The following is a 71,892-nucleotide window of genomic DNA, read 5'->3' as shown; positions in this document are numbered from 1 at the left end:
CACATTAATTTAGCAACCTAACTACGCATACTATCAATTCCACCAATTTGCTCACATGTAGAATTGCATCATCTGGGAGTAAAGAACTTTGGGGGCTGGGCATGGTGGTGCATTTCTGTTACCCCAGCTACACGAGAGGCAGGGAGGGGGAGAATTATGGTTTTGGGGCCAGCCTGGGCAAAACCATCACACCCTATCTGAAAAATAACTAAAGCAAAGAGGACTAGTGATATGGCTCAAGTAGTAGGGAGTGCTTTCCTAGCAAGCACTCTAGGTCCTGAGTTTAAGCCTTGAAGCTGCCAAAAAGTGAGTTTTGCTTCTTACTTTCTGATCTTCATGCTTTTAAAATTATCACTATTGTCACTGCTATTGAAATCCAAATTCAGTAGTGTATACAAAGTCCCTGATACAGCCTTGGGTAAGAAGTGTTCAATTGTACTAATCAATTGCCAGTGGGTGACAGATTTGTGTGACAAGTTCTCTTTACATTCATACCAAAGCCAGGCAATGGTACCTCCTCCTGGGTCCCACATGGATGCTCCACAGCTGCCAATTGTTTGAAAAAACCCATTAAGTTACAAAGCTGATCCTAGAAGGATCAGGTAACAAAAGATACCATGATATAGGAATGTTTACCCAGCATAATGGGGTTACCCAGTACATTATAATTTGAGAAGACTCCACAAAAGTTATCACCTCAATCCTGTAAAAGGGGTTCATCCTCATCCTATACCACTGGTACTAACTGGCTCTCTAGAAAACAGGGTTATTGAAGAAACCTACAAGCAGGCAGTGGCAGAGTGTGTGATGTTCCATGCTTTCAAAACCTGCAGAGAGGTGCACATTTACTTTCCCACACAGTGCAGAGAACTTATTTACCTACAGTGTTCTGTGTATTTGCAGAACAGAGACTGGAGGACATCTGTGCCCTTCTAACACTGGAAGCAACCTTGCTGGGAAGCAGCAAGCTTGGAGCATCAAGATGGCCCAAGCTTGTCTGTCCATTGAGCAAACTGGCACCCTACTCTCTGGAAGTTTCCAAACAGGTAAGGAATGAGATCACCATATTTTAAAGAGAGGCAAAGGCTTTTCACCAATCAAGCCTTCTCTCAACTAGAGTTTCATTCTTTAACTTGGGAATAATGTCTCTAGCTGTTGTCTTTTGAAAAAAAAAAAAAAGCTCCTTAGAACCACTGGTATTGCATCCACAAGCACAGCAGCCTTTCAGAAATGCTCACAAGAACCTTTTCAAGGATTGTGTCCCAAGATCAAGATTACACCCAAAGCAGAGACAAATGTTTATGCACAAAGATGGTCACACTGGGGCTCTCTCTACAAGACAGAAGATAACTGCAGACTAGAAGCACTGCAGTTAACCCTCAAAACAAAGGTCACACAGCTACAATATTTTCAGTTGGTGTTGAAGACCATAACAAAGTGGTCATAATGAAGTAAGTACAAAAATAGATAAAAATGAATTTAACATAAAATGTTCTCACATGTACTTTGGAAAGGTTTAGGAAGTTCAGCAGGAAATAAGGTACATCTAGGTACAATGCTGGTAATTTCCCTCTACACTGGGAAAGTGGTTGGGTTTTACATTCTTATTTGTACCCTTGCATGCTTTCCAAGTTCTAAGCATTGAACATTTATAATTTTATCAAAAAGGAAATGTTATTTTTAAAAGGCTCTATATATTAATGAAATACTTTGTGTAAAGGAGAGAAAAACTACCTTAGACCACTGCAGACCTGGCCTCAAGTCCAGGCTTCATCCCTGTCTGTGTGTCTTGCCTCTACTCTTGTCCCACTGTGTTGTCAAAACAGGGAAGAAAATCATTCTGCTTCCTGGGGCTCCAAGGAAGACAGAATCCAGGTACATGAAAGTAGGATGAATGATGGGAAACCAACTCTTTCCTGAACAAGAGTGAGTGATCTTAAGAGATGAGTAAGTCATTCTTCCACCATGATCTTGATAATGAAATTAAACCTGCAACACTAACGACATAGCTGGGGTTTTTTTACACACTTATGAGCATGTGGAGAGGAGTCAAGGCAGCTCAGACTGGGAGTGTGTGTTCTGGAGTTTTGAACACTTCATGGGAAGGGGGGAGAAGCAAGAGGTGTCCTGGAAAGAGAGTGGGGAGGTACAAACCTAAACTCCAGTTTTCCTTGAGCCAGACCCACTCGGAGCTCTGAGCCCTCCCACATTCTCAGTGTCAGAGGGCACCCTCTTGTGAAGAAGGCCCATGGAGATGGGGATGTACTTCCCTGGTGAAGGGCCAAGGGAGAAGCTGTGGTGGAAGAGTGTCACCCCGACTTCCACCCTGGAGCATCCCTGTGCCATGGCATCAGACGCCTGGGGCCCCTCTGTGCTTCCCAACATGAGAAGCTCATGTTTCCAGCAGGTCTTCTGACTTTGTGTGGATTTGTCCCTGGTGTGCATAGATGTTCCTTTGCTTAGGAGACCATAGAGCTCCAGATGTAATTACCAGATATCAGAGTGTTCAAATTGTGGATATTTTATTCCAGGTGTGAGTAAAGCAAGTAAATATACCTGTTGTTCTACAAACACTGTTCTGAGAGTCCAGGTGTGTTCCTTATTCAGGGCTGGAGAGAAGACACGGGCTGCTGAGTAACCAGCCATGAGCTCATGAGGAGGGTGGGGAGAAGCTAGGAGCCAGAGGGATTTCTGCATCCACGCCTTGGAGTTCCTCCTTGGAACTATCCAGCACAGGCTACCAGAACTGTCCATCTAAACATGTGCCTGCTTACACCACCAGCACACATAAGACACTCAATATCTCCCGTGATGGATGGGCTCTTTATCTGCAAGGATATGGGGGATAGGGGGAAACACAATTTCTTCCCCATCGTGGTCAGTGGTTATATGAAGAAGAAGGTGCCACCAGGCATAGTGGTACACACCTGTAATCCCAGAACTTGGGAGGTGGAGGCAGGAGGATCCTGAGAGTTTCAGATCAGCTTGGGTTGTGTAGTGAAACCTTGTCTCAAAGAAATAGGGGACAGGAGAATGTGGGAAAGAAGGAGGGAGGAAGGGAGGAAGGAAGGAAGGGAAGGAAGGAGGGAGGGAGGAAGGAAGGAAAGGAGGAAAGGAGGGAGGGAGGAAGAGAGGAAGGAAGGGAAAGAAGAAAGAAAGAAAGAAAGAAAGGAAGGAAGGAGGGAAGAAAAGGAAAAGAAAACAGGAGGGAGGGTGGGGAAAGCAGCCTCTCAAGCTATAATGTCTTTGCCCCAAATCCAGATTATCCCCAGGGATGCATTCCTGCCTGCAGGGGAAGATGCTACTGACAGGAAAGTGTTGAGGACATAACTTGGCTAAGGCTGGAAAGAGCCGAACCACCTACTTACAGATCCTTAGTGGGACATGGAAGACCCTGCACCAAGAGTCCCACTTATGTTGGCTCCTGATAAACAGGACTCAGACTGTGCAAGGAGCCAAGCTGAGCTCTCAAGGGTCCTCATATGTACCTATTCACAGGGTAAATTGTGGGAGTTAGCCACTTTAACTTGATTAAATCTGCAAAGACCTTTATTCTAAATAAAGTTGGAGATTCTGGTTGGCTATGAATTTTGGAAGGACCAGCACACAACTATACCTTATATACATCAATGTTTCAAGAAGAGGCAGAGAAGTGCCACCTGCAAAGACCCCATCCTTCCTCTCCTGACCCAGTGGTTCCACAACCTTCCTCTATCCAATCCCTACCCTTGAAACACAGACTTCATGTCGCTCCTTTGCACGCCATTCTCAAAAAAAAAGCTCTCTCAGGCCTTAACTCCTTCCCAGATTCCTTGAATGAGGACAGATGACAAGAGCTGAAACTAACAAGTGAGTCAAGAGGACTGAGCACAGAGCAGAAACGTCTGGCTTCATATGCAGCACTGTTTGCTATTCCTTTGTCTCGCCTTCTGCTGTTTAGTAATACAGGCTGACTAGCTCTAGCCTTGAGCATATGCTGGCTTGAATCTTCAAGCTGCATTTACTGAAAATGCAAAACCGCGATGGATTTCACGCTGAGTGGCGTTCCACTACAGCTCTATCTACTGTTGTGCAGAATTGGGAATTACCTAGCTTCCCTAATTAAAGAAAGTTGCCCTGCAAAGCCTTTATTTGTAAGTTTCCCAGAGTCCTTTGGCATTAGCCCAGAAGAAAATGTTAGAATCCAATTTATCAATGTCAAAATATTAGGGTAATAATGAACTTTGGAAACCTCTGTTGACCCACTAATACATTCCTTCAGAGTCATAAGTGTACTCATTTTTCCTGGACCCATTTCTGCCAGTGGGGAATGGTTCCAAGGTGTTAAAATGAACTCGTTCTAATGATTGAGCCTCAAGCACATCCCTTGACACAGAGTTTGTGCTTAGGGAGCTGAAATCATCCAAATGGATTGATGAGGCAAAGTGCCAGCATCCTGAATGCTCACTGCGCCCTCAGAAGCAAACCCAATCTCCAGCAATAATGCTGACATGCAAGCCCCAGGATTAAACACAGGAAGGCTCCGGGCAGCCCTTCCCACTACCACATCTGAGCAAGGAAGTCCATCCTGGGGGGCTGACTTCAGCCTGGCTTCTCACACAGCACACATTTAAACCTTCTGATTTTCCCAGTTGAGTCATGAGGAAGATTTTTTTTAATGAGATTCTTTGCTGTGATTGTTTTTATTCATTAACTGCAAGGGAAAATGTATGGCAATGGCTGTAAATTAGTGATGATGCAGTGTTGACAGTCAAAGTAAACGTTTAGGAAAAGCGGTTGTCAGAGTCTTTTTCTAAGAGGCTGCTGACTTTCGGAGATGAAAGAAACTTGTTGCCACATGTTGAAAGCAAAAGTTGAATAGAATTATTTCAGGCTAAAAAGGAAAATGTGCTTTTAAAGATGGAAGACTCTTCACTTCAGCTTTCAAACCAGTCACAGCTGAGTAAAAATGTTATCATTTGAATAGCTTGCACCAGACCATCTTAGAAAGGGAAGACACTTTGAGGAAAAATAAAACACTTGGAAGAAAAGTAAAACTTTCAGGATATAAATCATCAAGAGATGCAGTAGACATGAGCAGGAATCTAGGGATGGAGCCAAAAGAATGAGAAATAAAGGAGGGGAGACTGAAAACAGCACAGTGTGGGAGAATAATGACGAAATGGAGAGGAGCTATTGTGAAAAGCACCCTAAAATTAAGTTTTCTATGTTCCTGAAGGATTCCATAAAGTCTTCTTCATATTTAAATATTTGCATGAGTGATAAATTCTACATTGGGATCAAAGCAGACAGATGAGCGTCACATATGCAACTGGTAAAATAATCAGACTTAGTCTATACTGGCCTAAGTTAGTAAAAAATAAGGTGCTCCTGGCCAAAAAGCAACTCTGAAGATGTGTGCCATTAGAGAATTTATCAAAATTTTGGTAAAAGCACTGTAATTCCACTGGGTGAAGTAAGGCTCTGAGCTCAAGGCTGTCAGGGGCAAAGTCATCTTAGCGACATGATGATGATGGTGACAATGGTCGTTACTTTGACAATGATGGTGATGACAGTGGCTGTGGGGATGATGCTGCTGATGACAGTGATATGATGGTGCTGGTTGTGGTAGTTATCTTGGTAATTGTATGATGATTACAGAGATATTGGTGATGGTGGTGGTAATGAAGAATTTGATAGTGATTGCTAGACCCAGGACACTTTAACTGAGTTATTGACTTTAATCCTCACAGTATATGAGATTAGTCCATAGTTCTTGCCATTTTGTAGGTAAGAACAATTGCCTAGTAACCGAGGAAGAATGAGACAGAGAAGAGACTCGCATTCAGATTTTTACCTGAGTTTAGAGAATCTGCAGTCATCCACAAAAAAAAGGAGAGAACTTGCACAGTGAGAACACAGCCTGGGAAGTCACAAGGTGAATCCTTGAGCTCTGTGGTGAGACTAGTTATCTGCAGAATGAAATTAGAGCTGAAAACACTATGGCTGTTAACCAACAAATATGGAGAACCTTATAAGTGCACATTATGTACTGTGTGAGGCAGACTGATGCCTTAGAGGAAGCAAAGAAGAGGAAGAAGTATAGGAGAGGGAGGGGTGGCAGGTGAGAGAGGCCTTTGACTTGTTTGTACCTAAATAGAAGAAGCAGAATGCACATTTATCTGCATCTCTGCCCCTCCCCTCCTGCCTTCTCACAGAGTCCTCATCCTCCTACCTCTCATTCTTTGGTTTCTGGAAGGATCTGCTAATGGCATCTTTCAATAGTTAGTCCACCAACTAGTGGCCAAGAACAGCCAGACAAAATACAGGAAACACAGTGACTTTTGAGTTTCAGATAGACTTGGGGTGCTGTCTCGTATGTCTCGTGCAATGTTGGAAATTCAAATTTGCCTGGCATCCTCTATTTTTATTTTCAATATCTAGCAATGCCACCCTTTCAGAAGACCACTCTCTTTGTATTATTCCAACTGTCTCTACTGCTTATTAATGTGAGGGAGGCAAGAGAAGAACAAACTCAGTGTTTCCACAAACAGGTCCTGAAGTACAGGAACTGAGAAAGACAGGTAGCGCAGGCTGGACACAGACCTACTTCTCCTCAAGCTGCCTGTGGTGGTTCTGTGGTAAGGTTGCGATGTAGGCATAGAGGTGGGAGGGGAGATGAAATGAGCTCAGACACCCATCTTTCCTTCCTTCATTCATTCAGTACATAGCAATGCAGTACAGTCCTGTACCTTACAACATCATCTCAGTCCATGATGAATGGCATATGCCATAGGAAACCAATAAGATTAAATAGAGCTGAAAAATTCCTATTGCCTGTCACAGCCACAGTAATGCTATAAGGTGACATATTACTCACATGCTTTGGTGATGCTGGTATGACACCCACTGCACTACTTGTCTTGCAAATGCATTGCACACACAATTGTTCAGAGTACATAGTCACTGATAATGATTGCAAGTGACTGTGTTAATGGTTCCTGTACTTATCATCCTTTCCTCATTTTTTACAGTGCACTCCTACTTACAAAAGAAAGCTGACTACAAAATAGTATGTTGTGTTATGCCAACAGGAACCTCATCCTTCCCGCATCTACCCTGTCTCTTGATTGCATGTAGGACACACGGTGTGACCTACACCATCTAGGGTCCATGTGACTACACTCTATGATGTTTGCAGAATGGGGAAATCACCTAGCAAAGGAACTCTCAGAACATATCTCCACCATTAAATAGTGAGTGGCTGTATTTCTTTGTGCCACATGGCAGGCTAGGTACAGGGGAGATCCTGAAAGTACAGCAGGAAAACTCAGCGATTTCACAACTGCCCTGGATCTGGCAAGCCATAACACATTGTTATGGGCTGAGTTGTGTTACTCCAAAAAGCTGTGTTGAATCCTAACCCCAACTTCTTGGAAGGTGACTTTAATTGGAAATAGTATCACAGAGATTACCAGGTTAAAATAAGACCTAATGGACCTAATGACTTTAGGGTTGGCCCCAATCCTTTGGGCCTGGAATCCTTAGAAAGTGAAATAAAGGCACAGACACACTGAGGAAAGATGAGGTGAGGAAGAATCGAGAATTCAACAATCTGAATTGGATGATGATTTTACAAACCAAGGAACAACTGAGGCCATCAAGAAACTGGGAGAGAAACATGGGACATATCTGTCCCTAGACTCTTCAGAGGAAGTGTGGCCCTACAGACAACTTGTCCTTCACTTCTAGTCTCCAGAACTATGAGACAGTGAACTTCTGCCATTCTAAGGCACCTTGTGTATGGCACTTTGTTATGGCAGGTCTAGGGTATTAACCCAAGAGTGGACAACATGGTGACAACTGAGCTCTATGGAAAGTGCATGTGCAGTGCTATGGAGTCAGTGTCAGAGGATCTTTCTTAGCCAGGAAACTCAGAAATTGTGTTCTGGGGAGGCCACACTTGCCTTGGGAGCTGAAAGAAGCCAGTGGGACAACAGACAGAGGAGCCAAAGGAAACCAGACACTAGGAGCCTGAGGAGAGCTATTGCCCGGTCTCCACCAAGGCTGTGGATGCGGGTTAACCAGTGTGACTCCCAGTCAGGAAACCCAGGACTTGCCACTGGGGGTTAGAATCATTCTTCAGCAGAAATCTTCCCGGAAGCAGTCCTGTCAAGGATAAGATCTGTACATACATGACTGATGAGATGAAGGCACCTCCTCCAAATCTCATCAAGAAGCAAATGATGCAAATGGAACTAATAAAATATGAAATGCAATCTTGAAGCCAGTAATGTATACTGCTGCAATTGCAGAGGCCTTTGGTGACTGATGGGAATATTTTTTTAAAAAGAGAGGAGAGGGAAGTATGAATTCATACTCTTCCAGTACCTCTGGGAGGACGGTTGCCCCACTTTTAGATGTCCTCTCCTTCCGAGGTCTTTCTCTGGAAATATCCCCAGAGTGGGAAAGGACAATGATTCCTGCTACCACAGCACATTGAAAACATCCCTCCAGACTCTCCAACTCTCTTTGCTCCAATTTTCTGCTCACTAAGCAAGCTTCTAGTTGTAATTTGGTGTTCTAACAAAGTGAGTTTTATTCCAGGCCCAGAGCCAGGACTGTTCTCAGGACCGGTGTTCAGGCTGTGAAGGGACATGGCAAGTAGGGATGGCCAGTCCTCTGACTCCAAACAAGAACCTGTGAGCCAGCACAAAGGCACTGGGAGTAGATCTGGGTCAACTAGAAGGAGCAGAGGTCCAGAGTGTCCTCCCCAAAAAACAAGGCTTAGCTGGCCCAGCAGGCAACCCTGTAGGGCTCAGCCAAGCCACTGGAACACCCTGATCTTGTGTCCATCTTCCAAAGCATATGGAGAAAGCAGTTGGCAGGTTCAGGAGAGGGGGACACCTGACAGAAGGCCAGGTCAAGTCTGTGGTCATTAAGGGTGTGACCATTTGAGGTTCCACATAAAAGTGGACCCTGGAGCACTGTCCCGTAAGTCTCATCTCACATAGTAAGTGTCCTCTCGGTTCTGCATTTTGTCATGGTATCACAGGGTGTCCTCCTCTTTCAAGGATACAAGAGAGATCTTAAGTGTCCTTGACACACCAAAAAAGTAACCACGGGAGGTGATGGAAATATTAATTACCTTGATGATGGTACTCATTTCTCAACCTGTACCTGTATCAAACCATCAATTTGTACGTACACTTTAAATACATATAATCCCTACTTGCCAATTATATCTAAATAAAGATGAAAAAAAGAAATAGAAGGGTGTGTCTATTGTTAGCTGGGCCCAGAATGTTGGCCTCCAGCCAAGTCTTCAGTGCAGCTTCTTGGCCAATTCCTGGTTGCCTGGCTCTTGGGTCTGACCCCCCACCTCCACCCCAACCTGGGTACTCAGGGCTCTCGCTCCAACACCTGAGCAGTGATGCTCCTGAAAGTGCAGTCAGCACTGTGCAACCACTGAGAACCAGGTGAAGACAGGTGAATAGCATTTCAGATTCTTTTCCTTGACACGATTTTCTCTTCCCTTGATCCAAGGCCCACTAATGTTCCCATGAAGTACTCTTGATGTGAAATACAGCATCAATCAAAACTAATGGAGCACCGTCCTACAAGTCCTGGCTGGAAGACTTTCTGATTTATTGAAGTTCTTGTCCAATGTCAGATAAGGTAGTTGTGTCAATTATTAATGTGGCAAATTTTAAATTTGTGGTCACAAACTTGGAAACTCAAATTTGTATGGTCCTGACTCTATACTGAATTCAATTCCATTTACACTGCATTCCCGGTACTTAATTTATTCCACTCCACCCACCTCCTTCCACCTCATCGCCTCTCTTCCCATGTGAGTGACACCTGGGATCAGGGAAATTACGTAGCAACTGTGAAAGAGGGCTGCCTTGGTGGGGTGCTTTGTGTTTTACCCAGTATCCATGGTGGAAGACTGGATCCACCTATGCCCTGTGCACTGATAGAGGAAACATCCATGAGGACCACCCAGCTCCCTATCTTCATGTTCTTTTTGGGAGCAGAGGTGGGAGAGGGTTGGCTGGAGTTAGGACAAGTGCAGAGCAGGGGAGCCTCTCTGTTTCTATTGCCCAATTCCTTTGCATGCTCTTTCAAAAAATAATGATAATAAAAGAGATCTGTGCTACACATTAAAGAAGAGAAGGAGGGAATAGGAGGTGGGTGAATAAATTAATATAAAATAATGAAACCAACCAAAGCCTTTGGCTAGTCAGGACTAAAGCCATCTCAATGTCCTGTAAAGGATTATGCTTGATAAAATGGCATGAAAAATGGCTTACCACCAGCCATGTGATGTGATGGAGCCCTCCTTGTTATGAGCTTGCCAGACCTCTATTGACCTGGGAAACCACTTTTAAATTAAAAGGAAACTGTAACACAGACAGCTACTGGACAGATGTGCCTCACTCCAGTCTGGCTCTCTGGAATTCTCTGTCCTTCTTTCCCTCTGATTGTGACCCATGTGGTGGGACTCTGGGGAAATGCAAGACCAGCACTTGCACATCTATATATAAGCTTTGTACAGGCAACTTTGAGACTCCACCCTGTGACCAAGCCAGGGAGCCAGTGACCCTCAGAAACGCTAATGAATGCAGCATTTCTGCCACCTCCCCTGGGGTCCTCAGGTCCGTGTCCCTAAGCACAACACAGGATGGTGTTTACAGTCATTGCTATGCAATGACTGTTCTATATTCCTCCCATATTCATAGAAAGAATACAGCAATTTCAATATTGCTATAAATTCTCCACACTCATAGAAGGATTTAATCAAGCCACTTCCATCTGTTCTTTCTCCCAAGATGACAACAAAATCATTTTCTGCCTACAAGATATAATTTTAGAGGAAAGGAGAGTCCTACAAAAATTCAAAGCCCATTTTGATTATTCTGTGTTTATTGGAAAATTCTCGGGGTATTTAGCTAGTTTCAAGGGTTGAGAGCAGTTCTCAATTCCACAATCCAGAAGGAGGGGCACAGCGATTGCCAAGGACCTGAGGCCTTGCCATCTTCCATCAAGTTCGGGAGCACCTTCTATGCTGGAGTTCTCATGCTGACACAGGCAGTAATCAGGAGTCCGCACACCTGTGAGGAAAAGCCGGTGCTCTGGAGGAAAGGGGATTCACAGAAGAGTGGATGCATGTACCGGGAAGCACATCTCTCCACCCACAGAAAGGGAGCCCCTCTGAACAAGGGGGTCGTCTCATGCACAGCGTCTTCACCCTCAACATGCCAGCATAGCCAAGGCACCCAGAGCTCTGACGTGGGTGTGGACAGACAGGCATTGGTCACATGCTTCAGCTGAGCTTTTGCGGCTATCCTGCACACTGCTCAGCCATGTGTCTGGATCAAAGCTCTTCCTATTCCCTGTTCTCCTCCAGGACTCCTGCATTTCCTTTTCTCTTCAGTGGACATCCTATGTTCATTTTAGGTCCACTTAATCCCTTGCTGTGATTGGTCTGAGTGTTTGTGTACCTCCAAATTAATGTTAGAGTCTTAACACTCCAAGTGATAGTTTAGAGAGTAAGGAGTTTGGGAGGGTCATGAGGGTGAAGCCCTCATCAATAGCATTTATGCCCTTATAAAAAGGACCCTAGGGAGCCCCCTCATCCCTTCTGTCGTCTGCAGTTAGAGTGAGAAAGCGACCATCCATTAGGAAGCAGCCCTCACCAGTCAATGAATCTGCTGAGTCTTAATCTTAGACTTTCATCCCCTAGATCTGAAGGCAATAAATTTCTGTCGTTTATAAGCCATCTTGTCTATGGTATTTTATTATAGCAGCTCAAATGGGCAATACACCCCAATGGTATTTATTACCTAAGTGATGATATTTTTCTGGACACTTGATGCCAGATGTGAGACGGAACTGAGTCATTGTATCCGTGCAGAAGTTCTAGCAATACCTTGAACGCTTGACGCACACATCATAGAATTGCAAGATGCTGACACACACGCAGAGCACACATCTCATGGCCAAGAATGCAGGTCTGAGCACAAGCTGAGACTTCCTATTTCAATTCAAATGTGCCTTCTACTTCCAGCAGTAGAAGGGCTGATCTTTTTTTTATTCAGAATGTTATTTTCAAAGTCAGGAAGGGATGATACCAGCTTCTATGGTATCCCAATAGGCAAAAATAAAATGTTCTAAAGCTGGTTTGTCTTTCTTTAGTTACCCAGAAGTCACAGAGCATCTGTGACAGATAGTGGCATTAAGCAGGGCTGACTAGAGTAGCAAAAGGAGTTGCAAGTACCCATGGGAGAGAAGTGTGGGTGGTTCACACACACTACTGCTCCCCATATAGAGGACCAGAGTGAGCCCAAGTGGCGGGCACAAGATATATTGGCTGTCACACCTTCTGCAAGATGCCCTCTCAGCAACCCCCCACAGGTTTCCTGTGCCTTCCTGGATGATTACAGTTTGAATGAGAGCTTATTTATTCTAAAAACTTTGAGAATAATTTGCATTTCCTTTATTCGTTATAACACAAAGAGACAACTTAGGAGAGTAACCATTTCTAGATCATTGACATAGAGCAGGTACTCAATTCCAGGACAGAAAACTTTTCCAGAGAACAACACACCTGATTACAGATCTCCCTCCAGCAATGGCCAAGTTTTCTGCCTTGGGATGGATTGATTCCAGCAGGCTCTGGTGTGTATGTCTTTCTTGATGGTGCTTTTTAAAATTAATTGCTACAGCCTCAAAAGAGGTTTCAAGTGGGAGAAAGAGCATCACACCCTTTTAAAATACCCTCTGCATGAGAGAATTTCACATCAATGACCTGAAAACTCAATTTTCAATAGTGCTTCTTCAGTATCTGCGGGTTCCTCTGCGTTGTTTATTTTCTTTTCCTTTCTTTTATTTATCACAATAAAGTGTTTTACAAGTCCTCTATTGCTTAGGGGGAAAACATGGCCCATTTAACAAGTTGATTTCTTCCATGGCTGTGCAATTTCTTTATAGTTTATGAACAATTTTTGTCCACAGGGATTGTGACAAATATTGGTTACTATGTAATCAAATGAATAGCACCAGGGTTAGAAAAACAAATCCTTTGAATTATTTTCAAATCCTTTGAATTATTTTCACAGCTTCATCACAGACCTTGTGATTTTGAGCAATCTGTGAGTCTGTTACAGCTAAAGGTCAAACTAATCTGTAGCAAAGAAGAAGAACAGGAAACTCAGAAACTGTATTTTCTGTATCATTGTTGCTTCCTAAATCTAATTATGGGAATAAGTGACTTCTCCCCAAGTGCTATGCAGTCGTTACTTGCTGAGTGAATCACGTGATTTTATTGTGAGCAGTGTATTGGTTAGCTGGGGCCATAACAAATACCATAGGTTGTATGGATTGAACAACAGATGTTGTTTCTCACAGTCCTGGAGGCAGCATGCCCAAGACCAGATTGCAGTATGGTCAGGTGCTCGTGATGGCCTCTTCCTGAAGATGGTCACTTTCTCACGGTGTCCTCACATGCTCTCACATCTCCTTACTGTGTGCCTGGAGACAGGGAAGTCTTTCTCGTCCTCTTCTGATAAGGCCAGTACTAACCCTAGCACATTAGAGAACCCACCTCTATGACCTCATTTAACCTTAATCACCTAAAATATAGTCTGAAACAGACACCCTGGAATGTCTTTAAATATAGTCACCATAGGAACTGGCCTTCCACATGTGCACTTCGGGGGAATTGAATGCAGTCCTCACTATATGTCCACTCTCTGTAAGGCTGAGTAACTCAGGGCAGTGAGCACTATTTTACTTACATGTGTCCGTATCAGGAAGGGGGAGCACTAAAGCACAACGGGCTCCATGGAGAACAAGTTGGAACACAGCCTGGCAGTGTCGGAAGCAAGCAGAGATGTCGAGCAGATTCATGGGACTCAGTAGGGTGGAGTGGGCGTGGAGGTGGCCCCAGGTAGGAGGAAGTGCATGAGAGTGGTCAGGGGAGCCTGGAAGCCCTGAAGGGCTAAGTTAAGGACTGGCAAGGCCCATTGTGACATAGGGGACCACTGTAACCCTGGGACAGCCACTTGAGAGTAGAACCCAGGTTAGAAGCAGGGAAGTACAGGAGGAGGCAGGGGGAACATACAATTTTCTATATTTCTGTGTTTCAGTTCATAACTTCTACATTTCATTCCAGGGTATCTAATTCAGAAAGAAACATGTTTTTCATGCATTGACATTGCTGACCCACTCCAAAATCCTTCTGTTGTATCCTTACACAACAGCAAAAAGAAATACAACTAAGATATCTAGAGTTTTTCCTTGTAGTAAATATCAGAGGTTATTAAATGTTTAGGCACTTCGAATCCACAATTTGGTTCTTGGGCCAAATAAGTTAATTTTTGTGGTTCTTCACTAGCTAAATAGCATTCGCTACACTAATGGAAATGACTGGGTCCACAGGAACCTTTAGAGTTTTAAGCATCACTACTGCAATATACTCATGCTTTCATATCAAAAGCAAAAGAGTAATAAGAGTTTTTATTCTTGTAATTACAATTTCAAATAAGCCATTATAGAGCTTCTTAATTATTTTATCAATAGCTACCTTCGAAATGAAAATACAAAATAAATGTTTCCTCATACCTTCATAAGGTGAAATTTCTTATTAAGATATAATTTCAAATTCAGAGGCAAAGAAGCTGGCTGGGAATGAGAGCCCCCCAAACACTGGTAGCTCCATCTCTCACCTCACGGAACCAAGGAAGCAGGGCCTGTTGCTGGGGTGCAAGGCAGATGGATAGAGAAATTGATTTTTGTTAAATTGAAAAAGGCTCAGTTTTATAAGAACAGATGTGTGTGCTCATCAAAGCAGTTACAGGGCTGTTGCAAATTATTCAGAGACAAACACTAAAATCTAAAAAGCACCAAATACAAACTGTGGCTGGTCTTTTTCAGCAGGCTCCTGGGAAAATGGGGCACAGTTTCATTTCTTTCATGGACGGAAAAGACTATGAACATGACAGCACCTGTGGGGTCTCTGTCAGTCACAGTAATGAGGAGCAATGATGTCAATTGAGACCACACCCCAGACACATCCCAGGTCGTCCCGAGACAGCACAATGAGCAGTGGCTTTGCAAGACAGACACTGCAGATGAAGAGGCAGGAAAAGTCAGTGTGAACCATTTCCTTTTGTAACTGAAATTAAAAATATCTTTATGGAGGTATCCAGCGGGGTTAAAATGTGTCCCCTTAAAATCAGGTTACATAATATATTGAATGGCAGAATATCACAGAGAAATTAAAATGGCTTTTTAATCACGAAAGTAAACAGCTGAGCATATTTGAGGTGTCTGGACACTTGGTCAGCTCTCTCCATGTTAATCCTGATGGGCACACAATGTACTTTCCCTGATTCCTCGTTGCCTTTCATAGCCAGGGCTGGCAGGAAGCACCTGAGCCATTGCCCACCAGGCCTTTCCCTGAGTTCCTGTTAAATCACCTTGCTCCTCAGTACTGCAGAACCCCAGCTCGCCAGCTCTCTGATGCACTGGGAGTGATTTACTACCACTCATACATACATGCATACAAACATGTTTCCAAAAATGCCACAAAGACAGATTTTAAAGGACAATGTGTCACCACGGGAAGGAAATTTGTCAATGCTTGCCCCACACAGGTATGACAATGTTCCAGTTGGGGCACATTGCTTAGATTTGCACACTTGAGTCCACCCTCAGTTCATACTCACTGGGAGAACTACAGTTTAACTTGAAGGGTCACCCAATAGTGTAGAAATAGAAGGGTCCCTTCAAAGTGACACCATGAGTTCTGTAATATCAGAGTAGAACAGAGAGATCAGTTGAATCACCACAGCCAAGGGCTTCCTGGAACCTGGTTCAGTAGGTGTTGAGGTATGTCAGCAGCAATACAGCTCACCACTCAGAAGGAAGCAGGAGGAAAGCAGGGGAAAGCATTCCAGAGCAGAGCTGGCCTCCCAATGAAAGTCTAACAGATTGCTTGACCTTCCCCTATCCCAATGCAAAGAGGACCCACTGTAAAGTGGATGCTAAGCCTGGCACCAAAAATCATCTGACTTGGTCTCCAGTAGACCTTTGGCTGTCCAGGTGAACTTCACACATGAAGCTTGCCACACAGGTCTGAGCAGGAAGTGGGCTGAGGTTACCAACTTCACCCTCCCAGGCTCAGTGCCAGCTGTCCCAGAGTTTTCACTGTAAATTAAACAGATCTCAAAGAAAACCTCATGGTTTTACACAGCAGTCCTGCTGGCATGGCTACTGTGAGTACCACTAAAAGACAGAGACTGTCTTTAGTGCTGAGAAGCCCCTTGCTGATCTTTGGAGGTTTGTCGGCAGACTGAACACCTGTCCAGGCAGCTATGCCCCCACATGGCTATGGGAACAAGAGCAGGGTGACTTCTCCCTGAGAGGTCTCCCATGGTTCAACTCCTGTTCTTCAGCAGAAAGACAATGTTTTAGGAATGGGTATGACTCCCTCTGGATGGAGAACAAGCCAAGAAGTTCTTCCGCCTGAGCTCCTTCCCCTCACTGAGCCACGCCCCAGCCATAACTGCTCCAGAAGACCCACGATCCTGAGATCCCATTTTGGAAAGGTGTTCAAAGAAACAGGAGCCCTCTCAAAGGTGGACAAAGCTCAGGCTTACCTCTGTGGGTGTGGGGTTCACCAAATGGCCAAATCCACAGCCTTGCAGTATTCTGAAAAGAGACAGACCTGAAAGAATCACGTGCATGGGTTCTCCCTTCCTCAGAAGTTACAGGGCCAGGAGTTTCATGCTCATGGGTGATCCACACACCTCAGTGCTTGATATTGTATAGAAGCCAGAAATCATGAAACAAATTAAGATATGGTATGTCACTTAACACAGCACACTATGTGTCATCCCCAATGTGGAAAACGGGGCAATAAACAAGTGCATAAATGTTGCAAGCTGTATAGACTGACTTAACAATACTTGTCAAACTACTAAAAGCACACATCTAGCTATTCTACCTCTAGGAATTTTTCAGAGACATTTCCAATGTTCGCAGAGAAATAGACTATTTCAGCATCATTTGTAATAATGAAGAACACAAATTGGAAATAATTAAAATGCATAATAAGTAAATAAGCTTTGGTACATCCATTCAAAGGAATATTAGGCAGAGCTCGAAAAGGATATGAAATGTCCTCTGTTCTTGGATGTAAAGCTTTCCAATGGGTGTTACTAAGTGGAAAATTCAAGTTGCACAAACTACATGTGCAGTTCTCACACACATGCATGAGCATGAACTGTTGCAGTGTGCTTCACTGTTCATAGCGACTCTATCTGAGGGTTAGCAGTGTAGGCTCTCCCCCTTGGAGGTGGTGTACATGAAGCTTAGTAGAACATACCCAGCCCACATGAATTTGGGCAATGCCAATTTCTGTGACCCTACCTCAACAGGTGTGATGAGCTCGCATGAGCTAATACACGAAGCATGCATGAGGCTTTATATGAGGATTGCTATTCTCAACTACCACTATTAAAAATTAAATTTTAAAAATGGCAGTACCTTGTATTACTTTTAAAACAAGTAGTTAATATGAGAATCACCCACATTTTAGCAAGATCAAAGGATTCCACATGGGCTCCTGCACTGTGCAACTTATGCAGATACTGGCAGAGCCCCTGTTTAGTACAATGCATGATTAACCTGAAAACTGTTACTCTGCCTCGGAGGCAAGAATGCAACAAAAGATCCCTGGCCAGAAGAGCCTTCCCTTCCCCCTTGCTCTCATTGATCTTCCTCCTCTTTGCAACATCTAATTAGTTCACTCATGACCCAAACATCCTTGTCCCAGGTGGCACCTGGCTCGATGCTGGAGCAGCAGTGAGCTTGGCACTCTGTTAGGTCCTCTGTCATCTCGACTGGTGCCATAGAAGCCCCACAATGACGGTTTTATGAACATAGTCATCTCCATGTTCTTTTTTTTTTTAAAAAAAAATAGCATTCCAGCTAGGAATAGATTTTCTCTTAATTAGCAAAATGATGATTTGGAGTTGTTTGAACCAAATTCCAAAATACTAGACCCATGTTGACACTTCTGAAGCAGGCAAGAGAAAATTTCAGGGCTCCAAAAGGCAGCTTCCCTTTTCTTTGGTGAAAGCTCAACTCCAGTGTCAAGTACAAACTAAGTGCCCACCACAAGAAGGATGAAGACAAGAGGAGACTAAGATGGGGTGGGCCCATTCAACAGGTTCAAGATAGCATCCCATGAGGAAGCAGAAAGGTCCTAATGGCCATTCTCCCAACAATTCCATAAGCTAGACAGACTGTCTCTGCTTCAGGAGGTGGAGACCTGGTAACCACCTGCAGATCTCTCTCCACTGGGCCACCAGAGCACACAAAGTCCAACTCTCCAATCAACCACAGCACATGTGTGTCACCATAGCCACTGGACTTCATTTTCATTTTCCCACTAATTCTGGCCTCAGGCTCTGATTTGCATGTGTGTGGCTACTGCATAACTATGTCTGTTTTACATTTTTAACCATCCGTATTTTCCACAAACTGTTTGGAATCTTTGTCATACAATGCCCGTTCTTTCTTTACAGACTGTGTGCTCTTCCCATGTCTTCATGGTCAGTCCTCACTTTCCAACCTACATGGTGCCTCAGGACACTTTCCACTGGGTGCATCCATCTTTCCAGCCCTGGACATTTACTACTCAGCTATGGAACCAGGAGTGAGTGCACTCCCTCACTCCCTCCTGGAAGATGGGGAAGTGGACATCAGGAGGAGTAGCATCAGACCCTGAGGACACCTCCACCCTGGCAGGATGAGAAAGAACAGCATGAGTGGGTAAGCACTGAATGAATGAAGAGGACTCACCTGCTTGGTCAGGTGACCAGGACTGGATCCTTTGCCCCATGGAGGAAGGTTCTCCTGGGTCCTGAAGGACAGATGCCTGTAAGTCAGGAAGGGAACATGCCCCGGAAAGGGTTTCCTTTGACCAACTTCCCCTCTGGTCTCTGCCAGCCAAGCGGAAAACCATTAGGAAAAGTTTGTGCCATCTGAAACTTCACAGCAGCAGGGGCAATAGTCACAGTAATGATAGGGATAGAATAGCATTCTATCCCTAGAAATGCTAGGAAATAGAAAGCAGAATAGCATTGTTCAGTCCAGCATTGAGTAGCACTTCATAGCCAATGGAGGGCTTCCAAATGCTTTTGCTACTTTCTCCCTTGCCTCCAGTGACACTGCACGTACACAAGATAATCACCACTGTGGCTGCATCTTCAAGTTCCTGTGATTCTAAATTAAGATGTAAGGGATTGAGAAGAAACTTTTTTATCAGCACAAAGATTTATATAATTCACCTATGGACCATTCCACAAAGGAATGCCACCTGCCTTGACTGTGAGGCCCCCTGAGTGCCTGTGGTGATAGGCCCACCACTCCTTTTTGCCCACATCTGGTAGACACTTCTTGGTAAAGATCTTGGTAATAGTCAACACTGTGAAACAACAGACTTAGGACAGCCAGAGAACAAGTGACCTTTTACTGCTCATCACAATCTCATTTCTTTTCCTCCTTGCTGGAATTTTAATCAGTCTTGGCATCAGTTAATGATTCTTTCTTATCCATTTGATTAAAACACAGAGTCACTGAGGCAGTAGAAAATTGGATTTTTTCCCTTGGCCCTTAATGCACTGCAGTAATGAAATCCATGACTTCCCACCTCTACTAGTAAGGAGCCAGCACGTACAGTATGAGAGCCAGGAAAGCTCATTTGTTCCCAGGCTGATTGTCCCTCTTGAAGAAGGCCCTCCAGGAGCTCAGCATCTCTGAAACAGAGCACCTGCTCTGGCAGACTGGAAGATTGAATCTCTGACTGGCATTATTCTTACAGGTGACAGAGAAATCGTTTACAACACAGCTTCATTTCTTTAAAAGCAGCTGCAGCTTTTATTGCTTGGATGAAATCACATCCCACATTCTAATTTAATAAACTCCTTTAAGCTTATACAGAGTCTCTGCTTGGAGAAGGATGTGTTTGTGTGCCATGGGCCAGAGCACTGAATAATTTCCACCAGCAATCCCAGGGAGAAGAGTAGTGAAGATTAAAAACAAGACAAAGCCACTCCAGTTCTTATTATGATTAAATTTTACAGGTGTTATTTATCACAAAATCGGGTTGTAAAAATTAAACGGCAAGGTGAGTGTACAAGTCTTTGTCATTCAAACATACAAAGAGATTTCACAATGCCTTTGTTAGGTCTTTCCAGAAAACCCTTCTTGTCCAGTATCTCACTGCTTCAGGTCCCAAGATTTCCAACCCTGGTCAAATACAGCTAGTGAGGATGACTTAAAGCAGTTTTCTGTCTGGTGGGCCCTTTGATACCCTTTCTCTCTTATCTGGAAAAAGAAGTCACGTGACAAAGAATTAGAGAAGAACAGACTGTTGAAGTAGACTTCTTGACAGAATATTAAGAACACTTATTATTCACTTTATAAAAGGTAATATATAAGTTCATACACCTAATTATGTATCTGTTTAACAAAAATCTACTGTCTTCTACCATTGTAGCACAGGAGATACAACCTTAAACAAAAGTCTATGTCCTCACAAGGCTTCTCATTGTATTATAAACCACATTTTATAATCTTAAAAATAACCCAGTGGTCTCTCTGCGCTTGTCTTCGTAAATCACAGGGATAGGCCACGTCAGCACTGCGGTGGCGGACAGCTCCACACACTCAGGCTGCAGGTTGCTGAGGTACAAGAAGACATAGCCTGGAACAGCAGGGCAGCTGGGGTTCTGTGTGGCAATGAGCCAGCATTCCTGTCCTCCAGTGGAACAGTCCTGAGGTGTGGCCCAGACTTAGTGGGAGCCCTCTCTGTAGTGATGATTCTTCCCTTCCAGAATCATATTCCGCTCACTCATGCTGTTTCCTTGGGATCCTCCCAGGGTCTGTGAGATGCAAACCCAACTTACGAAAACACAAGTTCACAATAAGGGTAACACAAGTGCGTCATCACGGTAAGAGCAAATTTGGGGAGGCAGAACTGTAGGTAACTGAGCACTAGTGGAACAAGGTATGTGGTGGATTACATGTAAGATGCAGTGTATATATCCTGAGGCTGAGATATTGAACTTCAAGGGAGAATTATTTATTCAAATAGCAGCACTACACACTGAAGAATTACCAAAAAATTATGGAAAAACTGTATGAGCAAGGATGAAGCTGAATTAATGTTGGCTTATCATTAAAGTGAGGAAAAATTAAGTAACTCAAAAAAAGAAACATAAAACAATGCAGCATTCAGTCTAAACATTTCATCTGCAGAACAAGCTTGGCCATGATGCCCCACTTTGTAGGGTAGCCAGACATCCCAAGAGAACCTGAACCAGCCTTCAGTAAAAGCAGTAGTGGCCTCAGTGTTTGACTAGCATCTGCTGTTTGCGTCTGTTGGTGTTAGCAGGACATTAGTCAGATGCGTACGTCAGAGGGCCTTCTGGGTCCCTGCACTGTGAACATGGCCACCATCACACCCCACCAGCAATGCCAGCATTATGGACTGAGCATGGTCACTTGAATTTATCATCAATATTTGAATATTGACTTGAAAAATCGTATAAGTATTGCAGGCACAGCTTTGAGTAAAAATCTAATAGTTTAGTATTTTATATTTAAAAATTATTCTTGAGAGATGAAGTATAAATTTACATCTAGTATCACAAAATATAATCTGGCAGCATCACTTTTAGTGTTAGGGCCACCAAGCCACCTTCACCACGGTGACTACAATCAATAGTACCTCATGCTGGCCATGCTTATCACCTACTATTCACGGCAGAAAGGGAGCAAGTACTTTAAATTACTCATGTACACAGTAGGATTATCACAGAAGCAATCAATTGAACTTAAAATCTACCACCAAAAACTATAACAGTGCTCACATTTTAAACAAAATTCAGACTTATTCCTACATCCTAGAAACTTCCTCTGTGATGGTAGATTCAGCTGACTGGTGAGTTTCAACATTTGGTACACTGTCATTGGGTACATCTGCTTAAATGTCAAATAACAATTTAGTAGGGTACCAACAAGAAGACCTTAATCACATGGGAGAATAAAGTTCCACTGCACCACTTCCTCTTCATCTAGAGTGGCACAGAAATGCCTGTGATTAAGGAGCCCATGAGGGTGTCTTGTGATCTGCCTCTGAGGCATAGACAAGATGCCAAACATCACTATGTCTAGTCCCACCCAGGGACAGTGGAATTTACCCTCCCTTTGTGCTGAGAATGCCCTTTCCTCTGCAGAACATTTAACAGTGAATGTGTTTATGTATACTATAAGGCAGCCACTCATATTTGAGTGAAAACAGCAGCTAGTCAGTAGAGGCATGGGTGGTGCCAAACATCTTATCACAGGAGCAAGTTCAGGGTTTCCAAACAAATTAGTCCTCAAGAAAGGCCATTCCAGCTGGTGACTACCATTTGCTGTGTGGCACTGGCATTCCTGAGGTTGCCCTTTGGGAATGTGGCATTTCAGCCCATTCAATGCCCTTTACAAATGGGACAAATCTCTGCACACCTTGTACCCCAGTGTCCACCTCCCTCAGCAATTCATTGACACTGGGAATCCCCTGGCAAGATGGAGGAGGTTAGAAATAGCAATGTTGCACACATGAGTTCCTCCCAGGGAAGAGAAAAGTGAATGCTAATTTATGCTCCAAACGCCCTTTTTAGGAAGATGGTTAATGGAATGTTTAGTAAATATCTAAATGTCTGAGCTGTGACAGCAGATGGCAGGAAGCCATGCCTGCCTCCCAGGATGCAATTCTGCCAGAACACACTGGGCCGAGCCATATTGATCACCTTATCACAGCCAAGGAAGACAAAAACAGTGCACTGTGTGTGAATGGGCAATAAGGCTCATTCTTACCTCCTTTATGCTGGTGATGGGCTGACTGTCCAGCATGCCAAGAAGACGGGCTGCCATTAATAGACAGCCACTTGTTGACCACATCTGCTCTACCCTCCAAGCTGCAGGAAACACATGGTTGTGGACACTGAGATCACAGGTGCAAGAGCTGTGTCAGGGCGTTCTTAGGACCCACACCCCTCAACACAGCCATGCAATGAGGCCTCCAGCAGAGGGGCAGGGGACAGTGCTCCTTCTGGTGAGAGCCTCATTAAACAACAAGTGTTGGAACACAAGTCACTTGCAGCCTGTTTTGTCATAGGGTCTGCTCTGCTCCAGAATGTCTAGCTTTGAAAAGCCTTTTTGTAAAAAATAAATAAATAAAATAAAATAAAAAATAAATTCTGTCTCCAGGCCACTTTTGTTAAAATAACTTTTTTTGTTTCCTGATGCCCAGGCCCAGTGGCTCTCAGAAGACAGAGATCAGGAGGATCATAGCTCAAGGCCAGCCCAGACAAAATATTAGTCAGAACTGACCTCAGCAAGCAATCTGGACGTGGCAGCTCAAAGCTGTAATCCCTGTTACATGATCGTAGTCTGACGCTGACCTAAGAGGGAGAAAAAAAGCTACACTTCACTTGAAAAATGACTAAAGCAAAAAAGAGTAGGGTGTGGCTCAAGTGGTAGAGCACCTGTTTGGCAGGTCCTGAGTTCAAAACCCAATACTGCCAAAAAAAGAAGTGAAATCGTATGAAAGTCCTTTCTCTCCCATCCTTGAGTCCCCCGAGGTTTCACACACACACGTTTTCTGTCATCTGAACCAATGATTCTCCCAAGTTCTTGTGGGTTTTTAGTCACTTCTGAAAGCACCAATAAATCTATTGACCTCCTGAAAGGTGATTAGGGAAGGAAAATGGAACCCACCACTGTTGAAGAGGCCCCCGTGCAAAGTCCCCTGTACACATTTTACATATCTTATTAAATACTGCATTTCACCTGCGCAGCCACCAATGAGTAGATGCCACCCCCTAATAGACAACAAACTTGATGTCCTAAATTTGAACACCATGCAAGCTTAGCCCCAACAGCAAATTGACTTTGCCTTCCATGATTCTGTGTTGCAATACTCACTCAGACATCTGGTGCAGCTCTCTGTTGCCACATAACACATCGCTCCAAAGCCTCGTGCCTTAAAATCAGACATACTTAATTTGGTCACTGTTTTGCGGCTGTTTGAACAGGGCTCGGCAAGGAAGCTGGGAGCATCTCCACAGCAAAAGTTGAGTGGTCCAACTTGATCCACTTCCAAGTTAGTGTATTCACAGAACTGGCAAGCTGGTATTGACAATTGGGTCCTCTTCATGTGGTCCTCACCACAAAGTGGCTTGAGCTTCCACTAGAATGGTGGCTGGGCTCCCAGACTAAGCATCCCAAGAGACAAGCATTCAAAGCCATTAGTTAATATGTTGTTTGTTTGTCTTATTATTTATTTGTCCATTTATTTATTTGAAAGTTATATTGAGCATAATTAAACTCTCAACCATCTCAGATACAGCACTTAATTAGAACACATGCAAATCTTTGTGAGAGCAATCAGAGTTATGTTCCAGAAGATAAGATACCTGTGCAGGTAAACTTACTAGTAGTCACTGAGAGAAAATCAAATGTATAGAAAACAGTTTCTTCTTTTGAAAAATAGGACAGAAAGAGAATTGTGTGTGGTATCCCAGGGAGTGGCAAAGCATACACTGGTTCACATTTCCCATCCTGTGCTCTTCTGTGTTGTCCATGATGATGGGTCACTCGCAGCCTGAAGCTCCTTAGGTCCTGTGGCACATGGCTATCTTCCCTCCCAGTCGCCTGCTGGTGTACTGAATCTTTTTGATCTCCCCTCTGATGTTTTATTAACAGTTCCTCTGTGTTTTCTCAGCTGTCTTACACATAGCTCAGTCTTCTTATCACTTTTTAAAATGAGCTGAAATTAGGGAAGCTGTGGCATGACTTGGGACCTCAGTACAGAAAGTGGCTGCAAGTTCCACACCTCCCACACTGCAAAGGCATTGAAGGAAACCTTTAGTGACTGTTAATCAGAATTATGGCATTTTCATTCACCTGTCTCCTTGCAACGTTGACGTCTACAAACAAACAGGTGTGATTAGCACAGGACCAAAGAACAACATGTACATCTGGGCCAGAGAGAATCCCTGGAAAATTCAGGCAACTGAGCACTAGTATACACCAGCACTTTATGTAATTGTCTCCCTAGGGAAAGGAGCTGCCTTTCTCCCAGCCAGAGCCTCTTACTGACTACACGGCAAGCATTTCACTCATTTACTCCATCATTTGATCAAAATGTGTAAGTGCTTCTAAAGCATAGGTAGGTATATGTCCGTGAATGTACATGTATGTACACACAGAGATCATGCCTCCTTTGAGCGTTTACATGTTACAACTGTGGGTCCGCAGGCAGCCTTGAGTGGGAGAAGCACTAGTGGCAGGGAGTTAGAAAGCTGCCATATTGGGCTCAGCCGAGTGGAGCTGGGAGGATAAGGGAGAGTCTGAGACTCGCTCCTTAATGCTTCCTGATCCTGGGCCTGGATATCCCCACATGCACCAGGACAGCCCAGTGTGTGGTTCGGCTCTGCACCACACGCATGTGTTCGCACATTCCTTTGGAGGCACCATGGTTGATGATGTTTGGTATGTATTGTGATGGGGTCCGAGCATCACAGAGGTAACTGAGATGTTCCCTGGCTCCAATAGCATGGCACAGAGCTCACAGCAGGAACTCCACAGATGTCTATTAAATGATGGTCAGTTGGTCACCAAGTCATTCCCCCAAAATGGTGTTCTTTCCAAGTTGGGATTGAATTTTTCTTTTTGCCCCATCTCAATCATCATGCTCAGCACTGACCTCCTCAGGGGTTACTCCCCACGTGCAAGTGCACTCCCCACCTTGCCGGGCCCCTGGGAGTGGGGATAATGCTTTCTGTAGCATTGGTGGTGCACACTCACAGTCCCTAGCACAGCAAACCTCAGTCCGTGGGTGCTGCAAAAGCCTGCTGCACTGAAGAGTAAGGGAGTGCTTGGGACACAGAGAAGTCACAAGCAGGGGTGACCACAGAGCCTCAGAGCTGGTGGAGACAGGGGCACATCTAAGTTCTCTACAATTTAGCCCCCAGACTTCTCAGACCTATGGCTACAATGGAGCTCTCCAGTAGCCTGGTGAGGTCCTAGTCCTTGTGTGAAATGTTTCTTTAAAATGCACCAAGTAAATGCAAATATTACAAAGGAGCCTCAGGAAGAGTGAAATCCAGGTCTCTGTATGGACATACTGGGGACCCACCCATCCCAGCGCTGTATACCCCCAGGCTCCCTCAGCACCACCATCATGCTTGGTCTTCCTTTTGGTGGGAAGCAACCCTGAAGTAGAAATGCAGAGGGGGTGCCAACTAGGTGTGGGGGAAGAAAGTGAGTTGGACAGAGACTCATAGGCCAGAGGTGGCTGTCTCCTGTCCCAGAGAATTTCCCAAAATGCATCACTGCTGTTTATTACAGACAAGGCTGACTCATGATGTATGGTTTGCAGAGCCTGGGAGGATTCTCTCTCTCTCTCTCTCTCTCTCTCTCTCTCTCTCTCTCTGTGTGTGTGTGTGTGTGTGTGTGTGTGTGTGTGAGAGAGAGAGAGAGAGAATGAAGAGAAAGAAAGAGAATGGATAGATTGAGAGAGAGAGAGAGAGAGATTGAAGACAAAGCACAAAAGCTAGCAGCTCTGAGTGAAGACTGGCAGGTAATTTCTCCCATCACAGTGCTGTTTTCCTACTAAAATCCTTGCTCTTGGAAATTGTTTTCCTTGCATCTGTTGTTGACACATTGGGTAGAGAGAGTCACTGTGTGTCCTAAGCATAAAGATCAGTAGGGACGTCAGTGATTCAAATTCGGTGATGACACAACTCTGAATAGAAAAAAGGCTTGCTGGTTTTTTAAAACCAGTGGCAAAGCAGAGGAAAAACAAGTAATTTTTGTATTATGAGCCTTCAGTTTCTTCATACTGTGCCTATTTCCTTTTAAAGACAGTTATCAAAAGCCACTTTTAAGAGAGGACTTTGAAATTGAATGGAAAATGTCTCACACATTTACTTTTCCTGTTATCCTGAAATAAGATGCAAATAGCAGGCACTGAGCAAATGTGAGCTTCCTTCAGACCCCTCTTCTGCATGAGGGAGGGGAAACCGAGCCTTTGAGGAACGCCTGGCTCAATCAGCTCAGAGCAACAATAGGTAGATGCACAGTATAAGCAGGGGCCTGGGCCCCAGCAACTTTGAGTGGCTCACTCTGAACAGGGGAGTTCATTGTCAGGGGTAGAATGGAGGCTGAGGGAAGTGCAGTGCTGAAGCTGGAACTTGGGTAAGCAGGAGTCCTGAGCAGCAGGCAGCATGAGGCCACACTCCAGGCTGGGGAACTGGAGAAGCAGGGACAGAGGGAAGGCAGGTACAGCTCCCAGAGGCAGGGAGCCTGCCAGGATTGTCAGAGTCCAGTGCCAGTTGAGCCCAGACTGTGGGGATCACATGGGTCAAGTCTGTAGGAAAGCTTAGGTGGTGCCATAGTAGGTTCCAGCCCTCCACAGATATTCAGCTGGTGACCTTATGTCCGTTTTCACTAAAGCTCATCAGAGAAATGTTCTCTTCTTTATATTTTTATTTTATTTTTTATTGTTGTGCATTTACAAAAGTTCTTACAATATATCATAATTGAATTCACTCCCTCCATCATTCTCCTTTATCCCCCTCATTCTCTTGTTTATAAGCAAGAAAATGTGAATGCACACATCTTTCATGTGAAGGTAAAAGCCCTGAGCTGGAGCCACGAAGGTGTCCATTGGGTCTGTGTCCCTGGCAAACAGCATAAGCCCTCGGGGTCTCTGCAGAAGCCAAAGGAAGACTTTTGGCCACACAGTCTATTTCATAGGATTGTTCAAGTTGCTATGGTGCATCCTGACCCTTCCCACAGGGCTTCATGAAGCATTCATCAACAAAGTGGGTGACACATCCAACCCTGCAGGGAAGTTTCTGATATCTCCCAGGCAGGACTCACTAGTAGAATTTGGCTTGGTGGTTTACCTTGTGGCCCAAGTCACAGGATGGAGGTCTCAGACCTTCCATCCTGACTCTTGGGACCTGAATGTCCACCAAGCCTGAAGAGAGACAACTCCTTATGTGGGCAGGAACCTCACAGCCTTCTCCAACCCACTCCAAGCAAAACAAGGGCTCCTATTGCCTCCTATTGCATTCAAGTGCAGGAAAAAAGAAAGAGAAGTATGCTCTGTATGAAGCCAAGTGTAACAAGGACTATGTGAAAATGTCCTTCTGTGAGTGCTACCAACAATGACCAGAAGGGTCTCAAGAACAACCCCTCAACTAGCAGGAAGTAGAAGATAAGGGAGTGTGGGCATCTTTTTTCTAGAGGGAAATCTCTCACCTCACTTTATCACTGTCTTAAACCCTTCCCCAATCATAGCCTCCCCCCTCCCTAGTGCAGCCCCACCTTCTCCAAATAGGGTTCCGTTCCCTTCTGATGTGCAGCCCACCTCACCTCCCCAGGCTCTGCGTGCTGCTCCATCTGTTCCCCAGGACTTCTTCTCTTCCCTCTGTTCCCAGCTAGGTTCACATTCATCTACAGGCTCAAAGATGCAGGGCATTAACTCTCCAATCTGAACCAAGGTCTATACTCCTTCCTGTACCTCAGGGAGCCCAGTGTGTGTTGGGACTCAGGTGAAGGGAATATGTAACCTTCCATACAAGATAACATCTGAAGTGAGGCAGTCAATGCACCTGTGATCTCAGTCTACCTTCCAGAACAAGTCCTGGGACCCAGCAAAGGACAAGAGTTCAGGACCATGTGACTGAAAAAGAGGGACAGGTGATGGCAACTAGCCAAGGAGTTGGGAAACCTGCGGCTGAGAACATGGGTTGGATGTTGATAAGGAATCATACTGACGCTAACAGAATGGCTTCTGTCATCCACTACAGTCTTGCTGACTTGCAGCCCCCGGAGCCCACAGAAAGTAATAGCCTTAGTCTGACCATCCAAGGTCAACCACCTCAGCTCTACATATAGGAGGGGGTCATGACACATAGCACAATCTCTAAGAGTTAATGACACATAACCCAGTTTTGCAGGACTAGCCAGCCCCATGTCTGTAGACCCCAAAAAAAGCTTGAGGTCCCTGGACCTTCAGCACAACATTCTTTCTTGACTCTGCCCACCTTCCCATTGAGGGTGCACATTTGCTTTGCTTTATATAAATAAACCTGCCCCAATCCTCACATCAGCTCAGCAGCAGCACTCCCTGTGTTCATCTACCCACTGCTTCTCTGTGTCCTAATAAACTTCTTGATTCTCCTACTTCCTGGTCTTGGTAAATTCTTTTGTCAACCCACACTAGCAAAAAATCCCTTAGATTTTGGAGGTTCCTATGGATATATTATCTTTCTCTTTTTCACATAGGGACCTTTAGTTGTACTGCACTTGGACCTGGGGACAATTGTGAATAACTCCCTGGTGGGCCCAAAGGTCTCCTTTTCTACTGTATTAGGACACATTGCCATTAAGAGTGAAGGATCTGAGCTGAATACAGACTCCAGTAGAATGACCTTCTTCTCCTGATAATTGTGGGTCTCTGTCCAGAACAACTCCTTGGTGATATCCATAGGTCAAGGAAAACGAGCTTACTATGGTCCAGAAGAGTGAAGAGTCTGTCTGTCCTCTCTGTTTTGTGTCCCCACTTTCAACACATGACACAGTAGGCAGCTTGTCCTGGGGGAATCCCTGTACACTATGGGTGACTCTTTTCCTCCACCCTTGTTTTCACTATTTAATCCCTTATGACCTCCCACAGAGAGGGAAGATGGTCTGGTATCTCTGGTGTGTCTTCCCTTTCCCTTTCCTTTTCCTGGTCAGGACTGATCACCCTGACTTCAAGGCCCCTCATCTCAGAGGGTCGCTCTCAGTCTTCAGAAGTCCTTGGGGGCAGGTGAGACTTCCTTTCAGAATTTTCACCTCAGGTCTCTTGCAGAAGGTTCATGCCCTCGCTCTCTTTGTGGGACACCCCCGTGAGACTTACAGTCACGGGGACTCCCTCCCCCTCAACAACATGGGTCAAACTCCCTCTATTCCCTCTGACTCACCCCTTGGTTGCATTCTCCATGCTGGGAAAATTTGATCCTCAGATTCTTAAAAAGAAATGTCTGGTCTTTCTTTGAAATGTGGCCTCTGAACAGCACCCTAGGTATAACACCATCTTCTGCTACAATCCCTCCAAGTGATCCAAGGTCCCCTATGTCCAGGGCTGCATGACTGTCTTGCAGGATCCAGACTGTGGGAAGGGTGCTGGATGTGTCTGGACTGTTTCCCAGGCCTTTAAGCTTCTCAAGACATTTTAGATGATCCCCAATTTTCTTTGGTTCTACTCTGCTGCCCTATGTTGCCCCTTAATGCTTTTCCCCCCCTTCATTTTCCTGTATCTAAACAGTCCAAACAATTGCCTATCAATGTACCTTTTGTATCCTAAACTGTAACTACAGGGTCAACATGCAAAGATTTTGGGCTCTCTGTGTATTTGTTTCTCCCTTCTGCCTTCTTGCTTGTACTAAAATAGTTCAAGGTCCTGGAGAAGTTTTGTTATCTTCGTGGAATGTAGCATTCTGTAACTCTTAGATTCATGTAAGACTAAAGGGAGAAAAATGTGCAAAGACATATTTTCAAAAATTCAAATGGCAACAGAGTTTATATAATATCTACAACTATATGCAGCCAGGGAAGAAGGTAAAAAGGAAACCAGTAACTAGGAAATATAAAAAAGTTATGAAAAAGGAAAACATTTTTGGTTTGAAAAAGGGATTTTGTGTGTAAACAAGGTTTTGTCTTAAAAGCATAAGACTGTCCCAAACTCGAAATAGGCAGGTAAAGGCAAAACCTGAGAGCTAAAAGCATGTCCCAGAAAGATTGTGTTAAGGTATAAACTGAGATAGAATTGGTAAAATATGATAGAACATAAGGAGGAATAAAAAAGCTATAAATAAGAGAACATTTTCTAAATAAAAAGGTTTTTACATGGTAAAATAAGGTTTTGTCCTAAAATAAAAGACTATATTACTGCTAGGAACAAAACCAAGAGGGTAAAAGCACGCCCCAAAATTTGGAGGCAAGGTTTGTGATGAGATACAGTAGATAAGAACATGATGCTTTCTTGATAAATTTATAAAAGGCTTTCTAAAAACTTCCCCTTAAACCACAATAAAACTAAAAATCCTTACTTCACTTAATAAACTTTGCTATTACTTTCTCTATGTTTCACATCTTACTTAAAATCTCTTATCAGATGCAAGGACCAAGATAATTATGTCACCTCAGGTCTCCCTTCTCTACCCAGGTTAAGAGGGTGACACTAAACCTGCTCTAGAAACCCTCTTACTCCCTGGGTCCTTGTTCCTTCTTGTTTCTAACCAAATGCTTTGATTTTCCAGTATGTAGAACTCAGTCTCCACCCTGCCATCTTTGGTATACATACTACAAAAGCTAAATGCCATTATTTTCCTTTCCCCATGGTGTGCAAAATTGGGTCTCTGGCTTGTTTTCTATGCTATATTATGGTGTGGCACCAAAATCCAGGAGATCCTGTCCCTGCTATCCTATTGTTCTGATTTCCTGGATGGACTTCTGCCATTCCACCCCTAGACCCAAAGAAAAGACTTTGTCCAGTATTGTTTGGTCACTCTCCTGAGATACGTCTTGTGCTATTGGTTAACATCCAGTCAATTCACAGGTCTCCTTGTGAGATATTTGTCTTATCCTGCTGTCAATGGGATACTAAATCCTTGGACTATCAGAAATGCCCACTGCTCCTCTAAGGGATGTTCCCTTGTTATCTCCTGCCCATTCCTCCAGGAATTCCTTTGTCTTAACTCAAATGTCTTCTGTACCTCACCTACAAAAATCATGGTACGCTACTTAAAATAACAGCTAAAGAGTTTAATAGAGACATCCCACATGGATTTAAAAACATAAAAAGAGAGCTTCCAAAAGTCATGAGGTCACTAAATCAGGACCAGGGATAGGGATGGGCTACCTCCCTAAGAACTGCGGCCCCCACACCATGCCTGCTATCGCCACTGCAGTTGGGCACACAAGAACTTGACAATAGGTCCCACCACCAGTAGGTCTGGTTATAGGACATGGAGAATCAAGCAGGGGCCAAACCAAAACTCTACTGGCTGGCATTCATAGTGCTGGAAGGTACTGTGCAGGTGGTCAGGGGAGAACAGTCTGTCCTTAATGCTCCTGCTAGGTTATACCCTTAGTATGATGTACAGGATGTGCCACAAGAACAATAGTGACACTAGTATGGGTGCACCCTACCTCATTTCATTTGGATCTTAGACCCGCTCCATGGGAGAAGAACCGTGTTTGGTACTGTAAGCCAGGACAGAAACTTGTGGCTAAAATCATAGAACCCAGAAGGAAAGCACTACCATTGTTGTGTGAAAAAGGATCTCATCTTGATGTTTAGGATCTTCTTAATGTTTTCTTTAGTTCTCTTTAGCTACTGAGCCCAAGAAACAGTTCACATTCACCTGAAAGAGACAGAAAGGAACCTTGAGCGAGCACTCACAAGATTACTGCATTTCCAGCCCCAGTTGAGGGGAACCCTTTCTTGTAACAGGCAGCAACTCTAGCAACAACCAATAACAATCCAAATGCTGGGCATCAAAAGTTTTAACTGTAAATGATGCCAGGGCTTTTAGCCAATACCACAGATAAATACCAACAACAAGGACTTCTGAAACAGACTGCCATGTCATTCTAATCCACCATTTCAGTCTCAGCCATCACTCCTACTAGACAGATAACAAGGACAAAAGCTGAATCCATAGGTAAGTTCAATGATCCTCTTCAGAGGGAAGTAGTTTAAGAGCTCTATGGCCCTCGTCCCTTACAAGACGAGAATCATGGGGACTAAGCATGGAGTTAGGAAACCTGAGGGCTGAGAACCATGGCTTGGGGGTTGATAAGGAATTAAATCCTGAACTGCTGGCTTAACAAAATGGCTTATGACACACAGCAGGGTTTTGTTGACCTGCAGCCCATAGAGCCCAGCCATAGTCTGACCATCGAAGGTCAAAAACTTACCCTACCTGACACATAGCCCAGTTCCTGAGAGTTAATGACACAGAACCATTTTCTAGGACTAACCACTCCCATCTCTACAGACCCCAATAAAAGCTTGAGGTCTTGGGACCAGGGAAGTGCTCCTTCTTGAGTCTGCCCACCCTCCTGTTGAGGGTTCACTTTTGCTTCTTTTACTTAATTAAATAAGTCTGCCCCACTTTCGTATCAGCACAGCAGCAGCACTCCCTGTGCTCAGTTACCTGCTGCTTGCTTCTCTGTGTCCTTGTCTTGGTAAATTCTTTTACCAACTGGTGGCACCTACAATTCCTAACAACAGGTGAGCACATCTGTCAAGACCCATAATGATCCCACCAGGCACTTGGGAAGCCTTGTTCAGGTACTTGGGTGTGTGTTTATAAATCAAACTCCCACACTGCACTGGCCGCCCGCACGGTCCTGGGGAACGGACTTGAAGATGTTCCTTGGTCACCCCACATGGCCCAGTGACTGCTGTACCATGTTACAGACAAGAAAGGTCACAGAGTTTACGAGCAGTGGAGCTAGAATCTGAGCCCAACCATCTGATCCCAGTGCCTGTGCCCAAGCACGACCAGTACCTCTACACGTCCTCAAGGGGGCCACTGCCAACTTCATCAGAAACAACCTAACCTCAAGAAGCATGAGTGTTTGGATGGATGGTGATGCGTGGTGTGGGTGATGACTTCTTACCTCTGCCGATGATCCAGAAACTCCAGAAAAAGGTATATTGGACAGAATGATGCCCCTCCTCTGCAAGAATGTCACACCCTGATCTCTATAACCTGAGACAATGCGAGGCCATGTGTCAAAGAGAAACGAGGTCGCATATGGAAAATGTTGCTAGTCAGCTGGCATGAAATAGATAGATTATCCTGGATTATCTAGAGACCTCAAGAGAATCACAAGAGACCTTAGAAGTACAAGAAAGAGCCAGAAAAGGAAGTTGCCATCAGATAAGAGGATGGGAAACAGCAAAGAGATGCAACCCTGTTGGCTTTGAAGATGGAGGGAGTGACCTTGAGCCAAGGAGTGGGGTCAACCTCTTACAAGCTGAAAAAGGAGAGAAAGGACATCTTTTCTAGAGACTCCCAAAGGAAACAGACCTGCCAAACTTGACTTGAACCCAGTGACCTCCAGAAGTGTAAGATAGTACATGGTGTTGTTAAACTGATAAATGTGAGGTTATTTGTTACAGCAGCCATGAGAAAGTAATACAGCATCATCGGGGTATCACCATAGAGAAACAGGCTCTGTGGGAGGAAGCCAGGAGACCTGCCTTGATTCAGCCACTAAGAAGTGACAGATGCGAACAACATTCTCAGCCTCAGAGCCTCTTCGTGCATTTCTAAAATGTTCCAACTTGTGCCTCTGGCACTATGGTTAGTGCTGCTTGAAGTCTAGTTAACTACAGATTACAAAGATGTACCAGATGTTTTATTGATTTGTAAGGAGCCCGAGGCAAAAGTTTAAGAGTTTTTTGAACCTAAGACAAAAACTGCTAACTGTTATCAACTAGTTTCTGCCATTCCTAGCAAAAAGAAAAACTTCTTAAATATCCAAAGCGTGTACTTTTCTTGTTAATAATCACAAACATGGCTTTAAATCAGTATAAGGAGACTCCTTGGAAGTCCATAGAATTTTGCTTGGGGTCACTGAGCCAGCCAACTTGGACACATATCCAAAGTCAATCCCTTCAATTCACATGAGCTTTAGCTAGGGCAAACAGACAGCAGAAGAGAAGGGAACTGCCCTGCTTGCATCCTTCTGATGGGACACAGGCTATCTCTGTAAGGCAAGAGATATGGGCATCCTCCCTCTCGAGAGCTATGACAGTAAGTGACGTTCACAAGATTTTTTGGTATTGGAACCACAGTAAAAAAAAATAATAATAATAATAACAGGTAGTGTTGCACTTGCATATTCCCTCATGTGACTCCTACGTAGGAAACCTTTTCTTTTGTTTCTCAGTACTGTTTATGGAACCCGTGGCCTTGCATATGTTAGGAAAGTAAGTGCTCTACCACTGAGCTACATCCCTACCTCTTTGGTTTTTTGAGATGGGACCTTGATATGTAGTTCAAGTTGGCCTCAAACTCCTTCCACCTCCACCTTCAAGTGCTGGGATTACAGATGTACACCACTAACACAAAGCTTTGAAAAGCATTTTATCACTTCAAAAATTTCTTCATTTTTATTTCCAGTTGTGGAAATAAAAGTATATTGTAGAAGTTTAATCCATCACAATTTTACAAGGGCACTGCACAGCAGACCTTGGACTCATTTTTACAGAGGGCTAGTATTTATTGACCTATGTTGGGGAGGACACCAATTAGATATAATATCGCACACACAACTCCTGGCTTCATGAAATATTTACCAAACCTCCTTCAGAAGAATGCTGGGGATTAAGTGACGTAAGACACCACAGCTACCCTCTTGCCCTTTCTGGCTCTCACCCGCGCTCTTGTCGATTCTCCTTCCTTATGGGAAGTGTTAGACATCACCTCTCTCTGTGTTTGTTTCTCATTTCATTAGTCGGCCTAGCTTTCGATTGCACTGCACATCAAGTACTAAGCCAATGTTCTATTCCCACTACGTCTTCACCTAAAGTAGTGCACTTTCTAAAAAGTGAATTAATAATAGAAGAAAATGCTAGGTAACTTTAACGTTTGTTCAGCACATTCACTGCACAGAAATCCTCTGGGATCTGGGGTGCAGAGGGCTCAGCCTCTTGAGCTGACAGTATGAGGAAGAGAGATGACCATGAGAGATCAATTAAAAGAACAGATATCAAGAAGAACCAAGTGTGAGCAAAGAATGCTTTAGACTGACGTGCAATTTAAAGCTTCTGCGAGAAGGTGAAACTACTAAAGAGACAGTCCTGGAAGACCTGGAGGACAGTGCTCCTGGAGCAGAGGCCTTCAAAGACATCACTAGTCTCTGCTCTCCTTCCTGAGCTTCTGTCCTGCACCATGAGTACAGCACGGCCCAGGGAACAGCTTCTCCATAGCCTGGGTCCTGGGGTAAGAAAGCGTGTGCATCTCAGGCAGGCCTAAACGAGTGAAGCCAAGAACTGCAGCAGGGCCCAGAAGACTGCAGCCAACCTTCAGCACCCTTCAGCAAGAAGTAAATGTTTGTCATTGCAACTGCAGAGATTTCAGGACTACTTGTTCCTGGGCCAGAAGCTAACTACTACAGGAATGCCTTTCAAATCAAGGGCTTAAACAACTGTGTAGCTAGAGTTTTGTGTTACTGATTTGCAGCACCAGTGGGCATGGGAAAGTGGGAAGCAAATCTTTACAGTAATAGTAGCTGTTTAATGGAGGATAAGATTCAACATTTACGCTCTTTGTGTTTGGAGAATAAATTATTTGCATTCAGAATTTAACATCTCCAATACAATTTCAATTCCTTTACATTCAATTTGTTAATTATCAAACATTTTATTCCCTGGAATTGTTCAATTCACATCCACTCAAAAAGAAAGTGTATTGGAGTTAAAACTGTTTTCCTACCAGAGGTTGGCTCTAAAGAATTTAAAAACAGGTCACTTCTGGGTTCTTTTGCCCACAGACATGTCGCTCTTCGCCACCACGGGCCCTCGTTGCGCCATGATCTTCAGCGCCCTGGGGGCCGAGATGGCACAGCCAAAAGTGACACCGACATTGCAGCCATGTCTGTCATGCGGCTGGAACTGATCATGAAGTCCATCGTCCCAGTGGTCCTGGCGGGCATCATCGCCAACTCCCTCAATGTCCACATCACCCTCTACGGGAATTTCCCCCAGCCTGGTGCTGCCTGAGCGCGGGCTTTGCCCTCGGCATGGTGGGGACGCTGGCGTGCGGGGCACTGCCCAGCGGCCCTGGCTGTTCGCGGGCATGAGCCTGATCCTCATCTTCGCTGACGTGCTTGGCCTCTCTGGGCTCATCGTGGCCCTCATCCTCTCCACAAAGTAGCCCCTCTCCAAGCCCACCAGCCACAGAATATGATGTAAAGGCCACCCCTCCTCATTCCAGAAGGAACAGCCTGACACACACGCACGGGCAGCTGCCCCCTCCGTAGTGGTCTTGTAAATGCGCAGTGTCCTAGTGCCCATGGTCTGTTCCCCCGCCTGGCCCCTGCCACCCTGTGCTGTGGACAACTGGGCCCAATCATCTCCCATCCCTGACAGGATGCGGGCATCCAGCCACCCTGCCCATCACCCTAGAGTGCTGTGTATAAGGACGAATTAGTTGTCATTTTTCCCTTCATTGGATATTTATTTATAAAGATTTGACCTGTTCGTGCCTCTGTGGAGCAACCCTGTCTCCCAGCTACACAGGAACCTTAGTAGAGTGTTGCCTTGTGGGGTTCCTGTTGCCGAGACTCTGGATGGAGCCGCTCTCCCTCCAGCCACGTGGGCTGCCAGGCTGGCGGGCAGAATGCTGGCTGCCAGGCCCTGGCACCCTGCTGTGTCCAGTAAAGTTCTCCCATATGAAAAACAAAAAGAATTTAAAAACAGAAACGGGATTAGGGAAGGATGAAATCCCTTAACTGGGATCACTTCCTCCTGGTTATTCATCCCCTGGGGCAAGCCAGGGATTCACAGCTGGAGGAGGTTCCCTGACAGCCACACCTGCTCATCAGAAGAAGCAGATGCCCCCTGGGTGGCCTGCTGTAAGGTTGGAAGTTCCTCAAACCCGGCCTCTTGTTCTTTTCATTCCAGTTAGGATGAAGCCAACATAACCAAGACAGGAACAGATTTGCTTGGAAATTCTAACTGGTTTATGAATAATTTTGTTTTATTCCGTGTAATTACATAATCTTCATGATTAACATTTTAATGACTGCCCAATGAATTGGTATAGCCAATGCATTTTTAATTAGGTTTTTGTACAACCTACTGTCCTCTACTGAGAAAAATTCAACATTCATGAAAGTTGGTAAATCTACATCATTAAATGAAAAAAGCAAGAGATACAAAATAATATTCTTTGTATGTCATTAAAATTAAAGATAATAATAAATATTTATGTGTGAATATATTTCTGTTCATCCTAGATAGGTGAATGTTAAATGCTAAACAGAGGGTGAGACTGGATGTGTTTGGTTTTTGTTACTCATTTCTACATCATTTAAATTCTTTATGATGAACACATTGTTTTTCTGTAATTAAAAAACAACAAAGATATTTACCAAAAGGAAATAGAAAAGAAATCATTCATTTCAGAAAAGGTTAAAGATGTTTTCCAGGCAGTTAAGATGTTCTGAAACAGGGCTTGACCAGAATAAGATCTTTAGTGAGGCATTAGGTCTGAGGGACAATGAAAACTCCAGCTCCATGTTACATGTCTTCACAGTCTAAGACATGCTTAGTGCTGCTTATTTCACCTTCATATGGATATAGTATTAATATTTTATGGCCTTCTGTTGTTTCTCTCTGTTTATGAGTATCTATATCCAGAATAACCAAGTCACGGATCACAAACATAAAAGCACACAGCTAAATTCACATTTACACTTAACATCGGAAATCCCTGATACCTTGGAGAGGCACACTTGGACATTTTGATCTACCCATTTTCGCACTGTTACTGTGTGCTGAGCTCAGAGTGCTTTGCGCTCCAACTGTAAGTAGCCAAGCGTGCATCGCATCGAAAGGCACCTGAACTCCTTGGGTGTAAAGACAGCCACTGGGAGCCCACTTTGTAAGGTCTGCCTGGGGCTCCTGCCTTCAGTGCCTTCCAGGATGCAGGGAAATGCTCCCAGCTCCCTTCCCCTTGTTCGCCTCCACCTCCTGCTCCTGCCCTCTTTCTCCTTCAGGAAATCGGAAAAGTTCAGAGCTTGGAACATGATGGATCTCAGAATCCCAGGTGGACAACCTTCCCCCAAGAGATTATAGTTCCATCCACTTTCCCTTTGCCTTCGGTAATTTGAGCTTGACAGAAACTCAAAGGTCACCAAAAGCTCCAGGAGGAGCTCAGTGCTGAGTCAAACTCTCCAAATTTAGCCCAGATCCCTCTCCAAATGCTGATTCACCAGGCATCAACACGCAATGTGTCCATCAAGACTGGCTGGCTGGAGCAACTGAACAGAATCTCCAGCCTTGCAAGTCTTGCCTCATTTCAAGACTTGAAGTGTCCCGGGGTTTCTGTTGAATAACAGAAAGGCAGCACTAATATTGGACAGGGCCATGCTGTTTGCTGATAGCATCTCTAAGAACAGAGTCCCACCCAAAATAGTCCCCAGGCGATGTGTGCCAACCAGTTACCTGGAATTGATGCTCTGTGGTTTTCCTCCAACGTGACAGCCTCTTACAAACTGTGGGTGTCTTATAAATTGTTGTTTAAAAGGAATTGCCTTTAAGATTTATTCAACAATTCTAGTCAGGGCCTTAACATTTGAAGTTCACAAATGCTGCGGCATTCTTTTCACTCTTTCTCTATAAAATTAACAGCTCAAAAGTACCAGTAGTAACCTGTTACCCCCCCGGCCCCTGTGACTTGGCAAAGCTCAGTGCGTCACAGTCAGGCCCCCTCAGCATCATCCTCTCAGTGGGGACATTTGGGGGAGGAGTAGCCACGTGCCAGACCTCCCCAAGGAAGTGAGGATCATCTGAAGTCCTTTTAATGAAACAGTGGCCCTGGGGCTGAATGTAGACTCATTCCATCTGGAGGTCTGCAGGGGACAGGAGGGAGCAGCCGCATGAGAGCCTCTGCTATCTGATCCTGGGGTTGTGAGAGCTTCCCTGCACCCATGCATCAACTCCATGTTTATCCCACCCTGTAGGTTCCACTCCTGGGTGTAAAGGCTGTGCAGGTGAGCCAAGACAGCAGGACGTGCATCTTCCCAGAGTTTACCACTCATCCTCATCAAAGAGGCAGAACTCTTAGGAACTGATGAGAAAGACAAAGTGAAATGAATGTTAAAACGTGGCATTCAGAGGATTGGAGAATAAGCCCAGACTAATAGCAGGAGACTGGTTATGTGCCACAGCCAGCTCTGCTATGCTCAGTACAGAGAGGAAAAACACAAGGCCACAGTGAGTGGCCTCTGCACCACGAGCAGAGCACAGAGCTCTGGACTCAGGTTCTCTCTGACCCACTCGAAGTGAACTGGAACGCTCAGGCCTTTGTCTGGGTAATTATGGTTTGCTTTTTTAATGCCCATCAGGTAAATACACATAATTGAGCCCCCCAAAAGTGTAATTTTCTCTTTTAATTACCTACATAATTGCCTTAATTTTCACTTCATTTTGCATATATGACTATAACCTTCTTTCCTCCTTTTGCAAAGTCAGCATGAAGCAAAATTTTCTCCCAACATCCACAATGTGGATGTGCATGTGTGCATGTGTGCGTGTATTTTATGATGAGGATTTCATTGAGAAAGTTCTTACCTATACCTACTAACTCCAGAGTATTTCCTACTCTTTCTTGTATCAACTTAAGAGTTTGGGGTCTGATATTAAGATCCTTGATCCATTTTGAGTTTGTTCCTTCCTATTATTGCTTATACTCTCTCTACAACAAAATTAGAGATAAGGGCAAAATAGTTTCTGCTGGGTATTGAGGGGGGGAGCGGGAGGGGGTGGAGTGGGTGGTAAGGGAGGGAGTGGGGGCAGGGGGGAGAAATAAACCAAGCCTTGTATGCACATATGAATAATAAAAGAAAAATGAAAAAAAAAATGATGAGGAATTAGGAGGTGTGACTGTAATAAGCACATATGATGCCCTTCCCTCATAATTTCCCAGCTCCTCCTCCTCAGGAGAAGGAAACACAGATAAGGGAAGGCATGGTGCCAAGGCAGGACGTGGGGATGGACAGTGCTTGGTGGAGGAGGAGGAGAAATGGGACGGAAGAGCACAGTGCACAGATGGGAAGTGCCACTGTGCTGGGAGGGCCTGTGGGAGCTTGCCTAACATGACTGAGTAGTCAGACTGCCTGGGTTCAAACTAAGGCTCAATCACGTACAAATTAGATGACTTGAGCAAGTCACCTAACCACTCTTGGCTTGGGTTTCTCATTTGTAAAGTGGAGATAATAAAACCTTTCCTTGTGGGTTTAAATGGTCACTATCTTCAGATTGTTTCATCAGTATCCATAGCATCATAGCTCTATTTGATTGTGCTGGATAAGTGGATGGATGTATGGAGGGGTGAATGGGTGGATTGTGGATGGATGGGTGGGCAGGTGAGCAAATGAATTCCACTCATTATGGATGGAGGGGTGGAGGGGTGGATGAACAGATGGATGGGTGGGTGGAGAGTCTCTACATAATAAATTTTCTTTTTTTTTAATTTTTATTTTTTATTATTCATATGTGCATATAATGCTTGGGTCATTTCTCCCCCCTACCCCACCCCCTCCCTTACCACCCACTCCGCCCCCTCCCTCTCCCCCCCACCCTCTCGATACCTGGCAGAAACTATTTTGCCCTTATCTCTAGTTTTGTTGAAGAGAGAGTATAAGCAATAATAGGAAGGAACAAGGGTTTTTGCTAGTTGAGATAAGGATAGCTATACAGGGAGTTGACTCACATTGATTTCCTGTGCGTGGGTGTTACCTTCTAGGTTAATTCTTTTTGATCTAACCTTTTCTCTAGTTCCTGGTCCCCTTCTCCTATTGGCCTCAGTTGCTTTTAAGGTTTTAGTTTCTCTACATTGAGGGCAACAAATGCTAGCTAATTTTTTAGGTGTCTTACCTATCCTCATATCTTCCTTGTGTGCATAATAAATTTTCAATCAAATTGAACCAAAAACTTCCAATAACTTACATTTCCCATCTGCACAATAGAAATGTTTCTTTCTATAGCCTTTATCTTTGCCTTACAGGATTTGGGTCAGGTAAGTTAGGTGAAAACTCTGATATTATGTAACAACCTGGCCACATACAGCCTTTCCAACTCCCCTTGATCCACCACCTGTGCCCTGTTTTGTTCCCAGCTGAACTCATAGACAGTAGACTTGTGCATAGCCATTATCCAGAGTCACCTCATTGTCTCTCCACCCAACACCCACACCACTGTCAGTGCCACAACCATTGTCCCCAGGCTGAATACCTCAAAATTATTTTTTACCTCTTTCCCTTTCATTTCCACCAGCCCCATATTCAATAGTCAATAAGCTACTGAAGGAGTGTACATCTTTGAAATTGTATGAGAGATGTAAAAGACATTTTAAAAAAATGAATAAGAATGAATAAAAAGGAATATTTTCTCTTTATGTCCATTGAATCTCTTATGACCAAGTTAGTGGAAGTCCTCCTACAGGAGGACTCCTAATTCCCCAAGGTCCTCTGAGGTCAGGGCCATATATCTTGGGTATCTCCTGCCAAATGATTTCCCTAGGCTGGATTCTAAGGTAAAATTCCCAAGACTGCCACCAAATACTACATTTCAGTGAAATCTCCTGTCCTAAGATGCTCCACTCCTTCTTCTCACTTTCCACTGTCAACAGCTCCTGACTCCTGTCCTCCAAGTCCTCAGCACCCAGAAGGGTGCTGTCTTCCCACTCAGTGTTGTCTTTTCTCTCTGACTCAGAAGGACATCAAGACACCTGTACAGTAGCCAAAGAGCAGTTGGATGGTTGTTTACAAATGCATCTCTTGTCTTCCGTAAGCAGAGTGATTGCACAGAGGCAGGATCAGCTCATTGCTTGAAGCTAGTTACACATCTGCACCACTTGTATTTATTATTACTTCTAGTAAACTGAATGAATGACAGTGGTGCAACTCAAGGCTCGATCCTCAGCACCACACAAGAAAAGTAAGAATAACAATAATAAAAATAAATAAATAAAATGAAGGATGGAAGGGAGGGAGGGAGGGAGGAAGGGAAAGAAAGGAAGGAAAGAGGGAGGGAGGGAGGAAGGAAGGAGGGAAGAAAGAAGGAAGGAGGGAAGGAAGGAAGAAAAGAAGCAAGGAAGGAAGGAAGGGGGAAGGAAGGAAGGAGGGAGGGAGGGAAGGAAAGAAGGAGGGAGGGAGGGACGGAAGCAAGGAGGGAAGGAAGGAAGGAAGGAGGAAAGGAAGGAAGGAAGGAGGAAAGGAAGGAAGGAAGTCATGAGCTTCCCCTACACCATAAGAAGACAAACTCTCACCTTTCCATGCTAACTCTGTCCATACCCATAAAAAAACAGAAAACATGGGAAAGACACTAAAAGTCATTTCCTCTGATGTCTGGGAAAATACATTCTGCTTGCTTTGCTAAATCTACCACAAATACTCTTGCAAGCTAGAGACACCATCTCAGAATGCACATTGGTTGGTTATAACGCCCAGAACATCACTGCATCACTGTTAACAAAGTAATGTGGAATATATATATCACTATCAAGGTATATTTTAATAGTATGTACTATAACTGTTCTCATTCTAATAGAAATATTCTTAAAATTTAGTGTATTTTTATTTTTAAACCTCCTGGCATTTGTTTTAATACCATTTAAACATGTTTCCTAGCCAGAGAATGGGATATGTCTGGGCCTTTAGAATTTTTGGTGACAGCTCCTCACGTGAGTGCAAGTGTGTAGCACCAACTTATTTTTCCCTTGAATTATAACCAGCATGCAGTAAAACACTGAACAATAAAAATGAATTTTAAAAAGCTAAACATAAGGGTCACTCATTTATTTTTTGGAGACTCATCAGAACTAGAGCATTCCCAATGCAGCTGACATGCGTGCTGCCTGACCCTTGTCACCAGTGCCCCTGGTTTCTGATGGCTCAGGGTGACTCACCAACATTCAGCACCAGCATGGGCTGAGATCCTCCAGACCTGGAGACAGTGCCCTGAGAACCACTGAGAGGCAACAAGCCTTTAATGGGGACCCAAATGGTCTACGCCCAGGACATTTAGGTGGAGGTAAGGGGACACAGTTCCTTCAGAGCCAGAGGGCAGGCTGGGCACCTTCACAGAGCACAGAAGCCAGTTTGGCTATCAGCACTCAGGTGGTCAACATAATAAGATGGCAGAGACAGTTTTCTGAGGCATCTGAGACCCTGGTCTGCTTCAGGCCCTACAGAACAGGGGTAGGAGCAGCAACACAAGGGGACAGGGGACCAGGGATGACGGAGGAGGCTGAGGAGTCAGGGCAGACTCACAGAGGCATGTGGCTGAGCAGAGACTTGCTGCCAGATTGCACTCCAAGGTTTCTTGATGGGGGGGCGAAACGAAGCAATTGGGTGGGCTCTGGCAAGGCCTCTCTGGCAGGAGTCAGGATGCCAGATTGGGAGAGGAGTTGGACATGGGGGTGGAAGGACCAGTCAGGTGGCTGCTGTGGTCACAGCCTGAACAGTGAGGACAAAGTGATGAGGTAACTTAGCTCTTTCTCCAAACAGCACCAGCTTCATCTCCTGGGACTGCTGATACAAACTGCCTTAAAGCAGGCGACTGAAAGCAGCAGAAATTCCTTCTCTCACAACTCTGGAGGGCTCAAGTCCAAATTCAAGGTGTGTGTGGAGACAAGCTATGCCTGGAGGCTCCAGAGGAGGTGGTGTGCTGGCCTCTCTTCCTCGTCTGGTGAGGTAAGTCTAGCAAGTCCCACATCTATGAATGCAGACACCTCGCTCCAGGGTCTGGCTCTGCAGTCATGCGACCTTCTCCTGGTGGCTTCACATCCTTCTTCCTCTGCCTATGTCTATCTCTGGGGCTCTCCTCCTCTTCTTATAAGGACACTGGCAATTGGAGCAGGGCCTATCCTTCACCAGTATAAACTCATCTTAACCCAATTAACTCTGCAAAATCCTGTTTCTGAATAAGGCCACATTGACCAAGGCCAGGCAAAAGGCTTCAACACATCTTTCTGCTGGACACAACCCAGTCCATCACAGACATGGTATTCAGCTGTGTGCAGGTGGCAAAGTCAGAGGGGAATTCTAGCCGATGGATGAGAGGTAGTCCTGGGGTTAATCTCTGAAAGGGTCCCAGTGTGAGAGACACAGCTTCAAATGGCTTTGGGCTTCAGTTGCAACCGATCCCAGGGCACACAGACCTCAGGGTCTGCTGGGGTCTCAGTAATAGCTTCTGCTGCCACCTGTCCAGAAACAAGCCTGCTGCCCTATCTGACCGTGGGGCAGGACCCTCAGCTCCAGAGGCTGGATTCAAAATCTTCTCAGAGGGATGAGTTCTCAAAACATGTATCAAGACTTAAAAGCCTATATCTCCTCCAGAAAAGAGGCACAGACTGATGTAGTGAGAAGACACAGAAGCTGAAGCCCAGATATTCGAGACCCCAGCCCAGCTCTGTCCCTCTGAGCTCCTTTAATCTCTCCAAGCTCCAGGCTTCTTATCTATAAAATGAGAGCTTTGGTGTGAAATCTCTAAGGTGCTTTTCAGCTTTAAGCTGTTCTGAATCCCATTTTCCTGCTGGCTGACACTGTCATTTCACAGCAGCCTCTCTTCCCCTTCAGAACTGTCTTTGCTATGGTACAGATTTCTTTTTCAGCTAAGTAGATGTGACCTTTTCATCAAATGGGGAGGGAGTGGGTCTAATACAGGGTCCTTGGAGTTGGATTTCCTCCACAGAGTCTGAGAGCCAAGCTGAGCACCAAACACAGAGTTCCTTTTGGCTTCTATCATGCACAGATGTGGTTTTTCCAAAGGTAGCATCCTCCTCATAAATGCTGAGCTCAAGAAAGGGTGGCTAGGCAGTCAGCAGGAGAAGGTCAGTCAAGTAGCCCCTCATCCAGAGGACCCAAGAGCAAAGTCCATGTTCACCTACTCATTTTTACATTCAGAAACACTCATCCTTGTGTACAACCACCTGGCACCATCCCCCATGAGTAAGGTCACTGTGGGTGTGATCATAGGACCCCACATCAGAAAAGCAGATCTTGCCACAGGAACTGCACATGGTCTTTGACCTCCCACCCTGGACACCCACTTACTTCTCACACATGGTTGAAAGGAGGAGGCAGAGCAATAATGGATCCATACAACCTCAAAGGTATTACGTGCTGTAGAATAACAAACAGTGCAAAGTCAGACTTCCAAGACATACGTGTGCAAAGCAGACTCTGGCTACTCCCATCTCGTTATTTGCCTTGCATGTATATCCTGAGTTGTATTATTGATTGGTAATTAATGCATAAAAGGTAACAAGAGAAGGGAAGCATTAAATGTATATGTTAAAACATTAGAAAAAGCGTTAAGTAGAACTAGCCAGTCTGGCATCACTAAGCTCATACCTATACATTCTTGCCTTATACTTAAAAGTACTAGGAAAAGAAGGGGTTTTCCTTACATAGTAAGTGGTGATGACTATGGGAGATTGCATATGTGTAGCTTCAAAATCAGCAAAATAGTTTCTGCTGGGTATTGGGGGGGAGAGGGAGGGGGCGGAGTGGGTGGTAAGGGAGGGAGTGGGGGCAGGGGGGAGAAATGAACCAAGCCTTGTATGCTCATATGAATAATAAAAGAAAAATGAAAAAAAAAATCAGCACACATCAAGCCAATTCGATCAGCCAACAAAAGTGGAATATTGCTTCTTTACAAAAAAAAAAAAAAGACATTTGCAAACTACTTAATAACAAGTAGCATTTTATTAAACTGATAAGAACAGATACTACACTTGAACTTGGCCAAAAGGCCGAGAAGCGATACAAGTGACATTTTAATTGACCTTCATTTTTGGTCTCAAAATAGTTCTGACCAGATTATCCAGCAGTCCAAGAAGCAATGGTATACTTACTGTAAAAAGCACTCTTCTTGAGACTTGGGTTTGGGTTGTCTACAAAATAAAGTGTTTTTCATTATATGGCTGGAATTATAAAATAATACCAGCAATTGATAGAGGGAAAGCAAAGGTGGGAAGATACAAGGGTCCAAAGAGCTCTCAGGAAGACACAAAGGGGGTTCTTGCTGCCTTGGCTGCTGTTCAGCTCAGCTTCATTTTACAAGATTGACGTGAGAGCATCACTGGTAAATACTGAGGGCTTCCTTCACAGCAATGCACGGGCTCTGGGCTCTGCAAACACACTTGGTGCAGATGCTCATAAACAGCTGTCAATCACACTGGCCCCTCTCGAGGGAGACATTCAAGCCTGCACCATCTCATCCTGGGGAGTACTAACCACAAAGGGTGGTGCCACCTCACAACCCTCCTCTTCAGCACCTGGGCTCTCACCCACAGCAGGGTACAGAACAGCATCTCTCCAACTTGTCCTACTGAAAAGCAGGGTAGCAGCCCCAAGAGGGGTCTGCAGCCCTAACAGTGATGCATAGTACAGAGTAACAGGGTGCTGGCCTCCACCAGTACAAGCAGAGGATGAAGTCAGGACCCACTACCTTCCCCAAAGTCAAAGGTCATAGGACCCAGCCAGTAAGTAAGTGTGGTCCCATAGTTTCCTTCAAATCCCAGGACTAGTGCTGCAGGTGGCAAGTGGTCTCCTGAGCCAGCCAGGAGCAGCTGGTGCACCCCTGCATCTTGAGGTGCAGCATTTCACTGAGGAGTTGAGAGACCCCATGACTCACCACAGGAATAACATTTTTAGGGGACTGGAGATTTGGGGGACAGGGCAAGAATTCCCTAAGCAACAGACACAAACATGGGAGCTTACGGAGGATACAGAAACAAATACTAAAGAATAAACAGAAGCTTACAGCTCATTTCCAGAGGGTCCCCTGTACTCACAGATCTACTTTAAACTTCAGATCTGAATTAGGAACCATTTAAACTTCTGTTATTGGCTTGGGCAATACCAAAGAGCAATAGTGTTGCACAGAATCAGACAGACATAGGGATGGCCGGAGGAGGAAGATGGTCCTAGCCCTGTGAGGTTCTCAGAGCCCCATGTAAGCATGATGCTGTAATGTGGTGCTCTGTGCACCATGCTGTGGAGACAAGGAAATTCAGGAATTCCTCCAGAACCAGCACGAGGTTGAGGACTAGCACCTAAGGTGAGGCCAGCAGGATGGGATACCCTGGAGGCATGGGAGACAGAGGCAGGAGATGAAAGACAATGAGGACATTCACAATGATGGGATGTACTCGGGGAAGAAGGGAAGGATCAGAAGGGCAGGGAGAAGAAAAAGGGAGGATGTGGCTGGAATTGAGTAGAGCAGCAGCTGTGGGGGAAGAAGAGCAGGACCGTCCTCCTAGTGAGAAGTGAGGGAGGGAGACAAGTGGAGGGCAGGGAGGGGTGAGGAGGGAAGGAAGCCACAGGGCGGAGCCTGTCTCCTCCACCATGAACACAAGATCTGCCCAAAGAAACCCAGGGACAGGAGTATCCTCCAAAATAAGAAAATAGGGAAAAGGAAGGCAAAAATCCCAAGTGGAGGACTCCACACTCAAAGAAAAATTCACCTATATGTGATCCTTATGTCACACCATTCACAAATTCAATTCCAGATATATTAGAAATCTAAATATGGATGATAAAATAAGAAAGCTTGAAGAAAATACAAGAGAAGAAAAATAGCACTAAAACCACAAAAGGAAAAAAAAAACATAAAATGGAACAATAAAATTAAGAACCATTGCTCATCCCTCTTCCATCATTAAGAGAGGGACGAGTCAACCCACAGAGGAAAAAGATATTCTTAAGACATATATTTGATAAAGGACTTGTATCCAGAGTGGAAAAGAACTTGTACAAATCACCAAGAAGACCCCTTAAATCCAGATAATTCAGTTTAGAGAAATGGGCAGGTGACTTGTACAGGTACCGTAACAAAGAGGACAGTCATAAGGCAATGAGCAGATGAAAACACGATCAGTGTCACCCTGTTCACAATGGGGACAAAGGTGACATGGGCTGTGGAGGGAGTGTGCACATGGGTCTCATGCTGCATTGAGAAGGATTGCACTCACCCACTCAATAGCATCAGCAGCATCTACTGACACCAGGAATATGTCACCATGGCCCAGCAATCCCACTCTGGATGTGTGTCTCCCCTAAGATGTGAACCCTTAGGTGGTCACAGCAGTGTGACTCATGGTTGCCAAAACAGAAGCAACCCAAAGCCATCAACAGGAGGGTGGATACAATGACACCCAACAGGGATTCATCTCAGTCATAATGGTGAGCAAAAGTGCACGCACCATAGGGCTTCGTGCAAATATGACTCCAAACTGGGCCGTCCTGAGATGGGCTCATGGCTCCCTGCAGTGGGAGCAGGGACTGTTGGGAGGCACCGGGGACCTGGGATATTGCAAGGTGCTCTGTGCACCTGGGTGTATTCTGTTTGTGACAGGTCACGGATCCAGGTATTGAGGGCTTGTTCATTTCCTTCCATCTGTTTGTGGTAGACTGAATGGTGACCCCTGAAAAACATGCCCACATGCTAGTTCCAGAAATCATTTACATCTCAAAAGACACAAATACGTTAAGGATTTTTATTTTCTTTTCCTCTTTTGTTTTTTTCAGAGTCTTGCTATATGGCCCAGGCTGACCTCGAACTTGAAATCTTCCTGCCTCAGACTCCTGAGTGGTGGGATTACAAGCATGAATCACTATGCCCACCTATATTAAGGAACTTAAGAGGAGGAATTTATAATAGGAGATCTAAGAGAAGGCCATGTGAATACTGAGGTCAAGACAGTAGGGAAGCTGCCTCAAGCTGAGGAACACCTGAGCCACCAGGAGCTCGAGGAACCAAGGAGGACTTGCTACAGAGCCTCTGAGCCAGCACAACCCTACGATGTGGTGACTGTGGATGTCTGGTCTCTAGATAAGGAGAGAAAACCTTTCTGTTCTTTTAAACCACCTGGTTTATGGCCACGTGCTATTGCTCTTGTGCTCAGTGATATGGCGAACAAAATGGTAAAGCCTAGTGATACCCAGGTCCCACCCTACAGCAAGCAGGTATCAGAACCACACAGGACTCCACCTGCCTAACTGCCTGGCCCATGGAGCCACAAACTCACCGGGACCATGTGGCCAGACTGTCAGGCTGTACTGAGGTCCTTCCAAGACCCGATGTCATGAATCTAAGATGAGAAAGTCACCCTGGTTGTGAAATTTTTTTCCAGCAATGTGCAGACACGTGGACAGATGGATGGGTTTAATCAGAGTGAGGATGTTTCCAAGTGAATAACAAACTAGAGAGGAGAGGGCAAGGGAATTGAGAGTGCTTAAAAGTGAGAACATGGTGAAGATCAGAGTCTCTGCTTGGTAAGAAAGGAAATCAGAGTGGAGGGGAAGCTGTAGAGAAGAAGTGTGGCAAGATGAATGAATCAGAAGCCTGGACGAGGGCCAGAACCTGAAGCTGTATTGGCAATCACCAGAAGGGCTGGCAGGAGGAGGTGGCAGTCAAAAGGAGGTGGAGCTATAGAGATCACAGGCTTAGGGTACAGTCATAGGGTAGGTAACCGTGGGCTGCAGAAAGGATTTTTGGAGCTCTAAGGAGGTCACAGAACAGAGGACAAGCATCCAGTGGATTATCAGCAAAGGGACCAAGGAAATAACAATGATGGTAGTAGCACCATGATCAGATCTGGGGGCCCAGGTCCCAGGGAATGAGGCAGGTCAGGGGTAGAGGGCTGTGAATTTGGAGGAGGGATGGGGGATCATGGAGGCTCTCATGAGGAACAAAGACAGCACCAATCCATGGGGCCCTTTGGAGGTGAGGGACTGGCAGAGCTGCCTCCTTTGAAACACCTCAGAGGATGTTCTGCAGAGAGCTCTCTGAGAAGAGGCTGAGGGAGCAGGACCGTTTGTTGCACATAGCTCTGGGGGCTCACTGGAGAGAAATACATCACTTCTCCCCAGCCATGACGAGTCTACTACCTGGACATATCTATGACAGCCACTAAATACCTGGCCTCCAAGAGGCCACAGAACAGGTGCATGTTACACCTCTGTGTCCTGCAAAGTTGGCTCTCTGACTGGTTCTCAGTGCAGAACCCAGGTAAACTGAGCCTAGAGTAGGCCAGCTCCACTCCATGGGCTACTCTCTGGGTCCCTATTGTGTAACACTAGTAGGGGGGCCAGTGAGGTACTCAGCCCCTCTGTGGCAGACCTGTTCCAGTGGCTGTTCTCACTGCTGGGGCTGAATGGGCAGGAGCAGCCGAGCTGCTGGAACACCCACTCGCCAAGAGGGCTGCCTGTGGTGCCTAGAAGCCCCTCCTGCCTGCTCGTGTCCACAGCCCTCCTTGAGGGCCCTGCAATGGGGACACCATGCCCAGATGGACACTGCTACCTTACATGAGCTCTGGGGTATGAGCTGAAAGAGATCCTCCCTTTCCAGAGGCCAAGGCACCCCCAGCAGCTGGGAGGTGAATGGCTTTGGAATTGGGGGTAGAGATGAGCAAAGGGGCTCCTTCCAGCAGCCTTGTTCTACTTCTGTCTACTGGAACAGGTGACCAGAGACTTAAAACAGCACCAGTTCACCTCTCAGGACCCTGCAGGAGAGAAGTCCAAGTCAGATGTCACAAGGCTAAACTGGAGCTGTCACCAGGTGGTTCCTTCTGAAGGCTCAGAGGACAATATGTGTCCTGGCCTTTTCCGGCTTCCCTGGGCTCCCCGCATTCATCAGTCCCTTCCTTCAGCTTCAAAGCCAGCAACATCACATCTCTGGCCCAAGCTCTGTCTCCCCTGCCTCTCTCCTGCCTCCCTCTGCCACTCCTGAGGGCCCTTGAGATCCAGCCAGATAAGCTGGGTGTTCTCTTACGGTAGGTGAGCCGAGTAGCACCTCAGTTCCATCGGTCTTCTGGAGCCCCCTCATCATGGCGCTAGATGTACTTGCAGATCCTAGGACCCAGATGTGGACACTTCTAAGGGCCTTGTTCTGCCTCCCATTCCCAGGATACAAGCTGTCCTCTTTTCCAGGTGTAGGCTACACCATTTGGTTCCTGATGTGGCAGGAGAAAGCGGGGCTTCCCTAGCATTGCCCTCAAATGAAGCTAAGTGATGGTGATTGACAGCCCCTCTGACAATCACAGGGCTTTGCACAGAAGCTAGCCCAGCAAGCAGAGCCCAGGAATGCAGCTGCCAAAGGGCTGGAAATTTGAAACTTCACAGTGGGAGACCAGACAGTTTCTTCAGCTTGTGCATGGGTTCTAAGTTAAGTCACTACTGGTGAAACAGAACCAACCAAGATGGCAGGGTACATGCTCCAAGATGAGAGATGGAGGCAGAGAGTGAGAGCAGAACAGGCCCCCAGGGCAGAAGCAAGACAAAGATGCCTCTGGGGGAGGATTCAAGGGCAGACAGAGCAAAACAGTTGATGCCCACTGGTATCTCCTCCTGTAGCCTCCTGGGGCAGCTGTCTTGAGACACCACTGATCCTCCTCGAACCCTCCCACCACCTTTTGTTTCCAAACCTATAAAGATTCAAATCCAAGCAGCTTCTAAAGCCGAAGGGAATAACACTGGTCTCACAGGAGTGACAGTTCCTGAGAGTTGATTATTATACAAGAGTATGCCTGGCTTTTCTCTCTCCTTCCCTCCCTCCCTCTCCCAACCCCTGTCCCGCTCATCTCCTGCCATATAACACCATGTTGTGACACACCTGGGGCCCTCATCATATATTGGCATGATTTTTGGACTTGTCAACCACCAGAATCATGAGTCAAGCAAATGTCCTTTTCTTATAAAGTACAGCTTCAGGTATTTTTTATAACAACACCACTAGACTAGAACAGTCATGACATTTTAAGTACATGTAATTATACTTCAAAAAGTGAACCCCAAGGGAAGGCCTCGGTATTGGTTAACAATATTGAGCAATAAACAGAGTGCTCAAGGCATTGTATGGAACAGCAAAGTGAGAAAGCCACCCAAGAGAGGCAAAATATCCTGTAGTACATCCTTGCAATGGGGCACAGTGGACAAGCCTGAGTCCAGCCTGGTCATAAGGAAAGAGCTCTAAGAGGAAAAAGTGAAATACTGACTGGTGTGTATAGAGTAATCCTGCTGGAGTTTTTATAAGCATAATCCTGAATATATGTTTAGAGACTTTCTGGTTTTCCTAAAAGGACACACACAGTGAAGGAGGAGTGGGTCTGGGGTCTGGAGTGCTCTGCACCATGAGCACATGAAATCACGTCTATGGTCTGTTTTTGCTTGTTGTATAAAATGGCATTTGTACCAACAGAAAACTGCTTAAGCTTAACAAGAGAAGCAATAAAAACGGGCTGAATCGATCCCTGAAAACACTGGTAGATAAATGGGAGAGCAAGCTGTGCACATGGACAGCTAACAAATGGTCATTAATAACAGTGGTGGCAGAGGCCTCCACTTGCTCCTCAACACAATTAGCTTCACCATGGGGCGTGAAGCACATCTGAGGGCTGCATTTGATGTTCACTCATGTCCCCAACCTAAAGCGGTCAGACAGCAGTTGACATTAAAAGCCCATCCTGTGTTTTGCTTTGTGTCTTAGTGCCGTAACTCAGCCCCTCCCTGGGCCCCAGCTGCTTCTTTTGATGAAACTGGTGGACAACCGTGCTGACATCCCTTTGGGATAATGATGCTCCAGCCTGCGCATGCCCACAAGTTAATAAACACCACTGCACAAACAGGTTCTCCAGAGGGTACCTGAAAGATGTGCATCTTCCCCCAGTGCACAGCCAGGGAAAAATAAGGGCCCCAGAGGGTCCAAGGGCAGAGCACACAGTGATGAGGGAGCCAGAGCCCTCAGGGAAATGGTGGGAAGAGAAGAGGGGGAAGGGAGAGAGGGAGATAGAAAGAGGAAGTGGTAAGGCTGCAGACACTGGGACCCTCATCCACACATCTTCCCTATCCCTAAGAAAGGGGGTACCCCAGGAACAGGAAGGTGGGGATGACGGCCAGTGAGAGAGAAGAGGGTGAAAACACAGCAATCCTGATGTTCTGAGAGGTTAGGCCCCAGGACCTCTGCTCTACAACCCATGCTGTGACCAAGCCACTCTCCCCACCCACCTACTGGAGTCTGCAAGAAGCTCCTAGAACACTGCCCCCCCCAGGTACTCCCCCTCCCCCAGCTCAGCATCCCCTCAGCCACGTGAGCCCATGCACTGCTCACGTGCTGGTCTGACTGTCCTGTGCCTCCAACTTGGGACTGTGACAGGCAGGATCAAAGGCAAGGCCTCATCTGCAGCTCCCAGACACCAGGCACAGGGAGCCCCTCTGACCTCACACCCAATGGATACCGTGACCCATGTTGCCAGAGTCACCCTGTGGAAGGCGCAGCCGTGGACAGTAATTCTTATTCCAGAGTCTGTCTCAACAGTGAGATGCAATGCAGCCTTGCACCTTAGTGTGAAAGACCACACACTCATCAAATACACTAAGCTTGAAAACTTACCACGGTGCAGCTAGGGTTTAAACTTTCTCATACAAAAGTATCAGGCCTATATGATACAAGCAAAGCGAGTTTCTACAGGGAAGGACCAACACCAGCTCCCAGCACAGGGAACCCAGATTGTCCTGTGTTTCGGATGTGCCAGAGCAGGTCCTGCAGACTGGTGGCAATTCCCTCTCCGGTCCCCTGGCTTCTGCCTGCCCCTGCTTGAAAGGCTGGAAGAACTAGATTTAGATCATTTCGACTCCCTCAGAATTAGGGGTGGCTATCTGGCCAATGACATGCAAACGGAAGTCCCTGAGGGAGGCACCCCATCTAGAATAAAATGGCAAAGCCTGCACAACTGAAATCTTTTGGCTCATCACCCTTTTTCCTCCCTCTTCTATTCTCTTCCTTCCCGGAATGCAGACACAATGCCTGAAGGTGCAGCAGCCATCTTGCTATGTGAGGACCAGGCCACTCGCTAACAATGGCAGAGCAGAGATGCAGTGAGCTTGCCTCCATGTTGATGGGGACAGCTGTTCTGGGAACTGCTGTCATAGGAGAAAAATTAAACCCTAACTTTTTAATATCCCTAGTTTGCACCCAACATACGTGAAACAGTAAAGGACAATAACGATTGTAATAAAAATCAGATCTGCAACACAACACCTACTCATATGGATATTTCATCGTTTTCAATATATGTTTAAATTAATAAGTGAGATAAGTTATGCAAAATTGTATTTAAAATTTAAAGCATTGATATTATCCCACATAGGATATCACCCTCTCCCTCCCCTCCAACAAAGAAAAAAACCTTTGAAACTTCCAAGATAATGGGAAAATGCTTCTGAATCCATCGTGGAAAGCCCTCACACAAGCCCACCTGGGACTACTGTTAGAAAAAAAAAAAAAAAAGTTCAAGATGGAAAAGCTGTCCCAGGAAGGATTCTACACCCTGTGTGTGTCACAGACCACTGCCTCCACTTCTCTGCAGGAAGGACCAGTTCCAGCAGTAGATGGCAAAGGGATCAAGTGCAGAGAAGAACAGAGGGCAGGGATAAGAAAGACAACACAGGGACCGTGACGGCCTGACCACTGGAGAACCCCAGCAGCGTTAGAGAGAGGCTGCCCCATCTGTCTGCTGCATTGTGATTTCTGAGTCTGAACCAATGGATGCTATAAATACAGCCACGAATAAATATTCCAATCAGTGCACCCCTTGTTTTCGCAATCTGTGTTCAGCTGCAGCCTGAGACTGGCCTCCCTTCCTGCTTTCATTATCATAATGGCTCCACTATAAAAATGACAATTACAATGGCTCATGTGACCCTAACTGGTCTGCACCCACATTACAGTGGTGGTTGGGGTGTCTGCTTTCTGTCGTGGAATCTGTGTTTCAGCAGGGAAAGTTTAAAAGAAAATAACAAAGTGACGGTGCACCAGCTTATGGAAACCTGCTGCTTGGTCCACAGGGAAATGGAGGAGGGCAAGCTACTCAGCAGTACCGTCCTCATCCTCACCCCCACAGAACCAGTGCTGGACAGGCAAGGAGGTGAGGTCAGCATGGAAAAGTCGGATGGTCGCTCTGGGAGTCAGGCCTAGCAATCTGACTCAGTAAAACGAGCAAACAACCAAAGTAAGTGCATCTGTTGATGGATTGCTGTCAGTTGGTACTCATGACCTCCTCAGCCCCAATACTGTACGGAGTAAACATGTGTGAACCTGTTGCCCAGCTCTAGCTAGACAGCAGCCCCAGGAGGGCCACACCTGCAGCCTGCAGGGCCTCCATGCCTCCTCCTCCACCCAGGCTGCTCCTTCAGCCAACAGCACAGGACCCCCACCCCCACCCCCGTCCCTGTATCTCAATGAGGGCAGCCCAGTCAGGGCTCAGAGGTTCAGCCAAGCTGGAGGGGTTCTCAGTGGGCAGCCCCCAACAGAACTGGCATGAAAGGGGAGAGATTTTGGTTTAGTAAGAAGCCCAGCATTTGCCATGGCCAAGCACCTGCTGCAAGGCATGCTGCGACTAACCCGAACCGTCAGCGAGCACCTATTTGATACAAGGCTTCCCTGACTTTCAGCACTGGAGCTCCCCACGGATGTAGCTCTCCCGCACTGACCCATTTGTGCCACTCCTGCTTCTTTCTTCAGATTCTTACTTTTCTAGGACTGTTGTAACCAACTGTCATGAGCTGGATGACTTCAGATAACAGAAATTTATTCAAACTTCTGGAGCTTGCCTGACGTTTGTGTTCCCAGTGTCCACGGGGCGGTGTTCTCTGAAGGCTCCAGGGCAGAGCCCTCCATGATTCTCTCAGCTCAGGGAGCCTAGAGCACGCCACTGTGCTTTGACTTAGGGGAGCATCACTTGTCTGTGCCACCATCTTCAGATGACACGAGTCATGGGATTCAGGTTTATTCTAAGCCAGCCTAGCCTCATTTTAACTTAACTATTTACACCTACAAAACCTGCTTCCGGGACCAGGCATGGTGATGTACAGCTGTCATCCCAGTTACTCAGGAGGCAGAGATAGGAGATCAAAGGTAGGCATGAGTGTTGGGGTACACTCTTCAACTCCATGCAGTCTCCCATTCACGAGCCCACGTCCTCAACTGTCAACCGCCCAAATTATCCTGACTTCCCTGTCACACTGAATGACTTCCCGTGTTACATAATGTACACACACAGCTCAGAGAGGGAGCTCAGAAATACATACACATAGATACACATATACGCATATACACACTTTGCTCTATTGAAATGAATCACTTTAATATTACTTTAGCTAGCTCTGTTTTTCCAAGACCACCTTCTATACAGAGCTGGGCATCTGGGGCTGGAGCAGAGGTTCACGTGGGATTCTGTCCCTGCTAGCACGAACATGGCTTTCAGCTCAGATGAATGCAGGTTTCCACATGGAGCGGTGATCACCTTTGCACCTGCTCCTGCATATGGTGTCTTCTCACAATCCACTCACCTCCCACTATCCCTCCATCTAGCACTGAGCAGCCCAGTGAATTCAGTGTACAGCGCTCAGAGATCCCATGAAAGGCAAGTTTTCTTAGCTCACTTGCTGCTAGCATGGCCACCCACTTGTGACCCCGTCATAGGACAAGGCAGCGTCCCCCAAACCATGTGTCCGACCCTTTCCACTCCCCGCTCCCTCCCACTCAGCACCCTCCGTGCCAGGTCAAGAAGGTGGTCCTCTTACCTAAGACCATCTGAGTGGCAGACCTGGTAAAATCTAGCCTGAGTTCTCCCACTGGGATCCCTGGAAACCACCCCTTCCCTGTCTGGGCATCAGTTCCCTTCTGAATGGGGGTGGGAGACTTCAGGAAGTAGGTCTGGAGCTTAACCAAGGTAACACCCCTACACCTATTCACGGTGCCTGACAGTCACTGACCAGTTCCCATTAGCTCTGCTTGCACGGAGAGGAGTTGGTGAGGCAGGTCAGTGTCTCTTGTGGAGTCAGTGAAGTTGACCTCAGCCTCCAGGGAGGTAGCAGCCAATGCCACCTTTCACAGCAACACCATGGAGGCTGATGCATCTGCCTCACAAGTCAGTTCGTGGGATCATCAGGGCCACTGAAGGGGCAGGGACAGGCTCAGCAGCTAGGGCTTGCAAGGCTCTGGGTGAGGTGGAGGAGCTGGGCGTCAAGCTCTGCCCACTGGGGTAGAATACCTCCAAATGGCCAGCTTGGGGATCCCAAACCTAAGAGTCAGGGATCTTTTCCAAATTGCCACTCAGGCTGTGCTGAAGTTGTAGCAGTTGGTCCAGCAGCCCTAAGAAACTCATGCAGGCTGTGAGCAGAAAAGCTTTAGGGGCAGAACTGATGCAGCACAGGGCTGAGGTCTGGATGCTGCTGAAACCTTGTTCCTCCTTCCCCCCCCCATGTCAGCCATGTAACCCTTGGCAAGCCAGCTGACCTGGGTTTCTGTCTGTTGAAATTGAAGAGCTACTACCATGTTCATTGAAAAATAATAACATGCTGTCTACCAAACACCTGGATTAGAAACTGACCTTGCAATGAAATGGTTATACCATTTAGGCTGCTTATAAGCTGAGGTGTGCAGACTTCTAAGGGTCTGCTCCTCCTGGAGCTGGTGAGGAACTCCGAGCAGCCAGAAGCTGAAGGTCTGGGTCATAGAAACCGTGCAGCCAGAGGGCCCTGGGATTGGCCCAGCCGCCTCCTCTTTTCAGCAGGTTTAAAATCAAATGAATGCGTGCATTCCATCTCTCTGCGTTTGCCTGTATGCACCAAAAAAGGAGTAATTTTTGAAACTGCTTCATGTAAATGATAAGCTGGAGCCTGTGTGTCACACCTGTCTGCTGACCAGCTGAAGAGAAAAGCCCGACACACGGGGGCTGAGTATCCAAGGAGGAAGCTTGGGCCCTCACTACAGTCCTTCCCCTCCCAGGGCATCAATGTGAGCACCTCTCTGCTCTGCCAGGGAGGTGGTGGATGCTCTCCCTGTGCCCCACACGGCCCTCACGGTGGTGCATGGCTGTCCAGCTGCCCAAGCCAGCCACCCCTGGCCTCATTATCCCTGTGCACTGCAGCCTGTCCTGCCCACCTCCAGCTGAAGTGTGTCAAGATCATCTGCAAGGATTCCTGCCTTCTTCACTGTGTGACTTTCCCTGCTGATCTCAGGTGCCAGGTTTATGATGGCTTGTTAGGGTAGCCCCTAGACACTTGCCAGGCAGCAAGCAGAACCCCTGCTTCCCCTTCCTCTCCCAGGGGTCCCTCAGAACCACCTCCAGCTGCCCCTTTGACCTCAGGTGAGTGAACAGTGAAAATTCTCACAAAAGTCAGATCAAAACTTAGATCCTCAAATTCAGTATTTTCAGCAAAATGTTTTGTAAGACGATTTCCTACCTCCGAGAATCTTAGGTTAAACAAGGCTAAGACAATTACTATCATTGTATCTTCCATCTCGAGTTCCTCACCTCATGTTTGCCCAGGTAAGAGAGTTTGCTCCATATTGCTGCTATAACAAATGACCCCATGCTTAAACAGGAATCTATTATAGCTTTGAGGTCAGGTCCCGAGATGTCAGTAGGGCAGCCTTTCTTCTGAAGGTTGTAGGGGAGAATGTTCCTTGCTTTTTTCAGCTTCTATAGGGCACCTGCTTCCTTACTCACAGCCCTTCTTCCTTCAAACCCAGTTTAGGATCTTCATCCATTGCCTCTCTCTCATTTCCTTCCATACTTCTTCTCTCCCTCTTGAAATGACCATGGTGATTGCATTGGGCCCACCTGAAAAACCAGGAAAACTTTCCATCTCCAAGTCCTTATCCTAATCACATCTGCAACACCTTACTCTCTGTAAGGTACCCTGTCCACAGGTACCAGAATGTGGACATGGCATCTTTGGGACCACAGTTGGAAACAGTACATTATATAAGGATATAACCAATGACCATGAGAGGAGAGTACCCCAAAGAAAGTCTGGAAACAGGGAGTGGGGTACATTAAGAGAGTAAAGTGAGAGGATTGAGTATGACGGCACTACTCAGCACTTCTAAACTTGGCTGGCACTGCTATAACTTTGACCAGTGCTGGCCTGAGGTCTGGGTGAGCTACTGAAGTGTCTTTATATTGTACAACCTGGCCTGAGTATGGAGAGCCTGGCCAGGTGAGGAGGAGGCCTTTGTGAAGGCAGGCATGTGGTATACTGGACTAGAGGATGAAAGACTAGTATGGCTGGTTGAAAAAGAGAAAGGAAACAAGAAAAGAAAAAAAGCAAAGGAAGAAAATGGGAAATTCAGAAGACTTGGGGGGGGTTCATCCTGAGGACAGAAGTGGGAGTGAAAGAAAGGAGGCAAAGATGATGCAAGTCAATGAAAGGAAGAAGATAGAACTGTTTTCTGGGGAAAAGATGTTAGTCCAAGCTCCAGGGACACCAAGCTTGAGGCTTCTGGGGACAGTCACGTGGACAGTGTGAGCACTAGACTGAGTGGGAAGGACTTGGGATGTAGGCACTGGTGTAAACCTGGAATTTTGACCCAAGATTGCAACTGAAGCCATGAGGTGGATAAGCGTGCCCAGGGCAGAGGAGGGTAACGAAAGCCTCTTGGAAGAACCCAACTCTGAATGGTCCAGCAGAGTGCATTGCTTGGGAGGAAAGAGAGGACCTATTACAGCTACCCAGGAAGGGGCCTGGAATGAGCCCAATGGTTAGGAGACTGATGGAGAAACTCCTACTCAAACACAGCTCAGAGCACATAGACCCTTAGTTAATGATTCCTGAACAACCATGTTTTGTAATTACATACTATATCTTGATGACCCTTCTCTATCGATAACCATTTTTCCTCATTTTTCCTAATCACTGGCTAGCACTCCAACAAATAAACCATCAGTTATCTCTGCCATTGCTGATGGGCACTCAAGGTACTTTATTTTTCCTTTTATGAACAACACAGCAAAAGACCATCTTGAGGTTATCTTGGAACTACAGAACTGTGGGAAACATATTTTGTTAAACTACCTCTTTTGTGACATTTTGTTACACATTCCTCAATCTAAGCATGCCCAGAGTTACAGGAAGCGCAATAACCATGCAGATTCTCAGCCCCATCCTAAAGCCTGAGACTCACTGAGCCCTGAGCAGGACCCTACCCTTACAACAGCCAGCCCTGCCATCCTGCTGCAGGAGCTCCAGCCTAAGCCCCACTGAGGGCTCATGAGAAAGGCAGCTCTCACAGCCCCCAGACCTGCTGAACCCAAAGCTGCAATTAACAATGTCTACATGTGGTCAGCACACACAGCAAAGGCTGAGATACACTGCCCCAAAGGGCCTTCCAAGCAGTGCCACAAGTCTGGGTTCTTCCGTTCTTGTAAAAGTGTCCATGAAAGCAGCCGTAGGAAAACCCATCATTCTGCATTTTGCTTTAGCTCTTCCTGCCTAAGTGCCTGGAGAGCAAGTGTTTTATGAACATCACTAACACTTTGGGAAAATAACTGTTTATCTTGTAAAAAATGTTGTAATAATAACATGGAATGAGCCATACAATACTTAAAAGATTTTATTATAAGCACATCTAATTGAAATCCATGAAAACAGCTACACATCTTTATGTACTACACTTGAAAATGTAAAATATAAAACCAATTTTTAAGCTTTCTGATACCGTAATAGAATGGAACAGAAAGAGTACATAAAAAGAAAACTATCAGGTAGAATACCAATCGTATTTACTACTTTCAGGACTGTTTCCTGCCGTTTGCCCATTGAGAGAATGACAGGAATTGCCTTGAGGATATGGGGCACCAGTCTGAGGCTGCAGTGACAGCTGGGCACAGCTCTGCTCCTCCTCCAGTCCTGCCATCCCATGATATCCAACGAGGGAGATGGGGGCTGAGCAGAGGACCAGTCCACATGGGAGGAAGGCACATGGGCACTGATGGTCAGCCTCCTTGCTGGCTCAGTCCCAGCAATTCATGAAGGACACAGGAGTCTTCACACATTTAGGAAGGGGGATGGTCCTCCCCCCGGATGCTCCGATACTTAGCCATGTCTTCTGGAAACACTTTAGAAAGTTCTTGAATCAATAGGCTTTTAAATTTCTATTAAGAAAAATAACAGTTAAAAAAAATCTGCATCTGGGACCCATCATCCAAATTAATGACTACACGCGCCCCCTCCACACAGCAAGCCCTCAAACTCAATCAAGCCCCCAGGAGAATGGAACCAGGCTTTCCTCAACACAAGCTGCCGGCTTGTGTGCCACTCGCTTTCCATGAATGCAACACCTGAAGAGCCAATAACAAGAGTGTCTGCAGCGCTGGCACAGACACACCATCAACTCCTGAAAGAGGAGCTCACCTTTACCATGGCTCCTTCTTCTCTTCTCTTGCTTACATGAAAAGAAAAAGCACCTCTCGGAAGGAGCCAGCCACACAGGTGGAAATGACTTTTGCAGACAGAACGTGTAACCGGAATTTGAAATAATATTTAGTTAAGCAATTATTCACAGGAATTACATCAAACTCACTGTGTGCAAGCAGCGCCATGAAAAGCTTTCAAAGCACCTGGAAATACATCATCTATCGCAAATGCCAGCTTCTTGAGCCTACTGTCAGCATAACATCTGTCATATCTCAAAACTTTGAGAACAGTTAACAAGCTTCTCAAGACCTTCATTCTTAAGAGCCAAAGTAAAAAGAGACACACTGGAATAACTATAAAAACACTGCCATTTCAGAATAAATTTTCAAAGGAGTTCTTCACTTCAACAGTACAAAAACTATTTAACATAAAATTTCTAAAGTTTAAACAGGTGATCCACCTGGAGACTTTCACAGATCTCAGATCAATGACCGTGAATGCCACGGCACATGGGGCAGACCCAGCACAGCTGTGCATCCCTTGCCAGGGTGCTCCTGCATGGGCTTTAGCAGTGGGTCTAACTGATGCTGGGTAGGACTGGAGGGCTTGGCCCTGTGGACTACCATGGTGTCCACAGAGACGATTTCTTCTGAACAAAGCAGTAGACAACAGGATATCAAAACCACAACTCACTGCTGACCAAATGGTCCTACATCCTAAAGGCCTCACCAAATTCAAGTTTCTCAACCCCAAATTGACATGAGAGATGGCACTGTGGGCATCAGACAAATAACTAGGGTGAAACCCCATTTCCAGGACCCTCTAGTTACCACCAACAGCATCACCTGGATGACATTTGGGAAGCCTCGTGGCTGTTACAGGCAGGTCTCCTGACAGAGCCCCTCCCTCTCTCCTCCCACTCAGCCAGAGCCTTCTGAGCACCAGAAGTCCTCTCTGCGACCAATCCGCCTACATATATCACACACAGCCAAGCACACCCATGCTGAGCTGCACAAGGTGGGCACCAGGCAGCACCAGGAACAGAACACAACTGCCCCATAGTACTAGAGTTGACCAGAAGGTAGAGGACACAGTAAACAGAAGAAAGAAGACAGAAAGCAGCCCTAACTCAACATGCTCAGGAAAGAAACTTCAGAGAAGGCTGCTGGGCCAAAAGGCCTCTCAGAGGAGGTAAAATAAGCTGAGACCAGGAGTCACCCGTGTAAGCAGAACAGGAATAATTCCAAAGCTGAGGTGATAGCACAGGAAAAGAGCACAGGAGAATGGTTTGGTGGCTAGTGAAGCCCAGAATGAGCAGGACTCCTGCTGCTGGCCACAGTATAGACCCTGGAGGCCACACAAACACCAATTTAAATCATATTTCAGTCAATTTAAGTAAGAAAAATCATGTATTTCATGTTTAAGACACAGAGCTCTAAATCTAATCGAGGCAAAGCAAAACCAAGTTCTCTGTAGTAGTCAGGAGACTAAAAGCTAGAGACAATCACTGGAGAAAGTCAAGAAAAGAAGCATTTGAGAATCCTCTAAGCCAAAGAACCATGAACACAGGGAAGGCCTTCGCCACACAGAATCAGTACAGAAACACAACAGAAAATACGATGCACCAAAGTACAAAACAGAGATCGACAGAAAGTCTTAGAAAAGTGAAAACAATCAGCTAGACAGGGACAGCTACCAATTGTAAAAGTGAACAGCTCATTACTCTGTGTGCTTTACTCTCCTACATGGCTCACTGACATTTAATTACCTGCTACCCACCTCAGAAATCTCAGTTGTGTCACACTGGGAAATAGTCAAGTCTAGCAACTATGGCAAAGTCTATTAACCACATTTTGCTAAGTGTCTCTTTTCAGTTACATTCTGACATTACTTTCTTTCTGAGTCTTACCTTCATTGTGTCAATCTTGCCTTTAACTTGTTCATTTTTGGCTAGAGCCCTCTCCAGGCACTCTTTGGTGTAGAGTTGGGGGTTTCGACCTTGATCTATATATCTGGAAACATGGAACATCTGAGTTAACATGATGATCCCTACTCTCAGTTTTCTGAGAACTATGCCAAAAAATTAAAAAAAAAAAAAAAAAAGGTTCACTACATTTGCTTTCACATGCTTAGATAAAAAAGGGTCCATGAATTCTAGGTCCCCAGTGAATTAAGCTTCTCTCAATTCTATAACCACTTTATATTATTTCTTAAATAACTTATGAAATCAAGTAACAATTATAAACCCAAGAAAGCTTCACAAATCAGAACACTTTACATTTGTATTACTCAAAATGCTTTCATGCTAGTACCTTTGTGATCCTCACAACCTGTCCTGTGAAGTGAGGAAGCTCCTTACAAAAGAACATTGAAAGGACACAGGCCCTCAGGCCTGGGTGACACAGAAGGCCCATAAGATGTGGCCTCCTTTCCATGTCTAGCCTCATGGCTCAGGAAACCCTGAGCAGAGGAGTTTCAGGGGCTGCCAGAAAGGAAGAGGGGAGGCACAGGCCGAAAAGCCCCATGCCCCAGTCTCCCCAGGAACCCAAGGGGAAGGACTTACTCAGTGTACCATAATTAAATACACCTAAATACATCAGAGACTCTCTACAGTTATTTCTTGACATTTTCAACACTTTACTCAAATGCCATCATTATTCTGAAGGTGTCATGAAACCCACTCCCTAGATCAATACCCAGATTTTACCAGTGACAGACTACCTGGCTATTTCTGTATCCTGAAGAGAAGAAATCTTCATGATTCAGGTAAATTGAATCACTTATTATAAAGAGATAAATAAGACCACCATGACATCAAGTTCATTTTTTTAAACTAGAGCAGAAAAAATTACTTCTGATTAATGACCCCATAAGTTGTCAGTGGTATAAGAATCGGCCTTTGTGACAGATAGCCAAACACAAATAACAATTTCTAGAAATTCCATTTTATTTCAATGTCTCTAAAACGATGTAATGAAAGAAGGAAAATTATGGTTAATTCAAACAAAATCCATCCACTTCCAAAGAAAAGAAGAAAATCCAACAGGCTGATCATTTCTTGTGTCCTAAATAAAAACTGTCTTGTCAACAGCAAGGACATCTTACTCAGGTGGGGCTCTCATAAGAACCAAAAGTTGAATCCCACTTTGAGGTTTATTTTTACCTTACTACAGACAGTTCATGTGTCTGAAAAAGTGGGTGCTAACAATGCCGCTGGGGGCCTGGAAATTCCTCCTATACTGTGCTCACATCGCCTGAAGGTTTACAAATAAACTCCTAGCACCTGCTACTTAGGGCTCACAGACCATCCTCTTCCTGGGACCCCAGATGAATTCTGCTCTTCTGCCTGCTAGTGTCTGTGCTGCTCCCTCTTGGTCCTCCTTTCATCTGCCCCACCTGAGAAGACCCACAGAGTCAGCTGCCATTTGCCCATCTCATTCACATCAGCAGCAGCAGCACTAAGGACTCACATTCCGACTTCACAGGCAGGAGGCCATCACCAGAGTCCAGAGCTACGCTCCTCCCGCCACACACACACACTACACACGACCTTCACCCCACCTGAAGACTGAGGCCTCTGTAGTGCTGACTGAGAACAGGCAGAGAGCCTGTGGCATGTGATCAGCAGCAGAGATCCGGAACACTGCAACCTCTATGTCCTGTGTCTAGCTCTGGTCTTTCAGATTAGAAAATCACAACTTTTTCTTCTTTGTTCAAAGAAACCACTTTTGCTGCAAAAAGTACTGGAATGTTCCAAGGCAGTGCCGGAGGGAAAGGCTGCACTGCACAGAGAAAAGGATGCTAGCACAGAGGACAAGTCCTGAGGCTCAGTCTTCACTCTGATCCTTGCTAGCTAAGCAGCCTATTTCAGTTACTCAGTTCTCCCAGGTGTGAAATCAGGACCATGATTGAACCAGTATGATAAAACCCACACTTAAAACTTAGACAGTTTACTTCCTGTAGGTGTCCTTAAGGCCATGCTGTGACAGATGCCCAAGACTCTCCCTGGCAGAGAGCTCTTTCCCAAAGGTATCTGAATTAGCACCTTTCTTCTTCTTCCAACATGGAAACTACTATCATCTCCCACAACCAGCACACCAAAGGCAGCTTAGGAAACAGTAGGCCACATTACTTTTCAGTTTCTTCCTGGCTGTAATTTTTTTTTTATTTGTAATTTGCCAACACAAGACATTTAACCACTAGGGGAAAAAAGGAAATTATGTAATGTTCTTCCTGTACACTTTTTTCCATAGGTCTTGGAAGTCTGTGATATTTTCACATATTTAGTAAGCTTTTTTTATTAATTTATTACTTTATTTTCATGTGATTTTTTTTTTCAGCAATACAACATTGGGAAGATTCTTTTTTTTTTTCCTTAATTTTCAAAATCCCACTGATATATTAAGTTCCATGAGGGCTGGTATTTTTGTCAGTTTTCTCCACTGGCAAATCCACAGTACCTAGGCTGTGTACCTAGCACACAGCAAGCATTCAAACAGTGACTGAAGAAGTCACTCACACCATGACTAAACAAGAGTTATGCCCAATGCTGTACAAGCATGATACTTACTCAAAAACTTCTAAAGGCACAGTGATATCATGAAGCTGCTGTCTGCACTTGTCGATATCCTGTAAGCCAGTAACAATAAAATTCCTGAGGGAAAGGCAGAAATTGGCATTTGGTTAATTCAGAGGACAGCATATACACCATCTACACAGCCACCTGGCCACTGGGCTCCACACAAGTGATCCTCACACCTGCACGGGTCACCGGGTTAGCCACAAAGCTGGTGGGACACCTACAGAGTTATGAAAATACCCTCCGGAAACTTTTGTTTTTCCTTTCTAACCTGGAACTTGTCAATATAGGATGTGTGGAGAGAATCAACGTTTTCGAAAATCAGATGAAAAACATGAACCTCTCAAAATCGTTTGCCCAGTCTTTGCACCCATACTCGAGGTTAGAAGGAAGCCATTTCTGCCTGGATCAACTTCAGTTCCCACGAAGGCCACTTTTCATGGCCGGCAGGCCCAGTTTCTGGCTGTTCCTACAGCACTGGGGAGTGTAACCCAGTCGCAATTACCCGCACGTCTGTGCCCTACAAAACGGTGATCCCTTGTCCACTGCATGTGTTTGCTTTTCTGCACGGCCGAGCAGTATGACCAGCAGCAGGCTGGTGTCAAATACAGATCAACAAACCCTGCGGCCTTTCTCACGGCCCTGTCCCCCGCCGCTCAGGGCCAGGCCCCGCTCACCGTGGAGCCCGCCTCCCCTCTGGGTCGCCAGGAACTCCCCGGGGCTCCAGGACGGGGTCGCCCCCGGGGTGGGGGGCCTGAATAAGAAGCCTTACTCCCCAGAGGGGGCCTCGAAACCGCAGTTATCTTCCGGCCAGGCCTCCGTCTCCACCCGGCCCTCGGGAAAAGGTTCCAGCAAGGAATGCGGGAAGGAGGAGGTGGCAGTGGGCCCCACCCCTGGACAGAGCCCGACCGGGACAGGACACCCGGGGCCGCCACTCACAGCTTCTGGTTGAGCCCCGTCTGGCTGCTGGGTTGGAAGTCACTAACGATGATGCCGAGCTGCCGAATGTTCTCCACGAACTTCTCCAGGTGCTCCTCCAGGTGGTCAAACTTCTCCGCCATTGGCCCGGCCCGACACCACCTCCGCAGCCGCAGCCCGAGGTCTCAGGTTTGGGCCTGCGTTCCCACTTCCTGCTTCCGTCCGGGCCTCCACCACTTCCGTTTCCTAGTGGGCGGGGCCTCACGGCCGGGCGGGACTTCGGTGAGGGCGCGGCGAGGGGCGGGCTCTCTACTGGGCGGGGACTTGGGGGCGGGGTCTAGGCGAGGGGCGGGCTCTCTATTGGGCAGAGCTCGTGGGGCGGGGTTGGGGGCGGAGCTAGGGCGGGGCACGGCGCGGGCGTGGGGAGGCCAGCCCTCTAACTGGCAGGTGAGCAGTTGAGGGAACTCTCGGGTCCGCAGAGGGAAAATAACCTGGAAAAGGTGAAAAAAAGAAATCAGGAGAGAAATCAGATGTACAAAACACACATGGAAAGGCGTAATAAAATGCTGATTGAAATGAAAACCATTTCGTTCGTTTCTTTCTAGTGTCTTAAAAGCAACAAAGACGAATAATGAAAAGCTGATTATTCAGAAGATAACTCAAATAGGCAGCTTTTGGCAGGTTTCATCAGAAAAAGAGCGAGAGGAGCGAACGCTGATGTGAATGAGTGAGGGAACATAATTTAGTCACAGTGACACTTGTGTGCTCATAATTTTGAGAGCTTGGAGGACGTGGGCAATTTTCTAAGAAAATCCTAAAATTAACTTAAGAAATAATAGGAAATCAGAATAGGAATCAGAATTTTGGCCAGTGGGCAAAACTCTCAATGAAAGAAAATGCATGAATCCAGATAGCTTTTTGCCCTAGTTTTTTTTAATCAAACATTAAAGTACAAACATTCAAGCTTACCCACACTCTTTCAAGACTACAAAAGGAAGAAACACATTTCAGCTCATTTTGAAAAGACAATACAACTCTGACTTGAAAATCAGAACTCAAAGGCAAGTACAAGAAAAGAAAATGGAGGTCGATCTTCCTTAGGAAAACAGATGCAAAAATCATAAATTAAATATTAGCAAATAGAAGCAGTTTTCACACCTCAGTTATGTATTGCTGCATAACAAATGTCTTCAAAACTTAGTGGCTTATATCAAGTTCACTTTTTATTTTACTCACAAGCCCGTGATGGGGCCTAAGCCTGGCCTTCATACATGCCTTCATTTCTGGTCACTTTAGCTGAGCTGGCTTCACTAAGGCTGGAGGACCTGCTTTTGTGACAGTTCACTCAAACACCGCCACACTGATTCTGGATGTCAGCTGGCAGCCTCACTGGGCTGTGGGCTGCAGACCACAGTTCCCCTCCAGGTAGGCAGGTGTCTGTGCGACTCGGAGGCTTTCTGTCCTCAGAGTGGCTGGATGCCAGAAGCACCAGCTCCAGAGGAGCAGGCTGAAGCAGTCCCACCTCTGACCTGACCTTGGAAGTCTCGCCGCAGCCACAGCACATTTTAGAGTCACAGCAAGGGAACCCCAATTCAGCCTCTCAGTGGAATGAGAAGTCTATTGTCTGAAGAACAGGTGAGAGGGGAGCTCTTCTCGAAGCCATTTGTGAAAAATACAACTTGTCACTCATCACATTAAAAAAAAAAAATCAGCCCATTGGGATTTTCCCAGGATCGCATGAATGATTAAATAGCTTTAAAAATCTACTCACATAACTAAGCCTATTAAGGAATAAATGAGAAAAATATTTCAGACTTTAAAAATAGACATTTGATAAGATTCAACAATGTTCATGATTTTTTAAAAAAGAAACCTCTGAAAAAAAATTGAGAGTAGAAAGGAAATTTATAAGCCTGATAAATGAAGCTATCAAACACTTTTAGAAGGCACAAGACTCAAGAGCGAAACTTGAAAACATTGCTGTTGAAGTCATGACTATAGCCAGACTCTTTTTGCCACCTCAATTATTCAGTATTGTAGAGGAGACAGGGCCAGTGTGGGAAGAGTCAAAGGAAGCAGCACTCAGCTACTTGACAGTGGACCTCTGTGTGCCTCCTGAAATGGAGCATTTCCTGGGTCTTTTATACCTTAGTGCTATGGTTCGGAAGTGCTCATTTCCCCAAAGGTGCCCAGTGTGGGGATGCTGAGGTGGTTGAGCCTTTAGGGTGTGAGGCCTAGTGCAAGGCAGTTATGTCAGACGGGGTACCCCCTTATGGAGAAGTTAATGCTATCTCCAGGGAGTGGATTTGTTCCTTGAGAGCAGATAGTTGTAAAAGAGCAAGGCTGACCCCTCCCAGCTTTCTTGCTTCCTCTCTCACCATGTGACTACTTTTTCCCTTCTGCACATGGCCATTTCCCTTTCTGCCTCTCCACTACGTTGTGATGCAGCCAGCTGTCACCAGCACACAAGCACCATGGTGTTTGGACCTCCAGTCACCAGAATCATGAACCAAATAACCCTCTGTATAAGTCACCCAGCCTCAGAGATTTCCTTATCACATCAGAAAATGTACTAAGATAGTTATCTTCACAGCTATAGTGTAAGTACTTTTGAGGACAGTATTCTAATCTTACTCATCCCCTGGAGCCTAAAACATATATGAACTCCTTCAATAAACAGCTTTTGTTCATCTGAAGACTAATTAAAGGAGGCAGAGAAAATGGCGGAGAGAAATCAAAGTTTGTATGTTTTTCTCAGCAGGTGTAATTCTCCAGAAGTCATTCTTTTCTGTAGACTAGGGCCTGGCAGCAACATGCCTTCCACACATGTAGAGACATCTGTGCTTCTGTGGCTTTATCTTAAGACTGCATCTGCCATGTCCCTCTTCTGTCTATTCTCAGCACCGAGTAGGTTGTTTTGCTGCCTGGCACACGTGTGTATGGGCTGTGGGAGGACCAATTTCTCCACAGAAGTGTTCTACACAGCTGCTTTTCCTTGCCCTCCACTGCCCTATGGATACAGCACCTTGTGTCTGTTACCATGGCACTTTTGGGGTTGGCCAAAATACTGTGGTGAAATACTAGAGACTAAGCAGCTTACTCCACAGTTCTAGAGGCTGGAAGTCAAGGTGCCACAGTGGTGCCTCATTCTGAAGATTTGCAATGCCCTCTGCCCGCCTCTCCTCCAGCTCCTGGTGCTTTGCTTGCAGTCTTGCTGCTCCAGGGCTTAGGGACAGATGACTTGATCTCCACCTCTGTCTAGGTATGACCTTCTCCTCTGTGCATGTCAATGTCCACATTTCCCCTTTATATAAGGTCACCAGTCATGTTGAGGTAGAACCTATCCTTACTCATCATTTACCCTTATGAAGACCCTCTCTCCAAATAAGGTCACATTCTGAGGTACAAGGGTTGAGACTCCAGCATACTTTTTTGGGGGGTGGGAGAGAGACGAGACGTGTCAACACAAAGCAGTCTTCCCCTGAGGTCCTCTGGACAGTGAATTCAGGACCAGGCTACATGGATACAATATGGTGTTCATCCTCCCATTGTTGCAATTTATGGCCAATCGTCAACTCCATTTTCATGTCCACCCACCTTTCCTCTCTCCCTCTATGGACAGTGGCTACCATGAGAACAGAAATGCAAGGCTTGAAAAACACCCCAAATAGAGCCCCAGAGATGCTATGAGGACACAGGAGCTTCAGTGCATTTCTAAAGCACCAGTCTACCAGTTGTCCAAAATCTTGGCTCCAGTGATTATTGTTCTCTACTAAAACAAAAGCGTTCCAAACCCACTTAAATTACATTGAAATTCTCCTTTTCACCCCTTAAACAGAGAACAGTGGCTGCTTTCCCTCTGTTTAGCACCCTAAATACTATTGATTTGTTTGTAAGAAACTTTTTAACATTTGAATACTCCAGGCTCCAATGCAAATGCAACTAGGATGGAAAATCCCAGCAAGTCAGAAGGCATGGCAAGTTAGCATGGTACATGCAGAAAGTCTGCAGAGCTGACCGTGACCTTGTTACCTTGACATCCCTCTGAGGTCCACAGGAGCTGCTACTGGAAAATTTCCTCATTTCTAGTACTTCATGACCTTGGAAGGTGAAGTTTATTTTTTGTCTGTTTTAATTCATGTTATTATTGCTCCACCAGCTCTCAACACCCAGAGCTATGCCATTTGGAATATTTTTGCCATTCATTCTAATTTATTCTAAGAACTAGATTCAGCTTAAGGTTAGAAAAAAAAAAAGCAGCTATCCTACCAAGA

General features: G+C 45.6%; 1 protein-coding gene, 1 long non-coding RNA gene and 2 pseudogenes across 2 annotated transcripts; 1 reads left to right on the top strand and 3 right to left on the bottom strand.

Moving 5' to 3' along the window:
• Positions 1 to 20,033: 20,033 nt before the first annotated feature.
• LOC141423948 (uncharacterized) lies at positions 20,034 to 24,934 on the bottom strand. Its single transcript, XR_012448714.1, has 3 exons — positions 24,031 to 24,934; positions 22,921 to 23,021; positions 20,034 to 20,382 (listed from the first exon to the last, which is right to left on the bottom strand). It is a non-coding gene; the product is annotated as an uncharacterized lncRNA (long non-coding RNA).
• Positions 24,935 to 36,716: 11,782 nt separating this feature from the next.
• LOC109693826 (V-type proton ATPase 16 kDa proteolipid subunit c-like) lies at positions 36,717 to 37,061 on the top strand (annotated as a pseudogene).
• Positions 37,062 to 46,554: 9,493 nt separating this feature from the next.
• Positions 46,555 to 46,682, bottom strand: LOC141424368 (U2 spliceosomal RNA; annotated as a pseudogene).
• A 14,618-nt stretch (positions 46,683 to 61,300) lies between these two features.
• On the bottom strand, positions 61,301 to 67,859 carry Med10 (mediator complex subunit 10). The gene is made up of 4 exons (XM_020175390.2): positions 67,640 to 67,859; positions 66,692 to 66,775; positions 64,031 to 64,133; positions 61,301 to 61,859 (listed from the first exon to the last, which is right to left on the bottom strand). The coding sequence occupies exons 1-4, from the start codon at positions 67,759 to 67,761 to the stop codon at positions 61,761 to 61,763; spliced, it is 408 nt and encodes a 135-aa protein (XP_020030979.1). The 5' UTR covers positions 67,762 to 67,859; the 3' UTR covers positions 61,301 to 61,760.
• Between the last annotated feature and the right edge of the window lie 4,033 nt (positions 67,860 to 71,892).

This window comes from Castor canadensis, chromosome 6 (genome assembly GCF_047511655.1).
Source record: "Castor canadensis chromosome 6, mCasCan1.hap1v2, whole genome shotgun sequence".
NCBI classification, from domain to species: Eukaryota; Metazoa; Chordata; class Mammalia; order Rodentia; family Castoridae; genus Castor; species Castor canadensis.
This window is presented reverse-complemented; position numbering and strand designations above follow the sequence as displayed.

Excerpts from the sequence above, each read along its gene's own strand:
- Med10 (XM_020175390.2), bottom strand. The coding sequence starts at position 67,761 with ATGGCGGAGAAGTTTGACCACCTGGAGGAGCACCTGGAGAAGTTCGTG. Across the intron at positions 66,776-67,639 it reads ACGGGGCTCAACCAGAAGCT|GAATTTTATTGTTACTGGCT; the intron begins GTGAGTGGCGGC and ends CCTTTCCCTCAG. Across the intron at positions 61,860-64,030 it reads GCAAGATTGACACAATGAAG|AAATTTAAAAGCCTATTGAT; the intron begins GTAAGACTCAGA and ends TTTTCTTAATAG.